The sequence below is a fragment of the Protopterus annectens genome, chromosome 9.part0 (genome assembly GCF_019279795.1).
Source record: "Protopterus annectens isolate FY-2018-M chromosome 9.part0, PAN1.0, whole genome shotgun sequence".
Classification (NCBI taxonomy): domain Eukaryota; kingdom Metazoa; phylum Chordata; order Ceratodontiformes; family Protopteridae; genus Protopterus; species Protopterus annectens.
In genome coordinates, this window is record NC_056743.1 from 463671468 (window position 1) to 463743556 (window position 72089).

Below are 72089 nucleotides of genomic sequence, written 5' to 3' on the forward strand. Positions count from 1 at the left end.
CCTCCTGTCAAAATTCCTTATTCTCCCTGGAATTTGAACTTTATGCTGTCTCAAATTATTCTCCTCCCTTTTGAACCAGCATCTTCCTGTGATCTCAAATATTTATCTTGGAAAACTATTTTTCTAGTGGCCATTACTACTGCCCGCAGAGTGTCAGAACTCCAAGCATTATCTGTCAGACCACCTTACATTATTTTCCATGCTGATAGAGTATCTCTCAGAAGAAACACCTCATTTTTGCCTAAAGTCTGTTCTGAATATTAATATTAATATCAATATTAATATCAATATTAATCAAGTTATTGAATTGCCAGTCTTTTTCCCCAACTACTCTAACAAATTGGAATACATGCTGCATAAACTTGACGTACACAGACAGCTCAGATTTTATCTTGATAGAACTAAGGATATTAGAAAATCAGATCAGCTTTTTGTGTCCTTTTCGGAGGCTAGAAAAGGAAATCCAGTGGCTAAAACAACTCTGTCTAAATGGTTATCAGACTGTATATCCTTCATTTATGTAAATGCAAACATGCCATTGATGCACAGACCTAAGGCTCATTCTACCAGAGCCGTTTCGACATCTTCTGCCTTTCAAGCTAAATTGCCCCTTGACAATATTCCTGCTACAGCCACTTGTTCTAAGCCTCATACCTTTATTACGCATTACAAAGTATATAAGGCAGCCAGGGACAGGTCTTCCTTTGGTTCTACGGTGCTGAAAAATGTACTCCCATGAGCCACCCAAGATTGAGGGTGCTTGGGACACTACCCATCACTGATAATAAACGTCGAGATTTAACAACTTCACATAAAGAAGTTAGGTAATTACCATAACGTTCCATGTGAGTTGTTTATCTCGCCTTTATTGTCACGTCCCTCCCTCCTTCCCCCTCCTGGCTGACAGTAGACTTAGAGGCTAGTACTAGCCTGGCTCCTCAGTACTTCTTTTCCTTTGGAAAGTGTTCCCCTTTTAGAGTAAGGTAAAGGTATATGTATATATGCATATATACATATTTGCAGCAAACAAGATCTGAGGTAATTCCAGCAGTGCATTGTGGGATAAGGGGCTTTGTCTCGAGTTACTGGCAAATCTTGAACTTTGCTATCGACCATGTCAGAGCTAAGGATCGGCTCCGAACCCATCAGTAAGAATAAAGGCGAGATAAACAACTCACATGGAACGTTATGGTAAGTGCATAACTTCTTTTTATAGTATTTATATTACATTTCTGTGAATCCTTCAGAGTCAGAGGTACTGTACCTTCTCAGTATGGGCACATTCCACTGGAACAAAATGCATATGTTTTGTACCAAACTGCCTTATTTGACGTTTGTGATTTTTATAGGGAATTCTCTTTAGGGACCTGAAATATCATCTCTTAAACACACCTAGAAAATACAGAGGGTTTTTGCTATTACTGTCTGGCAATATGCTTAGTTTCCACCTGGGTGGTTGCTGGATCACTCTTGATTCATTATTGATATGGTTTGTTAGGGGAAAACAAGATCTGCCATACTGCTGTATGACCATATAGTTATGTGATTCCTTTGCAGGCCAAAGTAGTATATCCTCTCAGATGCTGGACATTCCATTGGGACAATAAGTGTTTTGTACCAAATATAAAAAGTTTTTTTTCTTTTTTGGGAGGGGGAACTCTTAGCTGAACTGGCATATGACCTGTTGTATACAGCTGAAAAACCTAGGTTTTCAGAGGACTTTTGTTTTTGCAGTCTGCCACTATGCTTGCTGTCTGCATGGGTGCTATTTGACCTTTTGATAAAAGGGCTGGAGCAGCTGATGTATAAAATCAAAAGTGAAAAAAAGGATCACTTTTGACTGATTATTGATTCATATTGTTGTAAGAGGTGGCAGTATCTATCAAAAATCAATATGACCATTGTATTTGTGTAATTCCTTTACAGTCAAATGTAATGCACCTCCTCAGAAAGGCAAAATACTCTGGGAGAAACCTTTGTGATTTACATCAGAGTATTGTGAGTCTCAGATATTTTTTTATTTGAACTTTCTTTGGGGGACTAACATATTGCTTCTTATATACAGCTGTCAGAGCCAACATTTCAGAAGGCTCGTGTTATCACAGACCAGAACTGTGCTTGGCTTTTATCTAGGAAGTATTTGACCTCTACAAAATGTTTGGGAGAAGGTGATATATAGCAGTTTCAGGATCACACTTGAATTATTAATGAAAAGGTTTGTTAGGGGGACAGGACTTGTCAATGGGTTGTATGGGCATTATTATATATCATGTGATTTCTATACAGTCAGAGGTAGTGTACCCTTTCAAATGTTGACACAGTCCATTGGGATAGCATGTGTATATCTTGTACCAAAGTACCTTATTAAAAGTCCCATAATCTTTTCATTGTGAGCCTCTTCAGAGATCTAACATGTGGCTTCTTGCATATAGCTAGGAAAACCAAAGTTTCAGAGGGCTTTTGTTGTCATAGTGTTGTATTATATTTGTTTCTGCTCAAGGGCTATTTGACCTCTGCAGAAAATCCGAATAAAACTAATGTCCAGAATTGAATGTATGTGAAATTCTGGACATTAGAATGCATATATGTGTACTACGTTCACAGTATCTCACACGTGAAACTAGTATATATTTTCCAGAAAAAAGTTTAGTTGTAATATGTTGTGGCTACAATGTTATGGTTTTACTCAGCTAATGTGCTAAGTAGTCAGATTCAGAGGTATGCTGCCTTAGAAGCTCTGTGTTTAGAATTGCAGTCTTAATTGTGTTTTGTAGTTGAACATCATGTTATTACTTGAATGGTTGGTAATAATAACCTCAAAGGCCGATTGAGATATAGTTTTTGGCTTCAGTTTCTATGCCTTTACTGCCAGTCAGACTTAACAGTTGGTTTTCATTGTATGTACTGTTGTAACATCTGCTTAGTATACTAAGTAAAATAGTGGTCAAAGTTACCTCTTGACTTAGTTGTTAATACATTTGAAGGCAAACTCTTCAGTATTTTATCAGAATTATTTATATACTTCAGTATTTCACCCCATAACCTTAACCACTTGATAGCATGGCATTGTAGGACAGCATATTACAACTAAATATTATCTATCTATCTATCTATCTATCTATCTATCTATACATCTCTCTCTCTAAATATAAATATATATATATATATATATATATATATATATATATATATATATAAAATCTTTCTCTTTCTCTCTCTTAATATATATATATATATATATATATATATATATATATATATATATATATATATATATATATATATATAGATATGTGTGTATGTATATATTATATATAAATATATACCATATTTAGTTGTAGTGGGGTAAAATATTGAAGTATGCTGTGCTAACAATCTCTGGGGTTTAGAACTTCAATTTTTGGTGCATTTAATAAATGAAAACTCTTTTTTTTGTTAACCTGAAAGTTCTCTAATGAATTCTGAAATAAAGACAAGAGTTATGACATTTCAAAGACAGGACCTTGTGGTTTTAATTCATGAGCCTTTAGTGCCGCAGCCTAACATTATGTGTTATACTCTGTTTTCATTATGGGTGATAAACTGAATGTCTGTTCAGTACACTAAGTGCAATAATGGCTTAAAATACTTCTTTTCTCATTTGCCATTATTGCGCTTTCTGTCACTGGAATTGTACCACCCCCCACGAAATTTAGACTCATTTACAATAAATTGTATTTTAAGAAGACACTGTTGTATGTGTCTTAATGGCTGAAGCTACAATATCAGTACATTTTACAGTTGAAGGTCATGATATGCTGCTCTGAAGAAATTGCTTTGATACTTTGTGTGGTTACAAAGAAATGGTATTTATTGCTAGGTACCACCATTAGCTTCATGTGGTTACTTTGGATGCTCTCTGATTTTAATTTAATTTTGTTTCACAAATACATACATTTTGCATTTTATTCAATCAGATAAACAGTATGTATCTCAGTCATATGATTGATGAGTTCATCTGAAATAACAATCATAAATAATACTATTATATAAGGAAAAGTAATTTTTATATTATAGCAGGTGTGTCCATGGGACTACTTTGGAAGCTTGAAGTTTCAAAACTTTGAACTTCATATGGTTGAGACCATAAGATCAAAGTTTTGAAACTTTGAATGGTTTAAATGAAGATCACCGTACAGTGTGGAATGGAAAATTTACCATTCTCTCTACTGTAGTGCAATCTCGTAGTTGGCATATTTAATTAACAGGGGATGTGGGGGGTGCAGAGGGCCTTGCCCGCCTGTATAAATTAAAAAAAAATAAAATTGCAGTCTCAGACTTTCAAAACTTTGACGTTATGGTCTCAACCATATGAAGTTCAAAGTTTTGAAAGTTTAAGCTTCCAAATTAGATCTGTGTCCATATATAAAAAAATTTCAAACAGCAAGTGAGTGAACACAATTGGTTGATTACCAGCCATTGAAAAATATACAAAAAGAAAGTTAAACATTTTTTTTTTTTGCGGGGGGGGGGGCAAGTTCCTTTGCTCCCCCTACATCCTCTACTAATCCTCTACTAATTATATATACCAACTCTGAGATCCCATTATAGCAGGGAAACGACAAATTTCATAATTCCCCACTGCACCAAAATCTTACAAAGAAAAAAATGGCAGTATATGCAGTCAGCTGAATGCTGACCAAATGTACTGGCTTTTTTTCTGGTCGATGTCAACCACTTGTGTCTAACCTTTTACAGCAAAGTGCACATATTCTGTAGGTTTTGACAGCCAAGTACGTATTTCATATTCTGTCTGTCTAGTGGCAGTAACTACCAATAAATAAATAAATAATTGCTTAATTTTCTATTAAGTGCCACATTGTCCTCTGTCCTCCCAGCCTTCAACAGCCTCCAGCAACTCAGTGTGAAGATGTTCTATTTAGCACTTTTTACATTTGTATAGTAGTTAGTTTGTTGTTTAGTGTTTATATATAGTTGGATTACGACAGTGGTTTGAATGTGATATATTTTAGTGGAATGTCTTTAAAGTATTAATTAACCAGAGTCAGATGAAGCTTATGAACATGAACTTAATTAGCTTTGTGTCAGTTCTGATGATGTTCCTGTGAGAACTGGAACTAAAATGCTTAACCAAAAGAATAAGGTGTGCTGTTGTCAGTTTTTTCATTTGTTCTAGATGACAACATTCTGAAGAACATGGATGGAAAGAATTAAATCAAAAATAAAAGGAACTCTATATAGACAGATAGATAGGTAGATGGATAAGTAGATAGGTAATATTGTTTTGCCTTTACGGCCATTTAGTGAGGTGAGCTTTCAGTCTTTTTTACTAAATGAAAGAACACTTAAAAAAATGTTTTGATATTCAATGGAAACATTATGTAGTTCAAATGTTAAATTTGCAGATTAACAAAGAAGATGCTGCTATGGTTTAATGCTTCTGGGATAAAAGGAGATATGATTTATTTCTGAAAATATATGTGAGTGGATGCAAAATGGAAAGACAGATGTTAGAAAAGTATGACTAGGATCAAGGGAGGCATGGGTCACAATGAAACGTAAAGTAAATAAAGTACACCATATTTCAAATGAGATAGTTGTAAATGGTAAAAAAAGGAAAAATTAAATATCGGGGTCTACCCAGAGCTTTTTTATTCAATTTATTTAAGTGGGGATGATGTGGTGAATATGGCCTCTGAAGAAGGAATTGTTAGTCTGTATGTCAAAAGTGTGGTTTTGATATTTATTATTTATTTATATATTGTTTGGCTCTACAATAATGATGGAAGAAAAAGCAGGAAGTGAATAGGAAGAATTGTAAGTGGGGAGTAATGAAGAAAATGGGATTGGTACCTTAGTGGAAGATAGGGGAATTTTAGGATGAAACTGGAAAGAATGAGGAAAATGTCAGAATGTCAACAAAATAAGGAAGTAAATAAATGAGTGGAGGAAGAGGAGAAATAATGAGGAAAAATGATGAGGCAGCTGCTCAGCAGGAAAACTTTTTGTTTTCTGTTTTGAAAACCAAAGAAGTTGAAGAAAACACGTGGTATGAGAATAAATGGTTAAATCAATAAGGAGGCAGGCAAAGGAAAAGGAAACAAAATTTCAGGATGAGCTGAAAATTATGCAAAAGAAGGAAAGGTTGAATTAGTGTCATCATCATCTTCTTTCGGCTGTTCCCGTTAGGGGTCGCCACAGCAGATCACCTGTTTCCATTTCTTCCTGTCCTCTGCATCTTGCTCTGTCACACCAGCCACCTGCATGTCCTCTCTAACCACATCCATAAACCTTATCTTAGGCCTTCCTCTTTTCCTGTTACCTGGTAACTTCATCCTTAGCATCTTTGTCCCAATATATTCAGCATCCCTCCTCAGCACATGTCCAAACCAATGTAATCGTGCCTTTCTGGCTTTGTCTCCAAACCTTCCAACCTGGGCTGACCCTCTACTATACTTATTCATAATCCTGTCCACCCTTGTCACACCCAGGGCAAATCTTAACATCTTTAATTCTGCCACATCCAGCTCAAATTCCTGCCTTTTTGTCAATGCCACTGTCTCCAACCCATATAACATAGCTGGTCTCACTACCCTCTTGTAGACCTTCCCTTTCACTCTTACAGGTACTCGTCTGTCACAAATCACTCCTGACACTCTTCTCCACCCACTCCATCCTGCCTTTACTCTCTTCTTCACCTCTCTTCCACACTCACCATTACTCCAAACTATTGACCCCAAGTATTTAAACTCATCCACCTTTGCCACCTCTACTCCTTGCATCCTCACCATTCCTCTATCCTCCTTCTCATTCACACACATATATTCTGTCTTAGTCCTGCTGACCTTCATTCCTCTTCTCTCTAGAGCATATCTCCATCTCTCCAGGGTCTCCTCCACCTGTTCCCTACTCCCACTACAGATCACAATGTCATCTGCAAACATCATAATCCATGGAGACTCCTGTCTGATCTTGTCTGTCAACCTGTCCATCACCATTGCAAATAAGAAAGGGCTCAGAGCTGATCCTTGATGTAACCCCACCTCCACCTTAAACGCATCCGTCACTCCCACCGCAGGCCTCACTGCTGTCACACTACCCTCGTACATATCCTATACCACTCTTACATACTTCTCTGACACTCCTGACTTTCTCATACAATACCACAACTCCTCTCTAGGCACCCTGTCATATGCTTTCTCTAAGTCTACAAAAACACAATGCAACTCCTTCTGACATTCTCTGTACTTTTTCATCAACACTCTCAGAGCAAACATCACATCTGTAGTGCTCTTTCCCGGCATGAAGCCATACTGCTGATCACTAATCATCACGTCTCTTCTTAACCTTGCTTCCACTACTCTTTCTCATAACTTCATGCTGTGACTGATCAATTTAATCCCTCTGTAGTTACTACAGCTCTGCACATCACCCTTATTCTTAAAAATCGGTACCAAAACAATTTTTCTGCATTCCTAAGGTGTCCTCTCACTTTCCAAGATTTCATTAAACAATCTGGTTAAAAACTCCACTACCATTTCACCTAAACACCTCCATGCTTCCACAGGTATGTCATCTGGGCCAACAGCCTTTCCATTCTTCATTCTCTTCATAGCTATCCTTACTTCCTCCTTGCTAATCCATTGTACTTCATGATTCACTATCCCTACATCATCCAACCTTCTCTCCCTCTCATTCTCTTCATTCATCAGCCCCTCAAAGTACTCTTTCCATCTCCACAACACACTCTCCTCAGTTGTGAGTATTACCTGCTACACATCTTTCCTAGCTCGGTCCCTCTGTCTAGCCAATTGGTACAGGTCCTTTTCTCCCTCCTTAGTGTCCAACCTTTCATACAACTCTTCATATGCCTTATCCTTAGCCTTCACCACCTCTCTCTTTGCCCTGCACCTCATCTCCTTATATTGCTGTCTACTTTCTTCATCTCTCTGACAATCCCACGTCTTCTTTGCCAACCTCTTTCTCTGTATACTCTACTGTACTTCCTCATTCCACCACCATGTCTCCTTGTCATCCTTCCTCTGTCCAGATGTGATACCAAGCACCTTTCTAGCAGTCTCCCTTACTAGCTCTGCTGTAGTTACCCAGCTATTTGGTAACTCTTCACTGCCACCCAGTGCCTGTCTTAACTCATCAGTGTAATTTCATTAAATCTGAGATGTATAAAAGAATATGTGAGAAGAATGATTGTGTATGAGTTGAGTAAATGAAAAGATGTGGATATACAGTGGTATACATATATAAGGTGCTTCAACAAAGTATTAGTTTAAGGGTGTGTACATTTATGCAACCAGCTTATTGTACATTTTTTATTTTTTATATTTTTCCCCTAACAGATTTGTTTGTTTTTCAGTTGAATTATACAGGTTATAAGTCACATTAAAGGTGGGAAAAGTTTTGAAATAATTTATTTTATATCACAAAACCTGGCATTTTAACAGGGGTGTGTACACTTTTTGTATCCACTGTAGTTTGTTTATTAGACATAAGATTACTGGAAAAAAAATAACATACAGAATTTTCATCTCTTACATGAAGGGAAATAATGTAGAACATAGGTAAATAACTATGCTCTGGAATTACAATTTTGATGAGAAATTATAATATTAAGACAATGGATGCTATATTAAGAGTCAAAATTAAGCCAGTCATATTAATTGTGACATATGAATGCTGGGGACAGGAAAGTGTTTGACAAAATATAGAATTACATTAAAGTCCACATGGCTATTATATTGATAGGCAATTTAATCTCTAATTGAAAGAAATAAAAAGGTAAAGTTACTTTATTTAAATGGGAAGTTAAGGTTAGAGAAAGATAGAAGGTATACTTATAGGAGAAGGAATCTGAGGTTAGAAATTGATTTCAGAATGTGTTCAAAAGACATGAAAGAAATACTGTAGTTGTTGACCATGCAGACTTTTCTGATCATATGGTGCTGTGGCCAACAGTATATGAGAATGAAGAGGTCAAATAAGTAAGGGAGGAGAGTATAGAGATTAGTAGGTGACATAATGAATAGAGAGTAAAAGAAAAAAAGACAGTTATTGGTGAATCATTTATCAGTCTGACCACTTCATAGGGACTGAACATACTGGAGAATAAATAAAAGATTAAACAATATACTTAGGTGTAGACAGAAGAGAAAAGAAAAAAAAAACAAGTAAAATTTGAAAACTCAAGGAATATTGTAAGAATCAGTTAGGGCTAGGAAGTAAATAATTTAATGAGGCAAAAAGGCTATATATCACTGCAACAGAGAAAGGGTGAAATTGATAATATATAAGCAGGGGTTCTTTAAGAAGTGTAAGAAGGAACAGGTGTCACTTTTTATGCGAAGAAGTTAAGGATTTTGAAAGAATGATGAATAATTTAGAGGACGTGAATGGATAAATAAGGTACAAGCAGGATTAAATCTTGGAAATTATTCAGAATGGTATAGAAATAATGTATGAACAAAAAAGGGGAGAGTGAAGTGGAATTGAAAAATTATATGAAGGGATTTAAAACAGGAATAAGAAGATATTGGAAGAAAGGAGTTACAAGTAGTAATAAGTGAAGAAATTTTAGTAAATGGAGTTGATGGTCTGGGTACTGGTTCTACAAAGTCTGAATAGAAGAAAAGGGTTACTTGTATTTTATTTTGAGCACTTGACTGTACACAGGAGACAGAAGGTATGAAAGAAGAGTGAATTAACTGAGAAATGACAGTGTTTATATTTAAGAAAGGGAGTAGAATGGAAATAAAAAACTGGAGGCTGGTAATTCTGTAGCAGATACAAAAAAAACAGAAAAAAATGATAGTACAAAATATTTGTAAAAATAATTCAGAAAAGTTTACAGAAGGTTAAAGAAGAAGTAGGATGTGATGGTTTATTTGATGCAAAGGGCAGGAAGGTGACTGAAATGCTAATTATGGTTAAAGAGAAATTGGATAATGCAGTAAGATAGAGAGGAAAAGGGAGTGTGGTTGCATATTATGTTGCAAAAGATTTTGATGGTATAAGTAACACAGAAATGTATGAAATTTTAGAAGACTATGGGATTAGAAAATGATTAATACTGAAAGGACTGTATTTGTCAGGTAGTGTGTATTGGTGATGGTAAATGACTGGGCAGAGAAAAGTATAAAATTAATAAAAGGGTAAAACAGAGATTTACGTTGACTCTGTGGTTTGTGATGAGATGAATGTGGTTGTGCAAACGTGTGAATGATTTTGAAGAAGCAAAATGATGCATACATATGATTTGGTATTGATAACTAAAAACAGGATATGAGTGAGCAGGGTCTATATCAGCTTTTCATAAATTTAATAGTTTGAATCACTAAATATCAAACTGAAATGATCAAACTATTACATTTTCGAATGCCAATATATAAAAAAAAAAAAACAAACAAAAAAAGCCAAAAGGGTGTAGGAAGGGGGGCAAGTCCCCCAGATTCCCCCACACCCCCGTTACTTAAATGTACCAACTCTGAGACTGCACTACATTGTAGTAAATGGAAATCTCCCCTTACAGAGATTTTTGTTTACCCATTTGATGCTCTCCACTTTCAGCAATCTCACGTAGACAATATCGTATTCGATATTGTCGACGTTCAAGATGCTGATAGGAGCCCAGTGAGAAAAGTGATAGAAAAGAGAGAAAATTTATTGGCAAAGTAGTGTTGCAACTGGATAAGCAAGAAAGTAAAGGATTTAGGGATGTTCTCATAATTGCTAAAATATATTTTATAACAAATTAAATAATTGCACTAGAAATAAGATTTGGAAAAATATTAGATGGTAATGATGAGATGGAGTGGAATGCAATAGAAAATTAAACAGTTGTCGATAAGTTTTAATTATTATTCAGTAAGAAAGTGTATAGATAAACATATGATGTGAAGTTTTTCTATCTCGCTATTCATGCTTACAGATGGGTTCAGAGCCGATCCTTGGCTCCAAGTCAGCCTACTACAAATCTTGAGGTCTTTAGACAGCTCGAGGCCAAGTCCCTATCCCATGATGCACCTGGAGTTACCTCAGATCCAGTTTGCCGCTCCAATAGATCAGAGGTTCCTCAGCATAACTCGGGCCAGTACAACTTTATTATCTAAAAATTTTCTAAATAACTTTGTTATTTCTCTACTTAGACTTAGCTGTTAGCTTCTATAGCCTTTAAATCATTATAGTGTGTATTCTCTTATCCTTTGGTGTACCTTTTCATATTTAGATTTAGCTCCTGGCCTTCATTTTTTCTATAGGCCTTTATATTTAGAGTAGTTTAAAGAGTACTTTGTGTGTCTTTGATCAGTAACATATTTGTCATAGTTTTTTGATATATTTAGCTATTTTGAGTGCTTTAGATAACTAGTGTGTATTTAAGAGTGACACTTTGTCATAGCATATTTAGCCCATATTTTTTGTCAGGGCTTATTTAAATAGTTTTTGGGTGTGTCTTTACAATATTACAGTAGTATTTTTCTCTTGATACTCTGTAGCTCATTATGGCTGACCAGGATAGGGATAAACATCCTAAGTCAGGTTTCAAAAAATGTCCAAAATGTGGACAGAAAATGTCCATTACAGATAGCCATGTCAACTGTGTATATTGTTTGGGAGCCTTGCACCCTCAGGAAAGCTGCTCTATTTGTCATTCCTTCTCTTCCAGGGTTCTTCAGGAGAGAAAGAGAAAGTTAATTGATAGAGGACTAGACAAACCATTATTTCAGGAAGCTTTGATTGACCAGGACAGGTCTAGTAAATCTTCAAAGTCTTCTAAGGCTTCTACTTCATTGGAAGTAAAAAAAAAAAAAACATTGATGTCAGCGCCACAGCACTCAGAGCTGAGCATCTTGTCTTTTCGGAGCCGGTCCCTAGTCCTGGAACCAGTATCTGAGGTACCTAAATCACCAATCCTGCAATCAGTGCCTCCTTCCATCCATCCATGCATCTCGGTCCTCGATAAGCCTTTCCAATTTGTGGTGCAGAAGTTGTTACAGGCAACAGTGTTTACAAAATTTTTATCGGCTCTGACCCAAAGAGTTTCGGAACTGAAGACTGTATTGCCATGTACTTCTTTTTCTCCTCCAGCCTTTGGAGCTGGAGGAGTCAGACTTGATGATCTTTGAGCCTTCGGAGCCAATGCCTGTTCCAGTGTCATTATTTCATTTACTTGGATGTTCTCGGTGCCGATCGAGGAGTCTAGGAGCCGACACTCTCAGGTCAGGTCCAGGGAGGATAGTCGGATTGACTTGTTGGTTCTGACTTTGCCACTCAGGGCTTCGGCTCTAATGAGTTTGGCTCCTACCTTTGGTTCAGAGCCTACTGTCCTGGTGTCAGGGGGATCGATGGTTTCCTTGGATCCATCGGTCTCTTCTCATTGGAGCAGAGGTGCCTTCGAAGCCATGAGGAGAGTTATGTCTCTTAAGACATCTACTACTTCAGGTCTGGCTACCTCCTTCCCTAAAGTGCCTGTGTCCTCTTCTGCTTCACAGATCATTTCTAAGCATAGAGATCCAGAGCCTCAGGAAGCTCCATTGGGTGGACCGTGCTCTTCCGGGACCTCACCAGAAGTTCCCACTGACATCCGATACCAACTTGGATGAATCAGAAGGGTCCCCACGGTCCCTCTCTGAGGATATCTCATTTGCTGAGATATTAGAAATCCTTAGGCAGAGGGGTGACTGGCAGTCCACTAACCCTACTGAAGATGAGTCGGTTCTCCTGAAGGCTTTTGGGTCTCAATCCTTCACCTCTTGGGTGTCTCCACCCTTCGATGAGCTCATGGAGCTGGTCTCACGAAGGGCATGGGAGTCTCCTGACACCATGGAGCCTGTCCCCAGGAGGCCTAATAAATTTATTTCTGCCCCCCTCAAGAAAAGTCTTTTCTTACCAAGGGAGTGTCAGTTGATGCCATGGTGGTGGCGGCAGCCACCAAAAAGGAGCTGTTGGAAACTTTTTCCTCTATCCATCCTCCTAACAGAGATTCTAGGATCATGGATAGATATGGAAAGTGCACGTACAGTTCAGCAATTTTGCCCTACGTTCACTGAACTATCTCACTCATTTTACAAGACTGCAAAGAGATCTCCTAAAAGAGCTTGGAGATACTCTTCAGGGCACAGTAGTTGCAGGAGCTTCAGACAAAGTTGCCTCCATCTTGGTACCTTTAATTCCATAATGAACTCGTCCATGCACCTCATTTCATGTGCAGCTGACAGAATGAGTTGGGGAGTGGGTACAGGAATTGCGCTTAGGAGACACTCCTGGATGTGCTTGTGTTCCTTCGTGGAGCCCTTTAAGTCATCCTTTGTCAACACCCCTTTTGATGGCTTGTCCCTTTTCTGTTCCAACATTAAGGAAACTTTGAGCAGGTGTGAACAGGAAGGAAAGACTCTGTCTGCCATCGAAGTCCGTTTTTCCACCTCTTCCAGGCCCTACCCCAAGGATCAAAGGGGAGGAAAGATGTGGTTCCGAAAAGCCCAAGGAGCCTTTCAGGACGCACATGGTGAACTCCCCTCCAGGGGCAGAGGAGGGGGCAATAATAGAAGCAGGGGTGGCTCATGCTATTGGACTGCAGCACTCCCAGCTGTGCAGCCCCCCCCCCCCCAGCTGTAAAAAAGTAAAATAAAACAAAAAAGAAAATAAAATAAAAAACAAAAGTCCTGGAACATTGCACATGCACACTCATGGCATTCGGACTGCTGGTGAACCAGTCTGTGGCATGCGCACAGAATCCAGACTGTCTCCACCAGCAGTCCGGAGTATAAAGACAACATTCAGCTCCATATTTTCCCTGCAGTTACAACTGCATAGACTGGAGGGGGATCAGACTGCAACATCCACAGGCAGGAAGGAAGGGATTTACAACAGAATGGGAATTACTTGGCAGATTTAGCACGGGCAGGAAGGGATTTACAATAGAACAGGAATTACTCAGTGCAGAAAGGACTTTGCTTTACAGCAGCTTTGGATCTGGTAGTGTGTGTGTGTGTGTGTGTAGGTCTTTGCTTTACAGCAGCTTTGGCTCAGGTAGTGTGTGTGTAGGACTTTGCTTTACAGCAGCTTTGGCTCAGGTAGTGTGTGTGTGTGTGTGTGTGTGTGTGTGTGTGTGTGTGTGTGTGTGTGTGTGAAATGCCCCAGTTGTTACATGGTGGTGGGTAGAGAATAAGGCTTGAACCCTGTACCTTGGGGCCAAGTGGCAAGAGCCTGAATTCCTTACCCACCACCATTTATAAAAATTTGCAGATTTTTGCCTCATATTTGTTCTGTTCCTCATAAAATCTGTGGTTTCTGTATTTTTGTTTCTTAACACAGTAAGTAGTGCAGTGGTAGCATTTACGCCTGACAGCTACAGGTTGTCTGGTTTGATTCTTGGCTGGAATGCATTCTGTGTGGAGTCTGCATGTCCTCCCGGTGTTTGTGTGGGCTTGTTCTGGTGTCCTCCCATCTATCAAGACATGTGTCTGGAGTGTTTCTACTGAAAATTGGATTTTGTTCTAAGTCAGACTTTCCTGGTTAACTAATGTTAAATAAATAAGACTTCATTTTCTTCAGAAAGTACATGGTAACACAAAACCTATTATTATAGCAAATTTCTAAGTTTATAAGATGGATATTTGAAATTTGTCCCTATTTTTGGGACTGTATTCCCACATTATTGGCTTTGTCCAGGTTTTTTGTGCCAAGGTGGAGAGCTATGGTGAGAACTGAATTCACTGAATATGTTTGGGTCTGTATTCTCCCATTATTGGCTTTGTTCAGGTGTTTTGTGTTAAGATGTTGACAGCTATGGTGAGAACTGAATTCACTAAATGGTAGCCATTTAAGTTTCAGTCTTCCTGTCTTTCATAAAACGGATGATTTGGCATAGTGGTATGTTGCTCTGACTATTTTGCACGGGGTCCTGGGTTCAATACTTGGCAGTGAAATGTATGGTGGTAACACAGAATTTTATTTTAGCAACTTTCCAACATTATATAAGCAATGTTTAAAATGTGTCCCTGTTTTTTCGTCTTTTGCCCCCCGCCCCTAAATTTTGTCTTTTTCCAGATTTCTTGTGCTGCAAAGTTCAGAGATACAGCTGAGTGTCAAGTAGATTTTACAAGAAGCTGAGAGCTGCACGGGAACAAAAGTTTAGTACTGCTTATACTGAGTCTGCTTGCATTGTTAATAGCATAACAGGTAGTGTACTTGCGTTTGATGCAGAACGCTGTGGGTTCTACTCCCACAGTAGGTAGATGCATTGCTGATACTGTACTGTATTGTAAAGGGGGTGGATGCTGCAGTCCTTTTTGGTGAAGATACCTAGTAACTTTATGAACCTGTTATCAGTTTGCCATCCATTCCCTATTGCAGTATTACTAGCTTATCATTTTTTTTAATGCAACATAGGCAATTTATTCCTCAAGGGCAACAGGCACTTTATTTGTAGATGAAATAATGAAATATAAAGTTGTTTGCTAGCAGGAACCTCTTCATTAGTTACAGATTTCTTTAATATGGAATTATTTAGATGACTTTTACTTCTTCAGAGATTGTGCATATTTACAGATACTGGTGGAATGTAGAAGTTTGAGTAGACTTTTATGATTGAAATGTTCTGAATTGGGCAGTTTTGTCATTATTGGTGCATGCATTTTGTTTTATTGTTTACTGAAGAAATGTTCAAAACAACACATTTAAAACGTCCTCTAACAACTGTACTATATTGTACAAGGAATGTAATTTAATACAATCAGGAAGGTGTATCAAAGAGCATGTGTATGTTTCGTGTGCAAGGGGCCTATGATTTGAAAACAGCCCAAAGTTAATCTTTATCTGCCACTGACAAAATGTATTTTCTTTGAATGTGGGTTTCAATGCTGTTTCAATGAATGTGAGTATCAAGGGCAGAGAAGATTTAATGCTAATAAGTCTGTTTTCACTGTGAGATTGCATCGCTTTGTTTAGCAGATGTTTTAGTGTTTGTGCTGTAAAATGCAAAATAAAACTTTCAAATGAAGTCCAAATCATCGTAGAAGTAAAGCAGTATGCACATTAGTGTTTATGGTAAATGGAATGAAATAGCAAAGTAATGGTTCATTGAAATGGCTGCAGAGAGGGGGGTGGGCTCCATTCGACCATGATTTTGTGAGGGGAAAGAGCGGCAAACTCAAAGACAGTCCCGGCTGAACTATACCTCTCAATTGCCCAGATTTTTACAGACTGAATAGATTTTTGCTTCTTATTTTTGGTTTGTTACTCATAAAATGTGTGGTTTTCTGGCAAATAATTTAGAAATTAAGTCACTAAATAATGACAGACACTGAGTTTCAGACATAACCTTCAGAAAAATGCATGCTAAAGCAAGACCTGTTATTCTATCAACTGTCTCAGTTTATACATCAATTTTTAGTACTGTTTATATGATCCCCCAGTATATTTAGCCTTGTCCAGATTTCCTGCATTAACAGGTTGAGAGGTACATGCCAATAAATTGCTTTATAGAATTAGGCATATCCAAACCTCTCAACTGTCCCCAATTATGGCTCAAAATGTTGCTCTTCCACTAATAATCACACCACAAAATGGCAATTTTGGAAGAAAACGTGGAGGGTTTACAATTAAGAAATAACTGTAAAAATCAGAGTTATAGATTACTTTTATTTCAGAAATGCATGTAGATTCTTTTATTTTGTCAGCTGCTCAAGTTAGCAGTATTAATATTAAAAAAGTGTCCCTTCTTTGACAGGTTCCCAGCTGTATTGTGTGGCTATTTTATATTTTTGCATCACATTTTTGGTCCATTTTTTCATAAAATTGTGTTTTTTTCTGGCAAATTAGTGGCAAATCATTAAAAACTGAAGTTAGAAAATAATGACAGACATTTGAGTTTCAGATTTCATACCATTCAGAAAACACATACTAATGCAAAACCTACTATTCTATTATATTTCTAAGTTTATAAGAGCAATATTTAAAAAGTGTCCTTATTTTTGGGCTTTTGTCCCACTTCTATGTATGTCTTTGTCCAGATTCTTGCTCTGAGGTTGAGAGGTATGACAAATGTTTCAGGGCCATCACAGTCAGCCAGAGACATTTCAAATTGTGGCATACTTGTTGCACCCCACTCACCCATGTAGTAACTCTAGATGTGTCCAAGCAAGGCAAGGAGCAGTTATGCAGTGTAAATGTGCAGAGTATCCCCCCATCCAAAGTAGACAAAAGTACTACTTTTATTCTGTCCTTGATTTTGCAAAATGTTCTGGTTTCTGTCATATTTTTATTTTGTTGATTTATGCTTATTATTACTCTGAAAGTGCCTGTTGCTCTGTGTTTAAGTAGCAATGCTTTAATAACCATCAGGTAAGCATTTCTGAGATTGTAAGATGCAAGTAAGCTTTAATAAGCATACTGTTAAAGAATTGCCAACATTGAAAGCCTTTCTTTTGTTTCAATACAGAGAATACTCACAAAACTAGATAATGTATAAGCCTTGGTTATTGAAATGCATATGACAATATTTGTAATAAAAGACAGGATTACATTATTTAAAGAAGCTCATTACATTTGTTAGAGTCATCTTTGCAGGCTTTACCTGTAAACCAAACAGAATGCTAATCTATCATGGTGGTCCATTAACTGTACAATAATCCTTTAAGAAATGTATCTTGAGCTTGTTTCTTGTTTGCATTTCATTTTTTACTTTGATCATGTTTTCCCCATGAAACAAGTAGATAGTTGTTGTCAGGCAGCAGGTCTTTTTTGGATAAGAAACATTTTTACAAGTGGGGGTATCACAGAGATTGCTACTTTCAGCATGTTACTTGGTACTTTAATAAAGCTGAATATAAATTATAATTAGAATTGCAGTGCAAGGAGAAGTGATTTGAGTTGAGTGCTGCTTGTTTTTTTATACTTGATTTTGACTGGCATTCCAGTAATGTATTTAAAAAGTAATTTATTTTTTCATGCCTCACAGTCTTTTTGTTTCCATCTAGATATTAAGTAAGCTGTCATGCAGCCAATGCATTGAAATATTTTTTTCTTCTACACTTCATTTTGTCTTGATTGGACTCTCATAATGACAGTTTGGCACCCAGGGCAGCGTATTTAATTGAAGTTCCAGTTTTTGTGGTTTTGAACATAGCTCCTCCCCTTTCTGTTTGGCCACACCCCTTCACATTGGCCCCACCCATTCACCTGTCTCCTGCAGCCCCCCGTTTGATTTGAAGTCACCAGCAACCACTGAATGGAAGACGCCACTCTCGTGGCAGAGGGGGGTCCGTAAAACCAGGGGGACAGAGAACAGTTCTTTGGGAAGCCCTACGAGTGCTTCTGAAAGGAGTCCCGACTGTCCTACTCTGGAGACAGTCAGTGGTCACTTATCTTTGTATCCAGATGCCTGGCTCAAAATAACAAATGACAACTGGGTACAAAGTATAGTTTTCAGAGGATATCTCATTCCTTTCACCCCTCCATTGACTACAAAAATTCCAGACGTTCCATCCAGTTACAGGGAACAGGCAACAGTAGAGGTCCAAATGTTGCTAAGAAAAAGAGTCATCAAACCAGTCCCAGCAGACATGATAGGGTATGGAACTTACTCAAAATTCTTTTTAGTTCCAAAAAAGACAGGGGACTGAAGACCTATTTTGGACCTCAGCAGACTAAACAGATCTGTCAGAAAGAGAAGTTCCAGATGGTCACGCTTAAGTCAATACTTCCCTTCTTAGGGAAAGACAATTTGATTTGCTCAATAGATCTCCAGGATGCTTACTACCATATAAAAATGGCCAGACCATCCAGGGATCATCTGCTCTTCTGGCTGGGAGCCAATCATTACCAGTTTTTAGCCCTGCTCTTTAGTCTCACTACAGCCCCCAGAGTGTTCACCAAATGTATGGCAGTGGTCACGGCTCACCTGAGAAGTTTAGGATTCCAGGTATTTCCATACTTAGACGATTGGCTCCTCACTGCCAACACCAGTCATCACCTTATACAAGTCAGGGACACCAGTCTTTCTCTCTGCAGTCATCTGAGTATTACAATGAATTCAGAAAAATCTGCCTTGTCGCCATCGCAACATATCGTTTTTATCAGAGCAGAATTGGACACCACCACCACCACTTTGAGACATCCAGCAGAAAGAGTCTTACTACTCTGTCAGCAGGTTTACAATATCATATCCAAAGACAAGGCTCCATCATCAGAAGTATTAAAATTGTTAGGCATGATGGCAACTGCAATATTAGCGATACCATTAGGTCACATACACATGCGGATTCTGCAGTGGCTGTTATTCACTCAATGGTCTTACCAAGAACTCCCAATGTCTCATCTCATAATGATCACAAACCCATGCAAAAAGGATCTTCAGTGGTAGTTGACTTCTCTTCATGTAATGATAGGTTGTCCTTTTGTTCTACCCACACCAGCAGCCACAGTGACCCCGGATGCTTCCCTGATAGGGTGGGTGGGGCATTTTCAGTGAAGAACAGTCCAAGGCACATGGACCGAACAGGAGACACATCTGCATATCAATGTCCTGGAGATGAGAGCAGTACTTTTAGCGTTGCAGTACTTCCAGGATTCTCTTCCTCTAGGAACAATTGCAATTCAGATGAGCAACATGTTAGTGGTCTGGTATTTGAACAAACAAGGAGGAACCAGGTCCTACCCCCTTTGTCGCGAGGCCCTAAGAGTATGGCTGCTGGCTACATCCACCCAACACTTTCTGTTAGCAATGCACATCCCGGGGAAATCCAACATAATAGCAGACAAACTGAGCAGGGCAATTGTGTTGCCTCACGAGTGGTCCCTCAAGAAAGAAATAGCTGAGAGAATTTTCCACAGGTGGGCCCAGTCTTGCTGCGACCTTTTTGCCAACCACATGAACACAAAATGCAGAAGCTGTTATGCCCTGATTCCCCCTCCAGGAGAAGCCCCAAGGGACACACTCATACATGATTGGCCTCCGGGTCTCCTCTATGCATTCCCACTAATTCCCTTGATACCCAAATTATTACAGAATGCAAAAGCCCTGGGAAGGACCATCATTCTAATAGCCCATCATTGGCTTATTCAGAAGTGGTTTCCCCTTCCTTCGACTTCATCAATTGGAAGACCCTTGGATTCTGGATCCAGTTCCAGATCTTCTGACGCATTCGTTGGAGGATCTTCATCCCTTTCTTCAGTCCCTGAAATTGACAGCTTGGCTGCTCCAACTCCCAACATAGCCAGGTTCCATAACCTCTCAAATGAAATGCAGCAGATTCTGATATTTTCTCATATGTCTTCTACTAGGAAGCTATATCTTAGCAAATGGAAAAAGTTGTCTATATGGGTCTCTCAAAATAACATTGATCCCTACCAACCCCCTATTGTGTCCATATTAGAGTTCTTCACTATGCTTTTCAATAAAGGAACTGCAGCAGCAACAGTTCGGGTTCATCTTGCTGCTATCTCTAATTTTCACCTTGGCTTTGAAGGATTGAACATAATGTCACACAAACTATCCAAAGCCTTTCTCAAAGGGACTTTTCATCTCAGATCACCTGTGAAATCCCCTTATACCACATGGAATCTAAATTTTATGCTTTCACACATTATTCTCCCACCTTTCGAACCAGCTTCATCATGCAATTTGAAATATTTGTCATGGAAGACTTTCTTTTTAGTAGCCATCACTTCTGCCCATAGAGTGTCAGAGCTTCAGGCCTTGTATATAAAGTCTCCTTATTTGATTTTCCTTGCTGACAGAATCTCCCTGTAAACAAATCCTCCATTCTTGCCCACAGCTTGTACTGAAACTAATCTTAACCAGATTATAGATTTGCCAGTGTTTTTTCCCAAACACACTAACAACTTAGAGTATATGCTGTACAAGCCTGATGTTCATAGACAGCTGAGATTTTACCTGGTTAGAACAAAAGAATTCAGAAAATCAGAACAGCTTTTCATTTCCTTTTCAGATTCCAGGAAAAGGTATGCCAGTGGCAAAACCAACACTGTCTAAATGGTTATCTGATTGTATCACATTTGCTTATTCAGCTGCTAATATGCCCTTACAACACAAAATTAAGGCTCATTCTACCAGACCAGAGTCCACATCTTTTCTGCTACGTTTCCTATAGACAACATTTGTGCAGCAGCCACTTGGTCAAAACCTCATATCTTTATCACTCATTACAAAGTTGACAAGACCTCCAGGGACAGGGCCTCCTTTGGTTGTACCGTCCTAAAAAACATACTCCTGTGAGCCACCTGAGAAAGATGGTACTTGGGACACTACACATCTGTAAGAATGAACGGCGAGATAGAACAACTTCACATAAAGAAGTTATGTACTCACCATAATGTTCCACGTGAGTTGTTCATCTCGCCTTCATTCTTACTTACCACCCTCCTACCCCCCTCCAGGATTTTTCGAGGACCAAGATACTAGATTTTTCCTGGTTGCTCAATCCTTCTATGGCTTTCTCCTAAGAGTGACAGAATGACACATGGTATTATTATATGCAGCAAACAAGATCTGAGGTAATGTCAGGTGCATCATGGGATAGGGACTTAGCCTCGAGCTGCTGAAGACTTCGAGCTTTGTAGTAGGCCGACTCGGAGCCGAGGAGCAGCTCCAAACCCATCTGTAAGAATGAAGGTGAGATGAACAACTCACATGGAACGTTATGAAGAGTACATAACTTCTTTTTCTAGGAAGAATTGACATATTTAGGAAGGGTGTAGGGTGTATATCTTTCCTGTGATGATGCAAATTTAAATATTGGAAATGGAGGTATGTAATGTAATAAATTGTATAGTTTTTATAGTTTCTGTATACTTGTTTGAGTTTTAAAGGTGATAAAACAAAAAAAGGAGATGAGTTGTGGGGATGATGTTATTTAAAACAGTTTGAATGAACATGTACAAGAGCAGATGTAAGGAAATGAAAAATAGAATGTGGGAAAATAAGGGAAAAGAATAAGATAATGTGGGGTAGTGGAAAATAAAACTGGGTGATGTCAAGAGAAAGAAAGGGTGTTGTTTCCTTGGAAAGTGCTAGAGAATAATATAAAAACAGCAATTAGAGACAGGATGAAAAGATGTGTTTTTTTTTTTTTTACGTTGGATATGTTTTGTGGTGTATCTTAGGTTTATAGGTATATACTATGTTAATTATATAATAGGGCCAGTTGTGCCTCCATGTAATATGGGCATCTTATTTGGAGGGGTATATTCATTAGGAGGTTGCTAAAGGTTTAATGGGAGGGAGTATATTAGGAAATATTTACTGTTAGCCTCTGTCTATCCAAGTCATGGGAGCCAACATTTTTTTTATTTCCTACCCAATGGTCAAGTTTATGTTTGAATGGTGTTAGGGATGGATCTGGTTCCCATGGATAGGGAGCATGTTCCAGAGCTCAAAGATACTCTGAGACACATACCTGCCTCACCATCATGCTCTATTTATATCTCAAGCAAAGTTAAAATTTTTGGCTCTAGTGTTTCTGGAGCTATTCATTTTGTGGATGTGCTAAAATTCTATCAGGGTTGGATCTAAGGATGCCTTTTATGCCAAACTTTGAACACTTCTCAGTAATCCATAGGAGACTGAGAATGGAGATATGACTTTAAAGTGATCTACATAGGACAATGTGACAATACTTTAGATACTCTTGGTGAGGAACCTCTATGGGTATTCCAACTGTTATGTATGGCTGGTCAAGTATATGACAAAGGGGGCATTGTACTCAATGATGGATATGATAAAGACTGGATAAAGTGGTACTATAACTTCCTGGGACCTGGATGTTATGGCTTTACTTATAAGTTGGGCAATATAGAATGATTTTCTTATTACCTTGGTTAGATGTTGGTTAAAGGCCAGATTATTGTCTACATATGTTCCCAGATCCCTAACTACTAGTTCAACTCTTAAGGGTGTCTTATCAATGGATTAATTAACCTGGGTGGACTTCTGAAAAAGTACTATAATGCACTTTTTTGCATTGCATTTTAATTCATGGCTTTGGCACCAGTCATTTGTGTTAGATCCCCTTGCAGGAAGTTAGTGTCATGGGGGAAATCTATGATACCACCCAATTTGTGGTCATATGCAAACTTGGTGAGCCAGAGGCCCTTCACATTAACCTTGCAACCAAGAAGTGGATGCCAAACAGAAGTGGGCCCAGCTCATGAGACCTGAGGTACTCAGCTGATAACCAGTCTATTGGTGGAGGTAGTCTCACCAGTCTTGACTTCTTGATTTCTAACTGTGAAACAGCTGGAATTACAGTGTGTTTTGTAGGGATTTATGCCTAGTTCATTGAGTTTCTCAACAACACCTGACTGGAGTATTGTACTGAATGCCTTAACCAAGTCTAGATAGGCTGCATGCCACATTTTCCCCTCATATGTTGCCTTGGAGACCATCTCAAAGAAGTCTACCAGGTTAAGTTGGCATGATCTTTCTTTAACAAAACCAAACTGGGATGAGTCCAGTATTTGTATGTTACCAATGTCTTTATTGATTATTTCCATGATAATTTGTTCCATGGCTTTACATATTAGATTAGGTCAGACAAATGTGTCTGAAGTTTCTGGGGTCAATTGATTGTCCACACTTCTGGGTGGAGTGTTGAGGATAAAAGAAATTATGTATTGTTACTGGGCACATTGTAGATGCTGTGAAGACCACTTTTGGCTGACATAAAATATTGAAACTATACTAATTTCATGAACTTTAATCATACTTTGACTTAGGAATGGAGTTCATTGCTGTCATGGTGTTAGAAACCCAAAAGATTTGGAGAAATTAAAAAAGTGAAGAGGGATAACTGTTGAAGTCCTCTGTGGGTCTGAATGGAGGAATTAGGGGTCTGAATGGAGAGATAATAAGTCAGTAAGTAAAGGAGAGTAGTATTGCTGAAAACAAATTCATCCTCAAGTCTTGGTGAATACCTTCACAAGATGGACCCTGTTTTTCACAAAATCTCACCAAGATGACAATGATATATAGACTGTATTTTATATAGCATATATCATGAACAGAAGTCGGTTAAAAATTAAAAAAAGGTAGCTGAGTACACAATACCCAGGATAAAAAAGTGCCCAGTCCTGGTAGGCACACTGGTGACAGGACTGGAAAAAAACAACAGTCTAGAATCCTCAAAATACAGAAACATTCCTACAATGGGGCGAGGCCAGGCCCAGGGGAAGGATGGCCCCCTATTGTAGAAGGAAGTCTACAAAGAAAAAAAACAAAAACTGAAAGACCAAAGAAGAGCCATAAACATGATAAATTGGGCTATTGAGGATAAGAAAGAAATTATATATTGTTACTATTATGCAAAAAGACCAGAATTTCCTGACACAAAAAATATACAAAAGTATTAAGAGAGAAATTAAAGGAAAGAAAAATACTTCCACAAGAAAAACTGTCAGAAGCCTCAAATAAAAATTTGTGGTCATTAATACAACAGATTTGTGAAAAACATTATATAGACAAGAAACTTTAATCTGTTTGGAAAAAGAAGCATCTGAGGAAGTGTGAAAATATAAACAACAAAACCTAGAGAGTTTTGAAAAGTATAACAAAGAAATATGGACATGGGAAAGAAATAGAGATTTGATATGGTACAATAGCTATGCAAAGTCAAAAGCCAATGTAATCAGTGCAAAAAAAGGCAACCCCAAAGACATTAGAAGAGAAACAGACAAAGGCATCCAGATATGGAAATTTTACAGTTAAAAAATAGTATCACAAAGAGGGAATCTGTAAAAGAAGATTAGTAAAGTAGAAGTTAAAAAAATAGAAGCTTAAGTTATGGAATGCCTGCAAAGTGAAGGACTTGCCTCCAGATTCATGAGGCTCAGCGCAAGGCCAGTGTAAGGCTTGCACCGGCTGTGCAGCGTACAACTGGCATAGCAGCGCCACATGCATAGTAATGAGTGTGTGCTGCAACCACAACCACGTGCATAGGGCACGTGCGCGAGTCCAGGGAGCCTAACTAGGATGCGCTCGGAGGCGTGGTCAAGCTGGCAGGCGATGAGCAACTGAAAGTGCTGACTCTCACAGGCCACCTGCAATAGTAACCGCACCTACCAGTGTCCGTGGACAATGAAACGTATGCAGAGTATGCAACATAGTACCTGTCCACACAATATGGAGAACCAAACATAAATGCACGAAGTACAAAACGTTCCCGTTCATGGAACAAAGGATACTTGGAATACCGTGTCTGTCACGCATTGCACTGTCAGCAGTCATACCCAGTGGAGGTGTACTGCATCATGTCAGCGCGCCGCAACTACACATGACTAGCCCCATGGGCATGGTCACCAGCAGTCCCACTGTGGTAGTGATAGTACACAGCTGGGCAGTCGTGGCCATATAAAAACCAGAAAGAAACTAGACATCCCAAACACACACAAACATGTGTATAGTAAAATGTGCTAGACACAGCAACGTAACCATCACATACACATAGGATGGCATATGCCGAACCGGAATATCCACAAGCAGAACCCATGCATGCAAATGTAATACACAACAACCCCGTCATAGCACGTAACCCGCACCCATGTCCGAATGTCCACCTAATCCAGCTAGCAGCCTTGTGCAGCTGCACACCTACACAGAGCGGGTATACCCCATATGTAGTAGGAAGTAATGTCCTAGGCAGTGACAGGCGTGCAAATATGTACCCCACATGTCAACATCCCATCCCAGGTACTGAAGTCCAAATGGCTGCATGTGAATGTGTCGGCAGAATGTGTACATCCCACGTGTGTTTACTGACCTGTCAAAACCCCATAGGTGTTCACACACCACGGTGTCCATAACTGTACACATCAGGACAAAGCAGTATGTGCAGCCACAGTACTGATGATTAGCTATGCAGACATGCCAAACACAATACACAGGGCGGAACAGCCGTCCACCAAGCAGGTCACCCCAGCAGGGTTGCCACATGCACAGATTGTCAAGGTGGGGCATCACCCGTAGATATGTGTGGTTCTGTACAGTAAAACACCCACGGCCAATGCAAAGGATAGAATAACACGTATATGCCAGAATGAACGGTTATTTCATAGCATGTGAATAGCTTAAGCTAGCCAATATAATAGTCATGTGTACCAGATACGAAATGCCTGTAACATGCAAGTATTAAGGAAGGTAAGAAATACACGACTGCGTTAATATCACAGGACATATGGCACGTGCAAGTGTCGACGCAGGACACAAATGTCCATAATGGGGCCCCCCGCACAGAGGAACAAGTGCCAACCCCAACCCCCACCGAAGTATCGGCAGTATAAATACAACCCAATGACACACCAACACCACTGTCCAACCCATGACAGCAACAAAAGCTGGACAAAGACTAACACGATGCGTGCACAAATAGGGACACATGTAATCGGTGCCCTCACAACCATCAACAGGCCACCGAATAATAGTATGTACATACGCATGAAATGCTGCGAAGGATGTGTGGTAGTCCCCAGTATCACAGAGGTACGTACACATATACACTGTAACCAACCGTCACATATGTTCACTGTACACAGCATACCTGCAGGTAATACATAGTCCAGTCATGTGATACATAAATATCCACGTATGAATGATGACAGGGGATAGACAATTGTGAATGGGAACAATGCACAACAAGGAATATGTATGATAACCGGCACCACCCACAGCATTGTATGCCAACAGCATAAGCCATTGTCGGTTGTCCAAACACCCGTGTCTGTGAACACGGATTGAATATTATAGCAATAACCCATGCCTGGGTGTGGGTAATGCTGGATATACCCACGGTTGGCGTGGTGTGGTCCTGAGGGCAAAGCCCGAGGGACCAAACAAAGGCAACCGTGGGTAAATACAGCATTACCTACACCCAGAAGTGGGCATTGCTATTATACCATGACACCATTTAAGAAAATAAATTATTAATTCCCCCACATAATGGCATAGTATGCCTGTCTGCTGCCCAGCCACAGATGTCTGGCATCCGTGGCGGTGCTGATGTACTGCGCGAGATGCCCGTTGCGAATGTCAAAACTGTCTCGCTATGTTACACCCAGTTAACACAGCAAAACACTACAAAACAGCAACGGAGAGCTTGCTGTCTCCGTTGCTTTGCTGTACAACCTGTCACGCTATGTTAAATGTGTGTAGCATAGCGAGACTGCCTCAAAGTAAGCAACGGACATCTCCGTGGCTCAGTTAAAGCTGGCACGCTATGTTAAACCCATGTAACATAGCGAGACAGGTTTGAAACACCGAGGTATACTAATGGAAATAGGTCTGGGCGACCGGACCGTTTGCCATTACTATAACTCGATCTACAACGGGCACGCTGGCCAAGCAGCAGCGTGTGGAATAATGGGGGGGTGATGGTATAATAAACATGGACAAACCGTGTCCATGTGCCTCATCTGACATTCGTACATGGTCAGGGCAGTTCTGTACACTAGGTGGACAAAACCAAACCCAGAGCACCACAGGAACACCCTGACAATCAAAGACCTGTATGCTTGGGGCTATAAGCCTCTGTGATCTGAATATCCCTGCGGTTATGCCATATGCATCCTGGGTCAAGAGCATTAGGGAATAGGGAATGTGTAACATGTAGTACCACACTTTTCCCAGCAGGAGAATGGATGCCAGTGATGTAAGTGAGTGCGGGGGGGGGATATGCTAATGTAGCGATGTACCATGGGTATGCATATAAATGAGACAGAACAGCAAACGTGTAGTGGTCACAGCAACCAGCCAACGTGAATGCAGTCCCGTTTGAATTACGACTATAGAACATATATATGTGAACGTGTAATTAATGCGTCTGTGCTGCAAAGACAGTTACATATGTAAAGGTGAAAGTGTGTTCCGCATACGTCCGTTAACCAGAGCAGAGATATGTTACTGGAACAGTCACAACTAATACAGGCCACGTAAGCACACAGACTCAGTAAACATATGTAACCCAGAATACCGATATGCATGTGCACCTGAGCGTAACCCACAATGAGGAAATGCAAGTGCGCCTGTGCGTGTGCGATCCGCTCACAGCAGAGTAACTTAATGCTGTTTCCCCCACGTTAGTTATACATGTCTCAAAACTGTCAGCCTCTGAAAGTATGGAACCGGACAATGCCATGCAAAGTACTGGTACAAATAGTGTGAAACACATGATATGTGCTAAGACAAACATAGAAAGTGGATAGAATAACGGGTGTGTTAGTAGCAGGGATTGACGAAGGGTATGCATTTGTAGCCTGGCCTACCTGTCAGAAGGTGCCACTGTAAATCTCACATGAAATGCCAGCAAATTGACAGATAGACACAGGTCAATATAAAACACACCTAAGATAAAGGGCCATCCATCCGTACACTCCGCCAGTATCTGTACAGTGGAAAGGTATGGTATGGTAATAGATGTGTGTACACAGGTAATCCACAGACATTAACAAAGCAAGGTACGAAATGAGGAGTTTACATGTATATATGTACACACAACAGACCTATGTCCCGTATATCTGACACATGGATATAAATATGCCAAGTAATAGATATTATGGGTAGTCAAACAGACATCCACGAATGGGGAACATACAGCAGCAGTCAAAATCACTGGCCAGAAAGTGACAGTCCAGCAAGTTCTACACTTTAAACATGCACATTGGTGTCCATTGTAGGACTCCAAAAATGTATCCATTCGCAGCCCCTGCTACGATTGACGCAAAAGAAGTGACAGCCGCAAATACGAATTAGCAATACATGCACTAAAAGCGGGTTCAAGGGTGATGACACATGTGTCCATGAAATGCAGGACATATGAACAGACATCCCTAGAGTGGGGAGTGCATATAAGTGCTTCCACATCCCAGTACCGCACACATTAACCATGTGTAATGTGTACCATAGAGGGTTGCAGGCATGGGAACTTGGGTATGCAGAAATGGGCCTAGTTGTTGTTTGCCAGAGAATCCGTAGGCCCGCCCCGTGGGAGGGATGTGGGTATAGCACATGCCTTTATCCCCACTAATGGTGCAAAGCACCCACCGGATAATGCAGAAAGCAGGTTGGAAATATGTACAGCCCTATATCAGTGTCCTTCAGGGGATTCCCATGGATGGACATGCGTACGACCAAGATGGTACCCATAACTGGAAAACTGTCAGAATAACACAGCTGCAGTAAGGCATAGTACAGGAAATACAGATAGGGACCATATTATAAAATCCCCATACAAAGTCAGAACGTTGTGCGAATACTGGCATAGCCATGAATACGGATGTTATGAGTGTCAGTAATCATGCAATGGAAATAGCGGTCACTATCACCGCACAGTCCGGAATGCCTAGGCAGCAAGCAGCTAGGAAGGCACATCACTACTATGTGAAACGTAACAAGGGCAAAAGCTGAACCGTCAGGGCGTGTACACATAATGACAACAGGTCAAGGGTATGAAGGAGCTAACCTGTCCAAAATACATGTACTGAACCGGTGATAGTAGGCGGACAGGTGAGAAGAAAGACAGCAGGACAAATGTGCAAACATGTATAAGTCATACCCCGGACATTGTGAATGACAACGTATGCCCCGTGAAGGTCACTGTGGAAGGTAATCAGACACAGAGGTTAAGTGTCCCCCAGGGTGTCATGAAGTGTCAACATAACAATTACCAGGCCCCCATGGTCGTATGTGAGCCCCGCCACTGACGGAAAGCGCAAATATGACGCACACATATGGTACATGAAAGACCAATTAGTGTGGATAAGCAGATGTAGACCTGTGTGAGGAATACAACCGTCTGCGTGGGTGTGTCGTGCAAATAGAAGGTAATGTCATGTGGTCTGTCATGCTGCAATACACTGTCTGTGTATTGTAGTCAGACAGTAGGTATGTTGTATCAGACACATACCCTGCAACTGCACAGATGTATGCAGACTGTGTAGAAGTCTGCCTCATATGTGTCCTGTGTTGCACGTAACAGTAACAGTCCTGCGCCCTCATGATAACTGATGACAGGAAACAATGACAAACATGCGATGAAGACACCAAATCAGACAGAAATGCCATACGCATGCATAACATATCACTGTGCCCACTATCAATGTTTCTAAGAGCAACATGTCATGACTGGCCCTAAGTGTCCCACTATCACATAAGGCCTTGTCCAGATATACGCTCCTTGAGGTGGAGTGTTATGAACAGACACAGATACATGTGTGTGGAAACATTATTATCCACTGCAAGAAGATGTAATGTGCTGCAGTAGGAGGGGCAGTACTGTCCGCAGGTATGTGCTGAAATGCTCATTAAACAGCAGTCTACATGGATCACCTATATTGGCGACACCTGCACAGATGATTATAGTGGGACATACACACGACCATGCACACAGCTCAGATAGACATACACACACCATAAACAGGCAATGATACACAAGATCTATGGCGTGTACGGGTACAGTGACAGTACAGCAAGGATAGCTGTCTGCCAAGATATACAGCAGATGTCTCTAGGGTGTGTAACACCTCCCAGAACGTGGAAGTTGCATGGACAATGTGTGGATTTGCATCGTACCACATTGCTATGTGTAAGCTGTGCAAATATGCGATACATGGGACAGACAGCTGTCCATGCAAGAGCAGCGCTATGGGCATAAAATATGTATATATATATATACATCGAGAGAGATACAGACAGACACATGTGGCAAGGCTGGTAGTGGAGCCTACACATCACTACCCTATCACACCACAGCAGGACGCACGTAGAGAACACGCTACGGAGGTCGCTAACCACAGCAGACACACAGTCAGTCCACTAGCTGCGTCTCAACATCCGCAAACACAGAGATGTCAGCAGGATATATGTGTGTTGCGAAGTGTCTAAAACCATAACCTACAAACCCATGTGGCTGTGAGCATAGACACACACACACACACACACACACACACACACACACACACACACACACAGCTGGCAGGCATGGGAATTGACCTTACACCTAACTACCCCATCGCACGACAGTATGACACAATTACAGAACGCGCTACTCAGAGTACTGAACACAGAACTGTCAGAGGCATACGTCTAGGTGGGTGACATCATCCGCAAAGGAATAGACGCCGATAGCAAATGTAGGTGTTGTGAAGTGTCTAAAAGCATTACTGTCTCCAGAGGCAGCTGGAAACACACACACACATGGGGAAGGGCCGGGAGCTGAACCCACACCTACCTACATGAACACACTACAGCATGATGCATTTACAGAACGCGCTACCGAGATTACTGAGCACAGCACCGTCAGAGGCATACTTCTAGGTGGGTGACATCATCCGCAAAGGTATAGACGCTGATAGCCAATGTATGTGTTGTGAAGCGTCTAAAAGCATTACTGTCACCAGAGGCAGCTGGAAACACACACACACACACACACACACACACACACACACACACACACTTGGAAGGGCCCGGAGTTGAACCTACACCTACCTACATGGACACAGTACAGCAAGATGCATTTACAGAACGTGCTACCGAGATTACCGTGCACAGCACTGTCAGAGGCATACGTCTAGGTGTGTGACATCATCCGCAAATGAATAGACACTAATAGCCAATGTATGTGTTGTGAAGCGTCTAAAAGCATCACTGTCACCAGAGGCAGCTAGTAACACACACACACTTGGAAGGGCCGGGAGCTGAACCTACACCTACCTACATGAACACACTACAGCAAGATGCATTTACAGAATGCGCTACCGAGACTACTGGGCACAGCACTGTCAGAGGCATACTTCTAGGTGTGTGACATCATCCGCAAAGGAATAGACACTGATAGCCAATGTATGTGTTGTGAAGCGTCTAAAAGCATTACTGTCGCCAGAGGCAGCTGGAAACACATACACACAGGGAAGGGCCGGGAGTTGAACCTACACCTACCTACATGAACACACTACAGCATGATGCATTTACAGAACGTGCTACCGAGATTACTGAACACAGCACCATCAGAGGCATACTTCTCGGTGGGTGACATCATCCACAAAGGAAAAGACGCCGATAGCAAATGTATGTGTTGTGAGGTGTCTAAAAGCATCACTGTCAGCAGAGGCAGCTGGAAACACACACACACTTGGAAGAGCCGGGAGTTGAACCTACACCTACCTACATGAACACACTACAGCATGATGCATTTATAGAATGCGCTACCAAGATTACTGAGCACAGCACCGTCAGAGGCATACTTCTAGGTGGGTGACATCATCCGCAAAGGAATAGATGCCGATAGCAAATGTATGTGTTGTGAGGCGTCTAAAAGCATCACTGTCTGCAGAGGCAGCTGGAAACACACACACACTTGGAAGGGCTGGGAGTTGAACCTACACCTACCTACATGAACACACTACAGCAAGATGCATTTACAGAATGCGCTACCGAGACTACTAGGCACAGCACTGTCAGAGGCATACCTGTAGGTGTGTGACATCATCCGCAAAGGAATAGACGCTGATAGCCAATGTATGTGTTGTGAAGCATCTAAAAGCATTACTGTCCCCAGAGGCAGCTGGAAACACACACACACTTGGAAGGGCTGGGAGTTGAACCTACACCTACCTACATGAACACACTACAGCAAGATGCATTTACAGAATGTGCTACCGAGACTACTGGGCACAGCACCGTCAGAGGCATACCTCTAGGTGTGTGACATCATCCGCAAAGGAATAGACGCTTATAGCCAATGTATGTGTTGTGAAGCGTCTAAAAGCATTACTGTTGTCAGAGGCAGCTGGAAACACACACACACGGAGAAGGGCCGGGAGTTGAACCTACACCTACCTACATGAACACTGTACAGCATGATGCATTTATAGAATGCGCTACCGAGATTACTGAGCGCAGCACCGTCAGAGGCATACTTCTAGGTGGGTGACATCATCCACAAAGGAATAGACGCCGATAGCAAATGTATGTGTTGTGAGGCGTCTAAAAGCATCACTGTCTGCAGAGGCAGCTGGAAACACACACACACTTGGAAGGGCCGGGAGGTGAACCTACATCTATCTACATGAACACACTACAGCATGATGCATTTACAGAACACGCTACCGAGATTACTGAATACAGCACCGTCAGAGGCATACTTCTAGGTGGGTGACATCATCCACAAAGGAATAGATGCTGATAGCCAATGTATGTGTTGTGAAGTGTCTAAAAGCATCACTGTCCCCAGAGGCAGCTGGAAACACACACACACTTGGAAGGGCGGGGAGTTGAACCTACACCTACCTACATGAACACACTACAGCAAGATGCATTTACAGAATGCGCTACTGAGACTACTAGGCACAGCACTGTCAGAGGCATACCTGTAGGTGTGTGACATCATCCGCAAAGGAGTAGACGCTGATAGCCAATGTATGTGTTGTGAAGCATCTAAAAGCATTACTGTCCCCAGAGGCAGCTGGAAACACACACACACTTGGAAGGGCTGGGAGTTGAACCTACACCTACCTACATGAACACACTACAGCAAGATGCATTTACAGAATGTGCTACCGAGACTACTGGGCACAGCACCGTCAGAGGCATACCTCTAGGTGTGTGACATCATCCGCAAAGGAATAGACGCTTATAGCCAATGTATGTGTTGTGAAGCGTCTAAAAGCATTACTGTTGTCAGAGGCAGCTGGAAACACACACACACGGAGAAGGGCCGGGAGTTGAACCTACACCTACCTACATGAACACTGTACAGCATGATGCATTTATAGAATGCGCTACCGAGATTACTGAGCACAGCACCATCAGAGGCATACTTCTAGGTGGGTGACATCATCCGCAAAGGAATAGACGCCGATAGCAAATGTATGTGTTGTGAGGCGTCTAAAAGCATCACTGTCTGCAGAGGCAGCTGGAAACACACACACACTTGGAAGGGCCAGGAGTTGAACCTACATCTACCTACACGAACACACTACAGCATGATGCATTTACAGAACGCGCTACCGAGATTACTGAATACAGCACCGTCAGAGGCATACTTCTAGGTGGGTGACATCATCCACAAAGGAATAGATGCTGATAGCCAATGTATGTGTTGTGAAGTGTCTAAAAGCATCACTGTCCCCAGAGGCAGCTGGAAACACACACACACTTGGAAGGGCTGGGAGTTGAACCTACACCTACCTACATGAACACACTACAGCAAGATGCATTTACAGAATGCGCTACTGAGACTACTAGGCACAGCACTGTCAGAGGCATACCTGTAGGTGTGTGACATCATCCGCAAAGGAATAGACGCTGATAGCCAATGTATGTGTTGTGAAGCATCTAAAAGCATTACTGTTGCCAGAGGCAGCTGGAAACACACACACACACACGGGGAAGGGCCGGGAGTTGAACCTACACCTACCTACATGAACACACTACAGCATGATGCATTCACAGAACGCGCTACCGAGATTACTGAGCACAGCAATGTCAGAGGCATACTTCTAGGTGGGTGACATCATCTGCAAAGGAATAGACGCCGATAGCAAATGTATGTGTTGTGAGGCATCTAAAAGCATCACTATCCGCAGAGGCAGCTGGAAACACACACACACTTGGAAGGGCTGGGAGTTGAACCTACACCTACCTACACGAACACACTACAGCATGATGCATTTACAGAACGAGCTACCGAGATTACTGAGCACAGCACCTTCAGAGGCATACTTCTAGGTGGGTGACATCATCCGCAAAGGAATAGACGCTGATAGCCAATGTATGTGTTGTGAAGCGTCTAAAAGCATTACTGTTGCTAGAGGCAGCTGGAAACACAAACACACACACCACACGGGGAAGGGCTGGGAGTTGAACCTACACCTACCTACATGAACACACTACAGCATGATGCATTTACAGAATGCGCTACCGAGATTACGGAGCACAGTACCGTCAGAGGCATACTTCTAGGTGGGTGACATCATCCGCAAAGGAATAGATGCTGATAGCAAATGTATGTGTTGTGAAGCATCTAAAAGCATTACTGTCACCAGAAGCAGCTGGAAACACACACACGGGGAAGGGCCGGGAGTTGAACCTACACCTATCTACATGAACACACTACAGCATGATGCATTTACAGAACACGCTACCGAGATTATTGAGCACAGCATCGTCAGAGGCATACTTCTAGGTGGGTGACATCATCCGCAAAGGAATAGATGCCGATAGCAAATGTATGTGTTGTGAGGCGTCTAAAAGCATCACTGTCTCCAGAGGCAGCTGGAAACACACACACACCACACACACTGGGAAGAGCCGGGAGTTGAACCTACACCTACCTACACGAACACACTACAGCATGATGCATTTACAGAATGTGCTACCGAGATTACTGAGCTCAGCACTGTCAAGAGGCATACTCCTAGGTGGGTAATATCATCTGCAGAGGCAAGGATGCCGATAGGGAATGAATACAGAGTGAGCAGTCACACAGCATGTTACTATCCCAAGGTGGACGTACAGTAACAGGGCAGTGCTGCACTTGGGAATACTAACTATCTACGGAGCACTACATCACGAAATGGATACGGGATGCACCACAGACAGTACACCCTTTGAGAGATCAACCTGTGTGCATGATGTAGGCATCCATTGTGGAATAGCAACTACATATAACTCGCTGGACGGCCACCATGGCTATGCGGGATGTCATTGGCTATGGCTACACGCCTAGTATCAGACGTCGGTGCCAAATGTACTGTGTCTCCATGCATGGTGTACTGGGCATGCTCACACACTTAGCATTTGCAAAGTGCAGACATGCATACACATGGAGTGTAATCATGAAAGGGCAGAGTGTGGAACGTCCTGTGTGTCCACCTACACAACAGCAAACCGGGCATGCTCACACACTTAGCGGTTGCAAAGGGGAAACATACATGCACACAGGGTATAATCACGGAAGGGTGCAGTGTGCACTGTAGTGCGTGTCCATCTACACAACTGCTCACTGGGCATGCTCACACACTTAGCATTTGCAAAGTGCAGACATGCATACACATGGAGTGTAATCATGTGGAACGTGCTGTGTGTCCACCTACACAATTGCAAACCGGGCATGCTCACACACTTAGCGGTTGCAAAGGGAAAACATACATGCACACGGGGTATAATCACAGAAGGGCGCAGTGTGCACTGTACTGCGTGTCCATCTACACAACTGCTCACTGGGCATGCTCACACACTTAGCATTTGCAAAGTGCAGACATGCATACACATGGAGTGTAATCATGAAAGGGCAGAGTGTGGAACGTCCTGTGTGTCCACGTACACAACAGCAAACCGGGCATGCTCACACACTTAGCGGTTGCAAAGGGGAAACAACTATGCACACAGGGTATAATCACAGAAGGGCGCAGTGTTCACTGTAGTGCGTGTCCATCTACACAACTGCTCACTGGGCATGCTCACACACTTAGCATTTGCAAAGTGCAGACATGCATGCACATGGAGTGTAATCATGAAAGGGCAGAGTGTGGAACGTCCTGTGTGTCCACCTACACAACAGCAAACCGGGCATGCTCACACACTTAGCGGTTGCAAAGGGGAAACATACATGCACACGGGGTATAATCACAGAAGGGCGCAGTGTGCACTGTACTGCGTGTCCATCTACACAACTGCTCACTGGGCATGCTCACACACTTAGCATTTGCAAAGTGCAGACATGCATACACATGGAGTGTAATCATGAAAGGGCAGAGTGTGGAACGTCCTGTGTGTCCACCTACACAACAGCAAACCGGGCATGCTCACACACTTAGCGGTTGCAAAGGGGAAACATACATGCACACAGGGTATACTCATAGAAGGGCACAGTGTGCACTGTAGTGCGTGTCCATCTACACAACTGCTTACTGGGCATGCTCACACACTTAGCATTTGCAAAGTGCAGACATGCATACATATGGAGTGTAATCATGAAAGGGCAGAGTGTGGAACGTCCTATGTGTCCACCTACACAACAGCAAACCGGGCATGCTCACACACTTAGCATTTGCTATGCACCGTCCAGCATGCAGATAGAGTGTACACACTGCAGGTCACAGTAAGGTAAACCTGTCCACACGCACAGGGTGGTCACACATGCAGTTACTCGTACACACACAGATGACATCACAGGCGTCACAGGTGCAGGTCACACATGTACACACTGCAGTGAACACTGTAGCTGCCATGCCAGCACCATGTCATTGGTGCAGCAGTATGCCACATGGTCCAACAACAGCATGTGACATGTCCACAGGTCTGTATAGCAGTGTACACCAGTTGTGTAGAGCACACATGTACTAACAGTGATCCAACATGTGTGATGTAGTCCACCCATATCAGTATACATGGACATGTCTGCTCCACACATACCACAGCCCTGACACAGCTGTGACACATGACTGCCGCTGTACCAGAGTGAACCACCGTCCGGATACGTCATACATGTGAATGTCTGGATGTGTGCATGGACTGCACACATGACACATACATTGCCTGTGCTGTACCACATGCATAGCACTGGTGTACACGGCGCTACACACACGAATGGAAGGTGGACCCATGTCTGTGGTATGCTCCCACTTGAGGGTGTAGCGGTGTTGGCTGGGACAAATACCCTTGTATTGTTTGCCTGTGACAGCTGTGATGCCATACGTCAGACGTCGGTGCCAAATGTACTGTGTCTCCATGCATGGCGTACTGGGCATGCTCACACACTTAGCATTTGCAAAGTGCAGACATGCATATACATGGAGTGTAATCATGAAAGGGCAGAGTGTGGAACGTCCTGTGTGTCCACCTACACAACAGCAAACCGGGCATGCTCACACACTTAGCGGTTGCAAAGGGGAAACATACATGCACACGGGGTATAATCACAGAAGGGTGCAGTGTGCACTGTAGTGCATGTCCATCTACACAACTGCTCACTGGGCATGCTCACACACTTAGCATTTGCAAAGTGCAGACATGCATACACATGGAGTGTAATCATGAAAGGGCAGAGTGTGGAACGTCCTGTGTGTCCACCTACACAACAGCAAACTGGGCATGCTCACACACTTAGCGGTTGCAAAGGGGAAACATACATGCACACGGGGTATAATCACAGAAGGGCGCAGTGTGCACTGTACTGCGTGTCCATCTACACAACTGCTCACTGGGCATGCTCACACACTTAGCATTTGCAAAGTGCAGACATGCATACACATGGAGTGTAATCATGAAAGGGCAGAGTGTGGAACGTCCTGTGTGTCCACCTACACAACAGCAAACCGGGCATGCTCATACACTTAGCGGTTGCAAAGGGGAAACATACATGCACACGGGGTATAATCACAGAAGGGCACAGTGTGCACTGTACTGCGTGTCCATCTACACAACTGCTCACTGGGCATGCTCACACACTTAGCATTTGCAAAGTACAGACATGCATACACATGGAGTGTAATCATGAAAGGGCAGAGTGTGGAACGTCCTGTGTGTCCACCTACACAACAGCAAACCAGGCATGCTCACACACTTAGCGGTTGCAAAAGGGAAACATACATGCACACGGGGTATACTCACAGAAGGGTGCAGTGTGCACTGTAGTGCATGTCCATCTACACAACTGCTTACTGGGCATGCTCACACACTTAGCATTTTCAAAGTGCAGACATGCATACACATGGAGTGTAATCATGAAAGGGCAGAGTGTGGAACGTCCTGTGTGTCCACCTACACAACAGCAAACCAGGCATGCTCACACACTTAGCATTTGCTATGCGCCGTCCAGCATGCAGACGGAGTGTACACACTGCAGGTCACAGTAAGGTAAACCTGTCCACACGCACAGGGTGGTAACACATGCAGTTACTCGTACACACACAGATGACATCACAGGCATCACGGGTGCAGGTCACACATGTACACACTGCAGTGAACACTGTAGCTGCCATGCCAGCACCATGTCATCGGTGCAGCAGTATGCCACATGGTCCAACAACAGCATGTGACACATCCACAGGTCTGTATCGCAGTGTACACCAGTTGTGCAGAGCACACATGTACTAACAGTGATCCAACATGTATGATGTAGTCCACCCATATCAGTATACATGGACATGTCTGCTCCACACATACCACGGCCTTGACACAGCTGTGACACATGACTGCCACTGTACCAGAGTGAACCACCGTCCGGATACGTCATACATGTGAATGTCTGGATGTGTGCATGGACTGCACACATGACACGTACATAGCCTGTGCTGTACCACATGCATAGCACCAGCATACGCGGCGCTACACACATGAATGGAAGGTTGACCCATGTCTGTGGTATGCTCCCACTAGAGGGTGTTGCGGTGTTGACTGGGACACATACCCTTGTATTGTTTGCCTGTGACAGCTGTGATACCATACCACAGTCCATGTTTTATGTATGTCAACACACATGTCAAAACATAGCAATGCATACACACATGGCAACAGGAGACACATGTGACATGTGTACTGTGCATGAAGCAGCCATGCATGAGCAGTGGCCGATGTCCATAACATAGTTGCAAAACCCTACCACATGCGTACCCATCATAGGGGCCGTTATATGGTGGCATAGAAACAGCACGTATGGAGGTATGTGTGTACATCATGTGTATAAACACCTGTCTACATGCAGGTGTGCAGGTGGTGGTGGCTCACAGGTGTGTCACACACCATCCTACCCTGCCATGTGCATACAGTATGCTATGTCGCTGTTACATGACAGTGCTGACATAATGCATACCCAGTGGTCAGGTGTCATCGACTGTATGTCACATGGCAACTGTAATGCTTACCACCTCCCAAGTGCATATATCGGCACATCTGCCGGATACAGTGTTGGTACACATAATGCACTACATACTGCTGCATGCCTGCACATGTATCATATGGCGAGTGTAGTATTCCCAGCACTGACATGTGTGCATGAATGTGTGCCCATGTATGCCACATATCGGGGGAATATGTACCACGTGCTACACATCCCTGTACACCATAGTAGAGGTCTGTACATACCTCAGTGTGGGGTGCATGGATTGGGATGGTGCAGTACATGCAACACGTTGTCTCTCCGTGTATCCATGTGTGGTCACTACAATGTGTGTGTGTCAACATGTTTGTATGTCTGCTGCTTGGTGTGAGGGTGTATGCAAATATACTGCTGTGAACGGACACTAACCACACAGGGTGGCCATCCCGTACTGGTGCTGCATTGCACAACCCTGTCGATGCCATAGGTGTGAGCCATACTGGCCACCTGTGCATGTCCACACCCTGTGACATGGTGTGTGGGTGCATAGTATTGTGAGGGTGCTGACCACACAGGCAGGTGTCCCCATCTGCACACTATGAGGTGTGCATCATAGTGGTGTACACCCCGTGATTGCAACCATATACCTGTACTGTTACAGGGTCCTACTGCTGCACAGCGTGCACCACAGCTGACAGGTGATACCTGAAGTCAGTGGCCAGCACGCTGTGTACGACACCTGCACCATGTCACCATACCTGTACTGTGTCCTGCTATGTATGTGATGTCTCTGTCCACTGTAGCCTGTGGCACCGACCACATGCATCAGGTGCAGTATATGTGCGGACATGTGTGTCATGTAGGTGTCCAGGCAGGTTGTGGGTACATGTAGTATGCTGATATTGCCAGATGTGCCTGTGGGTAATCCACAGCTACACGTGGGGGACCGATAACAGTGCTCCCTGTAGGCACATGCGAGTACACCATAGGAGGGATTCAGGTTATCAGAACCAACATGGTGCTACACATGTAACCGTCACACATACCGTGAACACATCACAATGTATGCTGCACCTGCACTACATAGTATGTCTGCTGCATGTTGACAGTACACAACCCACATCACATACGCATCTGTCAGTCTTCACACACAACCACTGCAACATACACATCCTACGCTATGCATACACAGGTATCACATACACCTCTCACTATCCTGTCCACCCTGTGCATCAGAATATATTTGCATAACCCTGCACCGATGGTGTGGATGACAGGGATGCGGCAGAGGCTTCATCATATGCACAAGGTGATATGTATGCCAGGGGCATAGGCTGCACCAATGGATAACATCATGTGTGTGTGTAAGGGCCATTGAGTTTACTGGGCATGTCTGTGCAGAATGCATGTGGATGTGGTGGAGCCCTGCAGTTGTGTCTGCTGTGTGTGGGTATGTGTGTACACAGTTCAGCCATAAGTGATGCCTACACGGGGTATAATTGACAGCCCCAGACTGTACAGTGCAGTTGTACGGCTCACTGTGTCCGTCCGCAACCACGTGACCCGTGCCTGCCTGGGGTTGCACGGGCAGTACCAGGTGGAGGTATAGAGTGGCTACTGTCCGATGACACATGTCCGCTGGAACCGTGTCCATGATGGGACTGGCCAGGGCCACATCCACGTGGCCTGCTGTGTCCTGGTGTGGACAGTGCAGCACCAGCTGCACTGCTACTGCTACCGGCACTATGTGGGTGGGCATGAGAGGTGGCACGCACACGTTGACCTACACTAGGCGGTGTTGCTGGCCTACGCCCACGTGTCCTATGCCTCACCCCTACCAGGTGTTCCAGCACAGACAGCTCACGCTCGCGGATTGCCATGCCTCAGTCGAGGATTCCAACCATTTCACCTAATCGCCTATCCAGTACATTAGCAATCTGCTGTTGAGCATTCGCCAATGACTGGATGTTGTCATTTAGGGTATGGATTGCAGCCCTCTGCAGCCTCTACCCTTCTTGGTTCTGCCGTTCTGCACGTGCCTGTGCCGCCATTACAGTCTGGAACATGCATCTGGTGATACCAGCTGCTGCGCCCTGTACTGCAGGTGCATGTCTGCCAGAGGTCCTCCTAGGAGCAGCACCAGCCACATGCCTGTGTGGCACCTCGCCAGTCATTACACTGGCAACATGGTGTGCAGGCACACCTTCTGTAGACACCACACATTCCTGTTCAATGCCAACAGATGCTGACTGTCCTTCCTCTATGGGCAACGGTGATGTGGTATGTGTTGGCATCAGAACCGTGCTTGGGATGAGGGGGACATAGGTGGGATGGTAACCAATGGTGCAGATTCTGCCCCTGACAACCCTGCCTGTACCTCATGCATATGGTCATCACCGCTAGTATCTGTGTGGACACTAACATCAGATGGACCGCAGGAGGGTAACGCACCTAGACCACCTGTGAATACAAAGACATACTGTAAGGTACATTACACACAGACACACACACACACACACACACACACACACACACACACACACACACACACACACACACACACACACACACAGACACACACAGACACACAGACACACCATGCATGTGTTATTTCAGATGGCATGCAGCATTCCTGCACTACAGCAGAGGGACTGCAGCTCAGACATTAATAGTGTTAGTATGCATACCACCCTGGGGTGCACACTACATCACGCACATGTAGTATCAGTAGGCATGCAGTACACACAATCATGGTAGTTTGCATGCATCACCGTGATACACCATGTGGCCACAAACAGGTTAACAGTACACATGGCTGATGTTACCTTGACATGTAATCCACTGACATGGGCAGTAACATGTCTACATGTGTGACACAATGGTGTCCCGCCACATGCACCGCATCATAATGGGCTTCACAGTGCAGTGTTGTGTGTACAGCCTACAGACAGAATGCATGTTTAGCACATATGTATGTGCAGGTGTGGTTAGTGTGACCCGTGTACATAGCTATACAGTGTGGAGTACAGGCACTGTGCCACTGCATGGCAACATGATGCATGTATGTTGCTGTGCAATGCATAACATGGATGCATTGCATTGCCATGACTGCAACACAGTCATGCTGTTCCACAGCACGTATATGGTAGACATCGGTGACACCTCCGGTGGCTGCAGACAGGCATTCCGGTTGTCCGGTGTAACACATCAAATGTACAGGTGGTCCACTATGGCTATGATTGCACTATGTGTGGACAATGTTCAACGGGGTCTATCCACATCAGCCATACTGTGTGGCAACATGCCTGTGGCTATCACCCATGGCCATGTGTGAATGGGTCTTGGACAATTGTGTGTGATGGGCATCGTGTACACATGTCTGTGGTGTCCCATGTGACATACACCCATACATGTCGGAGGTGTTACAATGCACAGGGCTATGCAGACAACAGTGTGGATGTTTGTTATGTCGGGTGTAGGTCATGTGATGGTGTGTCAATATTGCAGACAGAACACCACAAGCTTGGGACATGTCGGGTGGCGTGTCACAATGTGTGCACACAATGCAGGGGCATATGTCACATTGGTGACACCTGTGTGCTGCCCAGATCACTGCTCACTGTGGGATACTGTGTGCGTACCACGGATGTTGTTCCAATGCATACTACATATGCATCCATTGTAGAACACCCCCACCGTTGTATGCATAGCTGAGTGCACATATCACATTGACAGGTACTGTGGTGTCATGCCAATGTATAATAATGGTTGTATCTACTGCACATGGGTGGCATGTGTGTGTCTGGTGGTGTGACCTGTATAACGTGACTGGAACAAGACCCAGGTGTGCATGTTATACCTGACCACATGGCAAATAACTCTACACTGTAACATGCCTGATAATGACAACAGTCTCACCTGCGACGGACCCCTGTCTGTGCGACACACCAGAGGTACCTGTATAGGGGCGACACAACAGTATAAACATTAGCCATAACTGTATGACAGCCACAGTTCGCACTGTGCATATGACATCATGTACCTGTGTGATAGCATATGGTATGCACAAGTCTGCATACACAACGTAGCATACTGTAGTATGCAGCTTGTGTGCCCATATACCTGGCATGTGTTGTTACTTTACATGATGTACAGTGACACCTGCAACTACAGTGGATATCATACTCATATGCAAGACTGACTTACCAGGCAACTCCAGGCTCATTGGTTGGGAGACACCCACCTCCACGATGGCGGCTAGTGTTTCAGCATGCTGTTCCCTGGGTGTCCCCAGACTGGCCAGGAGCTCCTCTGTGTGTGTGAGTGGGGGCTGGGTTGGTGGCCCACCACCTGTTCCACCTTGTTCTCTGGCGATTGCAGTGGCACGCTGTTTCGCATGCTGTATGAGGTCAGTGCAGTGTCGGCATACCTGCTGGTAGGTGCGGTTGTTGCCACCGACATCATTCACCCTCCTGCGCATATCCTGCCACAGGTCATCCCGCTGCTGCGCTTGCTGTGGTACATGGCTGAACAGCACGTCATAGTTGTCATGGAGCAATGGTATGATTACTTCATCCTCCTGGCAGCTGAAGGCTGGGAGTTGTGAACGTGGCATTATCTGTAAGACATAATGATGGTGACTGGTCACATTCACACTGATGTACTGGCATACCGCTGAACATACATTGCTATGACATGTACGACATCTGCACAGTAATCTCTGAGACACATCAAGACACTGACACTGCTGACGTGTTGCTGTCACACCTGTCACACCATTATGCAGTGGATAGCATATCTCTGTGTCAACTCATCACACTGTACTTACTCCATGTAGATGGTAACCTGCTGTGGACATGTGTACCTGCCTGCACCTGTGTTCTTACCAATCTGCACTTGGCCCGATGTGTCCAGAGTTCTACTGTTCACCTGGATGTTGTGTATATGTCACATGGCATCACAGACAAAGCCATTATGGACGTCAGCAGTGGCACTGCACACATACACATGTACACCTGTACATGTATGTGTTTTGCCATATACATCTACTCAGCACTGTACGCGTGTTGAACATCCTGCCACGGCTTGCCTGTATTGCACATGTGATACACATGGGACAATGTCTAATCATATGACATGTGCAGGGATGGTCAAACATAGCATGTGCACGCGCACGTTGTACAGGCTGTCACACAGCACTTGTGACACCACAAGGTTAATCAGTGCCACATTACTGATCCGGTCAGTTGATAGTGCATGTGCCATGTGGCCATCGCACCATGTATGACTGTGATGGCACGTGCAGCCTTGATGGATAGGGCTGCATGGTATGGCAGGGTATATCACATAAATGGCACAGGGATGTGTCCAGCCTGTGGAATACCAGTATTGGGAGGGTGGCTGTCCATTCCATATGTCATTTATATGGGTATATGGACATGTCGCATGTCCATCATCATGGTGTGGACAATGTTCTTCTGCAAGGTAGGCAGCATGCTGCATGGTGGGGGTGTGTATGGTGCATGCTGGTATCGCACACCCATGCATAAACATTACCCCTGACAGGTGCTATGTGCTGTAATATTGTTCAACACAGTGCTGTATATGCCCGCACGGTGATATCCCGTGCACATGGATGGTAGCCCGACCTGACATGGGTACCTCATATGTCTACATCCAGTGCCTGCTGTCACCACCATGTCGGCGGGTGCACCGCACAGCACCATCCCTTCCACAGTGACCATGGTGTTGAGCACAGCCGAGGTATTCATTTATGGGGATGGGGATGTTCACATAGCGGTGGCAATGCTGGTATCATCCATCAGACCATACACTTATGACACACACCTCACACACACACAGCCCATTCAGTATGTTGTTCGCAACACTGACACAGCTATACTGCTAGGCCAGGTCCATTCCCAGCCGTACATACAGATGTATAACATGTCTCTCTGTGGCATGGGCTACAATGACGGTGGGGTTCAACACATACCGTGTTCGACTGTAGCTGGCACTGATGTTCTGTGCACATGTCAACACATTACCCCTGTTCTACTGTAGCCAGCGGTGATGTGCTGTGCACATGTCAATGCTGCACATTGTGTTGATGTCTGTCTGTCAACAGGCCACTGGTGGAACACGCAAGGGTATTTGTAATCAAATATACATGCCGCCCTGTACAGCTGTACTGCTAACATCTCAGGTGCTAATGTGTCATGGACATGCACACCTTACCCGGAAAGGTGTAAGTGCATTGCCACCCGTACTCATCACCTCTTGTGGGTTGCTATTATCCAACACCCTATTTGTATTGTATTGTCAAGCTATGCACCTGTGCAGGACATGTGAGCATGTCATGCGCTACTGCGTACCTTTGCACCCATTGCACAACATGTCACACAGGTACACTGGCAGTCATACACTTCACAGCTTGCTGACGGTACGACAGGTGTTGTACACACTTAACACATATCCTGTGGGACATGGTCGTATGTACAGGCATGTTCAACCATCACGTACCAGTACTACCCCTATATGACGGATATGTTGTACATGTGGCAATACAGCAACTGTCACATGTACTTGTGCAATGCCCCTCTACCACCGTACAGCGGTACTGCCTGTGGGAGATGTGCTTCTGCATCCATGCTGTGCCCATAGCTGTCAGTTGTACATCATTACGTGCAACGTACCTCATTTGGTGTTCTAACGGGTGCATGTTCATCACGGCACCACATTGGAAGGGTCAGTCACACAGTCATTGTTGTACATGGTTTACATGCCAGCCATGGCTTACTAGATGGGAATCATTGTAATTCATTGGGATATCATATTTATACATTGGAGCAGCGTATTCCAGCCATCATATACCCTTCCTAGATGACACTGTTAGGCAGCCAGTAGTAGGTGTTCTACGATCTGCACATTAGTCACACAGTACGAGGGCTACTGTTACCCATTCTGGGGACAGGGTGCTGACAGCTGTGGATGGGCGTGATGCTGTTGACAACCATGACTGCACCTGACGGTCATGTCTGGATGGGTAACAGTCACAACACACACCGACCATCACGTATTAACACATCATCTACAACAATGGACATTCCTGCAAGAACAATGTATGCAATATGTCTGTATGACCACTATAGGCGCCACTGGTGGCCCCCAGCATGGCAGCCAACATCAGTGTATATCCCGCAGACTCATGGGTTACACCATTCACAACACACCAGTCACGGATGACGCTGTTGTGAATCACACTGCAGTTCCACACATCATGTTACACAAGGCATCATGCACTGAGATGTTGCGGACGGGTGAACACCTCTGACACTCAACATACGCACACGTCACATCACCTGGTACAATATATCTCTCATACATCATGTTATTTTGACTGCCCTGTGATGGCAATACACAGACTACGTGTACCGGGACATGCAATGGCTCACCGGTGTTATAGCCCTCTGGGTGTGTGTCTAGCCATGGTGTACAGTCGGCAGTGGTCTGACACGGGACACTGTACATTGACCTACTGTGTCACTGCAACAGTTGCCTATGCTCCTACTGTTATTGTACAGGCATGTGGTATCTGACCGCTATGACAGTCCAGGTCAAACACAATGCTGTGGCACTCATGACCTGCAGCCATTGGCCTGGGGTGTAGAGCACACATGTACATCATCACATGCTATACTGCCTCTCTGGCAGTTTCACATAACTGTCACCGGCAGGGCTGTAACTGGCAGGCATGGCATGGGGTCATGTGGAACAATGCTTGCATCTTCCACTGTGATGCACACAAGCGGGGCACACACACTATTGCACCACTCACATATCTCTGCGGTGACTGGGACCTGCCTCCATGCTCTGCGCAGCACACCTGCGATTACGGATTGTACACGGACCGTACCTTCCATGCACATACCTGGACCGGAACACCCACAGATGAGGGGTTCACACATCACACAGTGTTTTGCACACATCCTGGATAGTTGCTTAACACAATGCATCATAGGTGCTCCATGTGCAGATAACCGTGTTTGTGACCGCTATACACATTGTAACACGCGACAGAGTCGACAGTGTACACCACAGGTTACATACCGTCTGTGGTGTTATAGTGTACATTGGGCCTCAGACAGCTACCACTGCTGTGTGCTGACAGTAACCCACACTTCCCTGGGATAGACACCCATGTACCTACACATGCTTGAGTCATGCACTCCGCTCAGCTGGGTGAAACAATACACAGCACATACCATACCTACACTACCCTTAGCATGAACGCTACCTCCATGTGACTGGTGTGACACACCTGGGTTATCCCCTCTTTGGTGGATTCAACACATATGCTACACGGGCTTGCTAGCCACACCCTGGAAACACGCCCATCACAGCATGCACGGAACATTTGTACTACAACAACTACTACGGACATCTGCTGACAGCAGTTGTTAACATCATGACACCCAAGCAGATGGACACTGCACATACATATGCTGACACATACCACAGTGTGCTGCAGTAGCATGTACACAATTGCAGGAATCATGCTACTCCACACAGAGACATGGCGGTACTGACCAGTTCACAGACGCCATTGTGGTGGTCATGTTTCATGCACATATGTACAACCACATGTACAGGCTGTTGCACAGTGATGTACATGCACATGTGTGGGGTGCATCACTTTTCAGCCATGGTGGGTCCCCGAGGTCCATCATCACATACTCCAAGGCTAGCTACCTAAACATGACTGCCGCAGATTGTGGTGTGGGGCCTCAGGCATTGTGGTGGTATGTCAGTATTCTTTGGCAACAAACACATCTGATGTCACATAAAAAAGTCACCCAAGCTTTGCAGACCGAGCTAATGTTGGCAACATGCCAGGCGATGGCGTACTTACCATCAATACACCCTCTCACTCACTACAGGGTCACAATCCGTACATGGACATCGTAGTGTCCCTGTGGTCACATACACAGTACTGATATGCACACAATATGTCCTGGGACACTGGCCCAATGTCACCTTCCAATGTCCCTGGCTGTAATGTCCCACCAACCTGTTCGGAATATGTCTCCACACCAGGCCACTATATTCACTGCTAGCCTTTTGTCGGACATTGTGGACCCTGACCGCCGCACAGTGGCATTTATCGCACTACACATGGGTGGCACTGCATTGCACGAGTGGGACTATAGTCATACACCCATGACTGGGCCATTCTGCATGGCAATGGGGCACATCCTCAGGAACGTGAGTCCCACACACATTGATGGCCTTCAGGCCTTTCCTAGCACCCGTGTTGGGCTTGTGTATGCCACAGCTAGGCACATACACATGCTGGCCACCTGTCATACAGTTGCATGGGCAGTTGAGGATGGTACAGAGGCCGACACATCATACGTTGTCCTCACATTTCCTTTCAGCAACATTCCACATTCTGGTATTGACAACATACACATCCACCTGCACATCATACCCTGTGTCTCCGGATGTTATGCTATGTGGCTCATGGACTGTACACACAGTGGTGCCAGCATACCATAGTACCTACTACATGTCAGGTACATATTGCATTACACAGTCCTCAGTCATAGGGCCACTCATGTTCACTATATGCTTACATACGGAACATGCTGTCACAGAGTACTGTCCATGCCTAGATTTCCCACACCTACATACCAAGCGCCATTATTGCTCCACAAGCTCATACCGATACCAACCATACGGGTGTCAGTGTGGCGGATACTTCATATGCGTATCATGGCATCAGGATGCATGACACATGGTGCATGCACATCACCTTTGCATAACTACATTCACCCACTGACTATCACATGGATATTGGTCCCGTACATACATATCACATTGTACATGGTTGCAGTACACACATATGCCACACACAGTCCTGTGGTTACCGTATTCCACTGTGGCATGGATATCCTTCTGCAAGGCCACACCTATCTGTACTGTGTGTGATGCTGGTACATAGGTAGCCATTGTACCTGTGAACTACACACATTTACACACAGACAAGGGTACAATAACACATTTATGGTGTACCTTCAACAACAGCTACAGCTTTACATGGCACAACAGTGACATGCCATGATGTTTACTGGGCTCAGACAGTTTACATATGCGGCTGACATATGGACAACACATCTGTAGACATCTGCATACCACATACTCAGGGGTGTCTTCTGCTCTGACACGGCCCCTGTCCTCCACATTAGTGATGCATATTTATTTTATTTTTATTTTATTTTTATTTTACATTTGTTGACTGGGCTAGTCTAGCTGGATAGATGTCCATTTTCAGTAGAGGCCCGGGGAGGAAAAGCTCCACACACAAAGGAAAAAAGCCCAATAGAACAATGTAAACATCTTTGTAACAAATGACTATGATAGAAGAATGTCCAAAAAGGACAGGTTACATAAAGACTACAGTAGGCAGAGAAATATACCAATATATATATATATATATATATATATATATATATATATATATATATATATATATATATATATATATATATATATATATATATATATATAAAACTATACTCCTCATACATGCCATCTGCAGTGGGCAGTGTGAACGGAATGCTCCTGGATATGTGCACACATGCCACACTGCATGGGCTGGGCTTCTGTGTTACTTCCACGAGCACAACACACACCATACTGTGGAACATAGGTCCTGTGTACATCCCGCAGGGACACACGGTAGCACTGTTCATGTGATACCTCCCTTGCTGTTTGAGTGACACATTGTCCTGGTACCACCACAGCAGCGGTACTGTGTAGTGGTGATGTTGACACCTGCCTCTGCTGTTCACAGGACACTACCATGGAGAGGTGACACTACTGTGTACACTGCCCATGTGCTGACACGTGGACCTGCCAGACTGCATTGTTGCCCACTGTGCACCTGTGCAGCTACTACATGTCCTTTGGGCATGGTTATTTGGTGTCCCTTCCATTTAGACTAGCTATCATGCTACTACTCTGTCCCATACCTACAGGCCATATGTATCCTGTTATTGTACATTCAATAGGCAATACCTGTGTTATGTATGATATGCCTGTGATACTGTGTATGATATCTGTCATATCTACCTAGACAACTTTACATTACACATATTTCACATACTATCCCCTAATGCAGGGCATACTTGCACGTCGGCCACACCTTACATATGACATCAATGGTATATGCTCATACACATGCGTGCTGTGACAGTATACATACATGTACTATCCCCTGCTATGGCGCTTCCTTGTTGGACATCCACTGCCAGCAACAGGGTGTGGTATGGCATTGTTCTCTTTAATGCCCTCCTGTGGCATCCCTTGTGGTGTCTCTGCTGTGTACATGATGTCCCACTGCTGTACACACGGTGTCTACAAGCGTTGGTATGCTCAGCCGGATATCACTACATAACTACCTTTCACCACTTTCTGCATTACGTACAAGTGTAATTAATTACAACCACCATTCACATACGGTACAGCTTATTAATACAGATCATGCGTTACAAAACCTTACATATCGTGTGTTCTACATACCTTGTTGGTGTGTCGTTCCGTGTATCGTGTATCGTTTTTCCGTTTCCTTTCGTTTTCGGTAGTGCAATGCTGTTTCGGTATGAGCATACGGTTTGACTATCCTGAGAGTCCTCCTTATATACATCGATACCTGCAACATGTGGATTTATCCCACCAATTACTGTTCCTCAGTGAGTAATTACGTGCATATCACCTGTGCATCTACTCCATTCGGAAATTACGCGTCGATACAGGGGTATAATTGGAATCTCCACCTGGGCGTTGGCTATTTGCTCTACCTTCAGGGAGATGGTCTGTATTGTGTTATGTTATGTGTAACTGCAACTGCTATGCGTAGCGAAATGTAGATTTTGAAGTCATGTCACCCGTGGATTGTGTGTGACAGGTGTAGTATTTGGTTCGACATTTGGGTGTACCTGTCCTGCCGACGACTGATAACGGGGTATTGCATTCAGAACTGTAACATGGCTGTTGTATTCCTTTATACAACGCATGCAAGTATGCATCCGCCTTTAATTGTGTCTCCCACGCGATATGTTGTGGTTGTGCTGCTATTACGGTTTGTATTCCTTTAATATCTACGGTGGGGGATACAGGTTGTAGGCCTTGCATCTCTACATGGACAGTATAGTTGTCTGTGTGCTCCATCCCTATTTGGAGAGGTAACAGTTAATAGTCTTTTGTTATGGGAGTGTGGGTTGGGCTGTTGTTAATTGGTTCCGATATCGTCTGCACGTGGCCTTGCTGCATGTATACCCCCGTAACTTCTGTGGTATATCAGCAGCTATTTGTACGTGAGTAATTACGTGCATATCACCTGTGAATCTACTCCATTCGGTAATTACGCGGCGATACTGGGGTATAATTGGATTCTCCGCCTGGGCGTTGGATATTTGCCCTACCTTCATGGAGGTGGTCTGTATTGTCTTATGTTATGTGTAACTGCATCTGCTATGCATAGGGACAAGTATATTCTGCATTCAAGTCACCCGTGGATTGTGTGTGACAGGTGTAGTATTTGGTTCGACATGTGGGTGTACCTGTCCTGCCGACGAATGATAATGGAGTATTGCATTCCAAACTGTAACATGGCTATTGTTTGCATTTATACAACGGATGCAATTATGCATCCACCTTTAATTGTGTCTCCCATGCAATATGTTGTGGTTATGCTGATGTCATTGACTGACTGTATGTTTGTGCTGCTATTACGGTTTGTATTCCTTTATTATCTCCAGTGGGGGATATCGGTGGTTGTACGTCACGGATACGGTTTGTGGGCCTTGCATCTCTACATAACCAGTATAGTTGTCTGTGTGCTCCATCCCTACTTGGAGAGTTAACAGTTAATAGTCTTTTGTTACGGGATTGTAGGTTGGGCTGTTGTCATGTGGTGTCAGTATCGCCTGCAGGTGAGCTTGATGCATGTATACCTCCGTAACATCTGTGGTATATCAGCGGTTATGTGTACGTGACAACTATCCCTTGTCAGTCTGTCCCAGATATTTGCGGTCATTGTGGCCCTGTTGTTGGGATAGCCTGTTTGCCAGTGGTTGCCACATATTCAGATGGGAATTGATTGTTTGACACTTGTAGAACACACAGCGGTGTTTACGGGCCAACACGTGGCCAAGGTCAATACTGGGGTAGCACGTACATATTTCCGCGATACATACCTATTGCTGTGTGGCTTTGCCAACATATCATATTGCATGTAACATATCGGTGTCGTACATGCAGGCATGACTATTACATACGTCCTTTCCATTTCTTAGGGGAATATTCCTGTGCTACCATCTGGGACATATTCACTTTGTATCATTCTATGTCACGACACACCTAGCCAGGGTGGGGCTGTCACTACTACTGTGGGACTAGTAGTGAACATATGCCTGGGCTAGTCTACCGTATGCCTACGCCTAATATTCTGCTCTGCCTCTAACTTGGCACCAAATACACATGTTGCAGACACACACACATTTCAACCACACCAAACCTCTCACGTAGAGCAATGCACGGCCAACCAAACTACTAAAACACACAACGGCCAGCAATAAATGTCCCAAATGATTTATTAGAAAAGTGACATATGATATAAAGATATATCCAGCTCCAAACCGGTTTCGGTTGCCCCTTCTTCAGTGGAGCATAGAAAATAAGTGAACCCACATTTCACTCACACAGCAACGCACACGGCACCCTCAGCGCACACGTACACATACTATGGCACTCACGGGGACGGTTGCACACAGTACCTACGTGGACCACGACACCGGCAGCGGTGTCTACCTCTCCCTTCATATCATCATACTATTACACGCGCATGTACTGCTACAGTACTGTGTTCTGGCGGTCTTTCAGCCTCACGGTTATGCATATCGGTATGTTACACGTTCCATGGTTGGCGGTATCCTCTTATTTTGAACCTCCTGGATGTTTAGATTGTCATTGCACTATGTATACTATGTACAGATATCGCGGGATACCTCTCAGTCACCTTATATCCATCTAATTCCCTGTCTTATCTGTATTATATATATGGATATGTGTACATATTTATCTATATATATATCATATATATACATATATATTTATATATTTATTTATTTATTTATTTCCAGTTTGATAACCGGGGAAGTCCACTGGGCTCGGAAGCCCGTTTTCAGTGGAGGCCCGGGGAGAAAAGCTCCATGCGAATACATTGTAATAATACATTGTACACAAAAACACAAGTATACATTGAAGATAATACATTGCACACAATAAAACAGCAAAGAGACAGAAAATTAATACATTATATACAACAACACTCAGAGTTCTAATTGCAAAGTATTTTGACAGTTTTTCAACAATGAAGTACAGTAGGCAGAATGAGAATTTTGTTTTTATGCTACTGTAATGATAAGTGAAGTAGGAAATAAAAGGAAAATATAGAATGAGTTTGAGTGCAAGAGCAGGAAAGCAAAGGAGAGGTGAGGGAGAAGGAAATAATTTGAAGGAGAAGAGAGGTCAGGATGGAGATAGCAGAAGAAGAGTTAGAGTAATGTTCATTTTATGAAGGAGTCCAGAAGAACATCTTAAGGAAAAAGGCAAAGAGATTCAAAAGTGAGACTAGGCAGACAAGAGGGTAGAGGGATGAGAGCACTTAAGGGAAGTAAAGGGTTTAGTCAGGGGGGGAGGAGATAAGAGGAAGAGGGAGGGGAGCTAAGGACTGACTGAGGTTGAAGAAGGGGAACAGGGGGGGGGAGGAACTAGGAGGAACTAAGATCTAGGTAGGAAGTAGACAATTACATTTCCAATTTTGGGAAAGGTGAGAATGGAGAAGAGATTTGAACTGTTCATAGCTTGTAGTGACTCTTAGGAGGGAAGGAAGTGAGTTCCATTTTTTTGCTGTAGTATAAGAAAGTAGGAGTTGGCCAGAGGGTCGTTTGGGTCTGTACACTGAAATAAGATTTTGGTGGCTAGATCTTAGGGGCCTTGGAGGATTATATATGGTTAAGCTATTGGATAATGCAGGGCAAGCAGTGGGGTTAAAAATTAGCTTGTGTGCAATAGTAAGTTGGAGGAAATCAAGTTGATTAGGGAGTTCTAGCCATTGGAGACTACGGAGGCAGATGCAATGGTGTGTAGAATGGGGGGAGTTAGTAGCAAATTTGGCAATTTTATAGTAGCAACTTTCAAGTTTAGAGGAGATAGAGGTGGTGAGATTTGATAGAATAGGGCACCATACAGTAGAGAAGGGAGAAGGTAGGTAGTGGCGAGTTTGTCTTGAAGATGGAGTAAGAAAGTTTGCATTTCTATAGAGCATACCGAGTTTCTGGTGGGTTTTTTTTATGTTTAGTTGAATATGATTATTAAATTTCAGGTGTTCATCAATGGTGACTCAGTAGTTTAGCACAACTAACAACTTCTATTGAGGACTGTGAGAGGCTGGAAATTATGAAGGAAGACTTGTCCAGAGTCATTGCTTTTGAGAGAGAGAAGAGAATGATGTGGGATTTGTTGGCATTAAGGGAAAGATGATTTTGAAGCATCCAATTTTCTGTGGTTGTGAAGGCCAATTGGGTTTTTGCTTGGAGTTCGGGAAGGTTAGGGGCAGAGCAGATCACAGTGGAGTCATCTGCATATTGTACTATTTGAGAATGAGGAATTGAAGAGTGGAGACCATTGATAAAAATATTAAAGAGCAGAGGCCCGAGTATAGAGCCCTGAGGGACACCGGTGGGGGTAGGTAGGAATGTTGAGGTACCAGTATTCCATTTCACAGCTTGGGATCTATCAGAGAGATAGCTTCTGAACCAAGAAAGAGAGTTGTGGGAGAGATTGAGGTTAGAGAGTAGGTTGAGAAGGAGAGAGTGGGATATTGTGTCGAAGGCCTTAGATAGGTCAAGAAGAACAGTAGAGACAATATTTCCAGAGTCACGAGCTTGGTTGACAATTTCTAGGAAGGAATGAAGAGCAGTTATGGTACTGTGACCAGGTCGAAACCCATGTTGAGTAGGAGTGAGGAGATGGTTATTGAGGAGGTGGGGCATGAGTTGCTGGTGGATACATTTTTCAAGTATTTTTGAAATTGGGGAAAGAATAGCTATTGGTCGGAAGTTAGAGATGGTATTATTTTTACCTCCTTTATGGAGGGGCAGAATGTGGGCTGCCCGCCAAAGTTTGGGAACATACGATTCTTGGATGGATCTATTTATGAGAATGCTGATAGGTATGGCAATGCCATCTGCTGCGAGCTTGAGAAAGAGTGATGGGATGTTGTCAGGGGCATTTGAGCAAGGTTTGAGTTTGAAGAGAAGTTGTTTGATACTGGTGGTGGACACGGGTTGTAGAATGAAAGTGGGAGGAGGGTTAAGAGAGTTGGAGTGAGGGATGGATGAAGAAGAAGGCTTTGGGTTAGGGGTATGGGTGGAAGTGGAGAAGGATTTAGCCAATTGAGCTATGGAGCCAGAAAAAAAGGAGTTAAAGAGAGTTGTGATTTCAGTGTCAGTCTTATTATTGTCAGGACAGGGATTGGATTTTGTACCCGGATGTAAGAGTGAATTGATCGAATTCCAGAATTTTTTGGGATTGTTAGTTAGGGTAGATTGAAGTTTGTTGTAGTATGATTTCTTATCTTGTATAATAGGTTTTTTAGCAAGATTGCGGAGTTGCTTAAATTGCAGTAAAGATGCGGAGGTTTTATTTTTATTATATAGTTTCCAAGTTTTGTCCCTTTGTCGCATTAGAATTTTAGTGTCTTTGGTTAGCCAAGGGGCAGAGTTGAACTTTATCCTTTTTGTACGGGGGGGGGGGCTTGGGAATCTAGGATTGTAAGGAAGGTAGTATTGAAGAGTTCTAGTGCTTCATCTAGGGGAAGAGTGTTGAGTGAATCCCAGTTTGTTAGTTTAAGGGTTTCAGAGAATACTGAAGGGTTGAAATTAGTTAGGTTACGAGAGTGAGTGTAATGTTGTTGGTGTGGAAGGTGTTGGGTTTTACGGTCAATAAAGGCAGGGAGATGATCACTTAATGAGTTTGGTAAGGTACCAGAGTTGGAGATATTGTCAGGGTGGCTGACTAGAATCCAGTCCAAGATGGACCCAGGAGGATTAGTTTTGTTAGGTCTGGTAATGCTGTTTGTTAGTTGAGTAAAGTTATAAAGATAGATTGACTGAGAGGAGTATTATTATTAATCATATTCCAATCAATATTTACATCACCTAGAATGATAGTCTCCTGTTTAATGTTGTTTGAAGCCCAACAGAGAATATTTTCAAGGGTGGAGATGTTGTCTCCAGGGGGGATATAGACGGTCATTATGCAGATACTTTTGAAGTTGTTTATTTTGAGGATTCCTATGACTAGTTCTGCATTCTTAAAGTTAGGAATGGTATTTTGGTAAGGGCAGAGATTTAGCAGGCAGTTGTAGACTAAGGCTACACCACTTCCTTTTTTGTTTTGGCAATCGGACCTGAGTGCTTGGTAGCCAGGTGGTAAGATTTCAGAGTTAGTAGTTTGGGGTTTTAGCCAGGTTTCAGTTACTCCAACTATGTCAGGTTCAGTAACATTTAGCCAGGCATGGAAGTTTGTTATTTTATTATTAATGCTCTGGGTGTTGATGGTAAAAAATTTAAGGCATTTATGATTGTGTCTATTTGTGGAGGTAGTGGGATAGAGACTGTTGATTGGTGTCGGCCCAGGGTTAGGATGGACATCTCCTGCACGGGCAAGATAAGATAAAGGATAGAGGTGTTTAAACTTAGAATTGAGGAGTAAAGTAAGAGGGAGAAGTAAGTTCAGTTTGAAAGAGGGAGATTTTATGTAAAATGTATGGATTTTTAGTTTAAAGTAATGAAATGGATTTGATAGAAGAAGGGAGGGGTGTATAAAAGAAAAATGGGAGGTTGGAGGTTGTGGATAGGAAATAGTGGAAGGAGAGTGGAGTGGAATAGAGATGGGTAGTGTGGTATTGGAATATGAAGTTGCATTATACAGAGTGGAAAGAAAGAAAAGCCATATAATTGAGGTGAGAAAGTGAGGAAGAGGCATGGCAGAGTAGGGTAGGATAGATATTAGAAGAGTGGGTTGGGGTTAGCTGGGATATATATATATATATATATATATATATATATATATATATCTATATATTTATATGTATACATCTTGCGGTGACCAAGGCAGGCACACAGCAACGCCATATGCTGTAGGGCTCACGTACTGTTCAGGTGTTGGTGTCACATTTTCCACTGGCTGTTGGGTTTACAGTGTTTGGGGGCTGCCTATGTTGGAGTCACACATAAGGCCACCCATACATTACACTTTACAGGTGGTCATGTTTGTGTGCTGTCCATTTCACTGTGTGTGCAGGTGGGGAGGTGTCAGTCCATGGGGCCTACGCTGTCAGAGTATGTGCTATACGTTCCCTTTTTGCCAAGGCGTAGGCATATTGGGTACGCCTCCGTCTGCCTACTGGGGCTGGCACAGTGTGTTCCTGGTCTGGAACCCTCTGTGCCTGGACTGGCCTTGGCAATTGTGGTGGGCTTTGTGGCCCTTCACCATTATGTCCCTGCAGCAGCTGCTTCCACAGGATCATATTATGTAGCATGGCACATACCTGGAATATGTGGGCACATGTGCCTGGAGAGTACTGCAAGGCTCCACCAGATGTATCCAAGCACCGGAACCATGATTTCAGCATCCCGAACACACGCTCTATGATTATTCTAGTTTGTGCGTGTGCCTCATTATGGCGTTCTTGCATGTGTGTGTGTGCATTTCTGATGGGAGTCATCATCCACGGCTCCAGTGCATAGCCAGCATCCCTCACGAGATGGCCTTGTGGGATGTCCCCCCTGACAAATACCTGGTACAGCTGTGAGGCATGCCAGATATGGGAGTCGTGGTAACTTCCAGGGCTGCCAGCACACACATCCATGATAATGCCCTGGGCATTGCACACGACCTGGCAATTGATGGAGTGGAATCCCTTGCGGTTTATGTAGCGTCTACCCTGCTCGCCAGGTGGTGACTTGATCTGTATGTGCGTACAGTCTATCGCACCCAGTACCTCCGGGTATTGTGCCACACGGTGGAAGTGGCACATATTGCTAGCCAATTCCTCCTGAGATCTGGGGAAGTATATATGCTCATTGGCATGTGGTAACATGGCATCCAGGAACTGGTGTAGTACCCTGGATGCTGATGCCTGTGAGATGCCCATTATATTTCCAGATGGCCTTTGAAAGGTACCTGTGGCCAGTATTCGCAAGCTTACACATACCTTTGTGTCCGCTGGAATGGGGTCCCCTCTGTTGTTTCTTGTTCTCAGGCATGGCCGGCACAGCTCCACTATTTGCTGTAATATGTCCCTGTCCACCCTGTAACACTCCACTATCTCCTGGTCATGTAGCCCCTGGTAGGTTACCCTTGGTCTGAGCACTCTCCTCCTCCTCCGAGAACTGCGGTGGTTGTTGGCACCCTCCTCCACAACACCATCTGTCTCTAACACATGCTGATGGATCACAGCTACGGCAGCACCCAACATGTACATTTTAAAAGTTCCCCGTGTGTTTACATCTATGGTGCGGTGTTTGGGAATACACAGCTGTGTGTTGTGTGCATTCACACTTTATACTATTGTGCTGTGCACACCGATGATGTCATAGGGTGTGTTTGTACAGCTGTATCTAAGGGTTATCTTCCGTGTTTTACAGATGGAACTACAACGGTGTTGCCTTTGGTGTTGCATTACTCTTGCCTGCCATGGATTACCTTTCGACCTTCCCTTACTATTTCTGCACGTTGCACCTACCATTTTCTGGCATGCATCCTGCAGAGCACTGTCATTTCTACTTTCATGGACATGGCATATCATGCGTTTTGTGTGCTACTGCCGTTGTGCTGCCTGTCCGCTTTGCTCTGCTGTGTCAGGTCTTCTATCTTTGCAGTCTGCTACCTCCCCTACTTTCTTTGCATTCATATGCCTCCCCTATCCCATTTTGCAGGTTTCTGCATGCAGAGTTGTCAGCTGCCGCCGATTGGCCTTCGTGGGTTGATTAGTGTTGATTGCTCATTAGTACTCCAACTACACTTCTTCCGCATTTCCTTATATTGTTCACATCACCTTCCTGTTTCTGATATTGTTTGTGGGGCATGCATCACATGACTAGGTTCCGGGAACATTGACATCCTCGTACACATGCACTTTTGCGCGCATTGTGTGCTCTCAGCTAAACTATTACCCCACACCCCGGTCCTGCAGCTTTGATTTGTGATGTACAGCCCAGGTTTGCTGTGCTCCAATGTGCTTACTGCTACGGTGGCACACCCCTCTGCAGATGTCATGTATTCCCTCTGAGCCACTCGGTGTATTACTGCGCCGCTTGGTACAACCTTACTCCGGCGTGGAATTTGCGATTCAGTATTACCTGCCTCATTTGCATGGCATTGACTACTAATTCATAGTTACCATGCCGAATACTGCCGAGTCCTTGGCAACCCTTGCACCATGGTTGTGGCTCCATGCATACCATGGTGTATTATGCTGTGGACCTGATGTCTATTACGATGCTGTTTTATAACATTGTTATATTATTTCATTATGTTGCACCTTCCGCACACATGTCCTGCGGTTCTGATGTGAGTTACTGTGGACATGCCATTTAAGTTGTTATTTACGTGTTGTGCATGTTTTCTTTTGCCATTCTCTGTGTATTTCGCCATTGGCATATGGTAACAGTGTGATACCTGGGTCTGACACTCTTCCGTTACTCCGATGTTATGTTTGGGAAAATGTAAACCGTTTTTTTTTGGTTTACATTGCCGTGGGCTTATGCTACGTCTGCACCACTTCGTAAATCGCTATATGCCTTCATTTGCATGGTGACACACCGCACATTGGGTGTTTAGCATACCTACGCCGGGGGCTGCGCAGATCCGGCACATGCCGGTAGTGCACGTGGAATTGGATCGTACCTGAATCACTCGGCGGCCATATTTGGCGTTGTAACGCCTACGCTATGCGTGCACCTGGTGCAAGGTTCATGAATCCCGGGGTTGGTGTAGAAGATCTAACACAGGATGTACTACAGCATGATTGAACAAGTCCCCAAAGTAAGGGGAAACAGGAAGATCAGGAGACACCTGAAGAAGAAATATGGACATGGGAAAGAAAAAGAGATTTAATATGGTGCAATATTTATGCAAAGGAGAAAGCAAAACTAATCAATACATAAAGAGCAGCACCAAAGATATTTGAAGAGAAATACAGGCAAAGGAATTCAGACATGGAAAAATATGTAATACAAAAAAATAAGAAGACATAGGGGAACAGTAGAAAAGAAGATTAGTAATGGAGAAGTTAAAGAAATAGAAACTGAGGTTATTGATTACCTGTGCAGTGAAGTATTCAGTGTAGAAAATCTAACTCAGAAAGCACCACAGCAGGGCAGAGCATTGGACATCCAAATTAAGGAGAAACCAGTGGAATGGAAAGCAACTGGGCAGTTGCCATATGTAGATATTTTGGAGACTTCCAGAGGAAACCAGTATAAACATTCACTTGAAGCTGGACAGCAAGGGAAAGAACAGGAAACTATGGCAATTTTGACAGTCACTGTTGAGGAGTGATAGGCCAGTGAGTTCCCATATGACAGAGCAACAGATGACACAGGATGAAATTGAAGAGAATGCACCACATGAAGACACTAAAGAACTCTCTATAGAATGCTCGCAGGAAATGGAGAAGTGACAATATGCCCTCGGTTTAGAAGAAAATGAGCTAAGAGAAGAGTTGCTTCATTTAACAGAGAGGTTTACTATCAAAATTTCAAACCGTACTCCGTTGACTGTACTATCGTCGAACACGGAAGTTCAAAAACGGTAATATCGATGTCAAAAATCAACCTAGGAACGGGTTTTAACATGGGTCAAGGTAGGTGTTCAGTATTATTCCGAACTACAAACATTTCCCCTACCTCGCCCCATGTTAAAACCCATTCCTAGATTGTTTTTTTGACATCGATATTACCGTTATCGAACTTCCGTGTTCGATGATAGTATAGTTGATGGAGTACGGTTCGAAATTTTGATAGTAAACCAACAGAGATAGATAAACATATTAAGATTTATGAAAGAAATAGACTGCAGGAGGTCAGCAAAACCCAAAAAGTCAGACGTTTGATAAAACACTTGAACACAGTAATTAGGACTGTCCATAGAGATCCATGTAATATAACAGAAGTAAACAGGATATATTACTGTGCAGCTAAATTAATAACAGATAACATTTTACCACAAGAACACAGGGTAGTAAGGGAAAGGAAGAGGAGAACTCGAGTATCATCATGGGCGTATCAAATAGAAAAAAACTATAAAGCAATTAAGACAAGAAGTGTCACTGTTAGAAGAGTATGGAAGAGGGAACAGATCAACAAAAATACTCAGAAAGATAGATGCGATAAAAGCAATGCACAGTATTATAATGAATCAGGATCTCTCTTGCACTATTGCAAATTATAAACTAAAAATCTCATCACAGGCAGAAAAACGTAGAAGATAAATATAAAGGAACAGTACAGAATAAGCAATATATGGATGACCCCAAAAAGTTCTATAGAGAATTAGGAAACAAGGCAAAAGGAATTGAAAGACCACCCAAAAAAGAATAAATAGATATGTTTTGGAGAAACATCTATGAAGATCCTATGGAACATAACAAAGATGCTAAATGGATAGAAGAAGTAAAAGAAAGAATAAGAAGTTTAAAGGTACAGGATATAAAATGGGATGAAGTAACTTCCAGAGAGATTGAGATAAAGTTAAGAAAAGTCTCCAGCTGGAAAACCACAGGGCCAGATGCAGCACCAAACTTCTGGCTAAAAGTATTAACATCTTTGCACAAAAATTTAGCTATGAGTAAGACCTATTTATATGCATGCCCCAAACAAATACCAACCTGATTAACAACCAGAAAAAAACAATGCTCCCACTTACGAAGAGTGAACCTGCGAGTTATCCTAAAAATTATAGACCAATAACTTGCTTTCTGATGGCATATAAACTATACACTGGAATTGATGCCTACAGAGTTTATAGTCATTTAGAAGAAAATTCAGTCATGGCAAGAGAACAAAATGATAATAAAAGAAAGTCATATGGAACAAAGGATCATCTGTTGCTAAATAAAGTCATAATGGAGAACTGTAAAAAGGGGAAGAATCTAAGTATGGCATGGACTGACTACAAAAAAAAGCATATTCATGGATAAAATAGTGCTTATAAAATATATAAGATACACCCTAGCTGACAGACTACATTACACTGACCATGAAACAGTGGCAGACCACTTTGCAATTAAGCCATAATAAAGGACACATTATTATTCCATGGATAAAAATTCAAAGGTAGTTATTCCAGTGTGACTCCCTGTCACCACTGTTATTCTGTCTTGCCCTTAACCCATTAAGCTGTCTACTTAACAGATTAGGTCATGCCTATAATTTAGCTCCTAGAAAACAACAAAGTGTAAAAACCTTTCATCTTCTTGTTGTTAATAATTTAAAACTATATAGCTTATTAGATGAGGAACCATAAACACAACTACAAGTAGTCAGAACTTTTTCAGATGATATAAGAATGTCATTTGGTCTTGATAAATGTGCAAAATCAACCTTTAAAGCAGGAAAATTGCAGCACAAAGAAAACATTAAAACATTAGTTTGGGGCAAGAATGTAATATAAAAGAACTTGAGAAGAGGGAGTGTGTAAATATTTTGGAATTGATAAAGGATCAACAATAAAACATGCACAAATGTGAATACTTTAAAAGACTTTAATTCTGAAAACAGCATTGACATCTAGGAACAAAATTCAAGCTATAAACCAATTTGCTGTTCTTGTCCTAACTTACAGTTTTGGAGTGATTGACTGACCCGAAAATGTGTTGGATAGATTAGACAGAAAAACAAGAACGATGCTTCATTCTCACCAAATGATTTTTAAAAATCATTGCATACCAAGATTATATATTCCCTGTTCCAAAGGAGGTATGGGCCTCCTTGAAATTGACTACATGTATAGATCTGCAGTCGTGGGACTGCACATATATATCTGCTGAACTCACAAGATTCAAATGTAGTGAAAGTTTTAAAACATGAGGAGAATAAATCTAAGATGACTTCCCTTCTTAGTCTAGAAGAAGCATAAAAGCATCAAGCAGGAATGGAAATCAAACCAGAAATAGATAAAAATCAGGCAGCAACTGAACGCGCCAAAAACAAAAGAAATATTGCAAGGTGAAGGATCAGATGAAAAGGAAAGAAATGTGGAAAATGCATAAATATAGTTGCAAGTATAGAAAACTCCTGGAAGAACCTCATATTGATCAGGATCGAATGCAGGAATGGTTAAGGAGAGTGGAATTCAAACCAAAAGATGAAAGGTTAATATTGGTGGCCCAAGATAGTGGGCTACGTACACATTGGTTTATCAAATCCATTGAACATGTGGGAGAAACAGACAAATGTAGGTTTTATAAAACAGAATTGGAAACCGTCACACACCTTTTTGCTGGTTTTGACATATTAATTGCAGCAGGATTGTATATTGAAAGGCATAATAATATGGCAAGACTGTTACACTGAGGATTGTGCAAACATTATATCATGGAAAGAGCTGAAATGCACTGGAAACATGAGCCTCAAAGCAAAACAGAAAACAATGAAGTCTACATCACATGGGATCATCCATTGCTAACAATTCAAAAGATAAATGCGAGAAAAACAGATATAGTGATCCATGAAAAGAAGACAAAAGATGCATTGATCATTGAAATTGCTATACCCAGTGATTACAGTGCCTTGTATACAGAGAGACACAAAGTCATAAAATATCAAGATTTGCAAGCAGAAATGAGAGCAATGTGGAAAAAAGGTACCCAGACAGTTCCAATAGTAGTAGGAGCAACAGGTCTTATAAAAAAGAATCTACAATCATATTTAGATATGTTACCAATTCATGTAACTCCATACGAATTGCAGAAGGAGTCATTACTGGGCACACTGTCATTGCTGCAAAGAGCACTTTTGGCTGACATCAAAGATTAAAACAGTACTAATTTCATGAACTATAATCTTATTTTGACTTAGGAATGGGGTCCATTCCCATCATTGTATTAGAAACCCAATAGATTAGGAAAAATTAAAAAAGTAAAGAGGGATAACTGTTGAAGTCTTCCATTCATGTCATGTAGCCTGTTTTGAGGCTCTAGTTGAAAAGCGACTGAAGTAGTCCAAATAGGTCCTGTTTCAAGCTGTTTAATAGGTGACCTGGGATATTTTCTGGATCTACTGAGTACATGATTTTGTCCTTAGCTCATGCCCTCATGACCTGGTCCCTGGTAATAGTGTATGGGGAGTGGATTTGCTAGTTGGTATTTCATTGGGGGAGGGGGAGAGTGGGTGGTGAAGATAGTTAATCTGCTAGCTGATGAACTCAGCTCTATGTCACTCTGCTCAGTGAAGGTGGTACCACTTAGCACCAGTTCAGCACACTGCTGTCTGTTACCTTTAAGGTTTTAGATGCAGCTGTTGTAGAAGGTCTTTTGGTTGTCTTTAGCATGGGAGGCTATGTTGACCTTGCAATTGGCATTGCTGCATTTAATTAGTCCTCTTAGTTTTCTGTTGAGTTTAATTTGTGAGCTCTTGCCATTATGAGAGTTGCTCTTTTTGATTTTGACCATGATTTTTTTCCGTTTGTTATATTCTGTGTTTGTTACTAACCTTAGTGGAGATGGATTAGGGATTTTTGCATTGAAACATATTTAAGAAGAGAATTAACCCAGCAAAGAAACAATATTTTGCTGTTTGGCTGCATTTAAAAGATGTGGTAAATCATGGAAAATTATACTATGAAGCCATTGCACATCTCCGCACACTATGGACATGTGCAAGTGCATGGAAATGTGGGTAAAAAAAATGAAGAAAAAGAAAACAGTGAGGTGTGAATGTAAAAGAGCTGAAGAATATCTGTTACTCAAAATGCATGGTGGAATCTAACATTGACCGTTTTAAGTGTATATGTGTATTTATGTAAAATTTGCTACCTCCTTTCGGCATACTAAATATATATATATATATATATATATATATATATATATATATATATATATATATATATACATATATATGTATATCAACCTGATCACATCAACCCACAAATATCAACTTGAGTTCACAATAAGTTTGATTTAATATTAAAATCAAAAGTAGTCATGGGTGTCACTGCAGGTATGAAGCGCCAGTTTACCTATGTCTTCATCAGCTGCTGAAACATTTATTTGAGCCAATATAGGTAAGGTTTAGCCTACACCTTCCCACATAAGCAGCAGCAAGAAATGTTACTGGCACACTCTCAAAGTCACCTACACAGGGTCATCACTGTCATGCTCTAGAGTGACAGGCCTAAACCCTGCTTGGGACAAAATGGTTGGTGTAGTTGCTGGTGCAGAGTAAGGTGGCATCTGCCTCACTGCTGCCAGATCAATAGTTGATCCTATAGAAAAACAGAATGACAAAACAACATAATAATAATAGAAAAAATGGCAAAATGAGGAAAAACTAGACACAAATACAAAAGATCAGTGTTATGTACCACAGTTCATTAATACAGAACTTGAAATTGGGAAAAACAAATCACCTAAATATCATACTACAAAGGATGCATATTTAAAACAAATTATAATGCAATGCAACAGTTAAGGAATATTTATTAAAGTTAAGAACCTTAATACAATAATTTGAAAACCTGGTGGTGCTGCGGTAGCATTGTCGCCTCACAGTAAGACGTTGTCCTGTTTGATTCTCAGCTAGAGTGTCTTCTGTGTGGAGATGTGAATGGGCGTACCTTCTATGAAGGTTGTGTGTCAGGGCCGGCAACTCGGCAAGTAAAAATCTACTGCCAATCATTAGAAAAGCCGAAAGACAAAACAACAACACCAATGCATGAATAAATAAGCAATTGATATATATATATATATATATATATATATATATATATATATATATATATATATATATGGGTTCACTTCTAAATTTCGAAATCCCAAAATCTCGAGTTTCAGAATCTTGAGATCTGCATGGCAAGCCCCCCCGCACACCTTTGCAACTTTAATATACCAACTTTGAGTCCATGCTGTATGCCAGTCTCCGTTCAGGATTTCGAAGTTTTAAAAGTTCAAACATATGATCTTTGATCAAATCAGATTCGAAGTTTTAGACTTCGACATTCTGAAGTGGACTCATATATATATATATATATATATATATATATATATATATATATATATATATATATATATATATATATATATATATATATATATATATAGATCTAGGACTATTGAACAAAAGTTCAATAGTCCGAATCCGCAATCACCGAACACACTCTAACGAAAGCGGTTTCACCAAAAACGCACTTTCGTTAAAGTGTGTTAAAAAAAAAACATTTCATTTATGTTTTTGCAGGGGGGCAAGCCCCTCTGTACCCCCACACCCCCCTTCTTTAATATTATTACTCTGAGGTCGCACTTCAGTGTGGAAAAGGGAATTTTCCCTTATCCCCACTGTAGTGCGATCTCCGCAACAGGCATACTTACGCAAAGTGCTTCTTCGGTGAAAAGCACTTTTGCTCAAGTATGCCCAGCTGAATCTGTTTCGGTGATGTTGCCGTCTGGGGATCCATACAGATCCCATGCATATGTAGATATATATATATATATATATATATATATATATATATATATATATATATATATATATATATACACAGTGGATATAAAAAGTGTACACACCCCTGTTAAAATGCCAGATTTTTGTGATATAAAAAAAAATGAGACCGCAATAAATCATTTCAAAACTTTTGCCACCTTTAATGTGACCTATACCCTGTACAATTCAATTGAAAAACAAAAAAATCTATTAGGGGAAAAAGTATAAAAAATAAAAAAAATTCAATATGCTGGTTGCATAAGTGTGCACACACTTAAACTAATACTTTGTTGAAGCACCTTTTGATTTAATTGCAGCATTCAGTCTTCTTGGGTAGGAGTCCATCAGCATGGCACATCTTAACTTGGCAATATTTGCCCACTCTTCCTTGCAAAAGCACTCCAAATCTGTCAGATTGTGAGGGCAACTCTTGTGCACAGCCCTCTTCAGGTGACCCCACAGATTTTATATTGGATTTAGGCCTGGGCTCTCACTGGGCCATTGCAAAACTTTAATTTTCTTCTGGTGAAGCCATTGTTTTGTTAATTTGGATGTATGCTTGGGGTCATTGTCGTGTTGAAAGGTGAAATTCCTCTTCATCTTCAGCTTTCTAGCAGACACCTGAAGGTTTTAGGCCAAAAGTGACTGGTATTTGAAACTGTTCATAATTCTCTCCACCTTGACTAACTCCCCAGTTCCAGCTGAAGAAAAGCAATACCAAAGCATGATACTGCCACTACCATGCTTCACCATGGGGATAGTGTTCTTTTGGTGATGCACAGTGCTGTTTTTGTGCTAAATGTACCTTTTTGAATTGTGGCCAAAAAATTAAACCTTGGTCTCATCAGACCATAACACATTTCCCGCCATACTTTTGGGAGACGTGCTGTATTGTTTTGCAAATTTTAGCCAGGGCTAGATGTTTTTCTGTGAAAGAAATGGCTTCCGTCTTGCAACCCTACCCCATAGCCCAGACATATGGAGAATACAGGAGACTGTTGACACATGTAGTACACAACCAGTACTTGCCAGAAATTTCTGCAGCTTCTTCAGTGTTGCTGTAGGTCTCTTGGCAGCCTCCCTGATCAGTTTTTGTCTTGCCTTTTCATCAATTTTGGAGGGATGTCCAGTTTTTTGCAATGTCACTGTTGCCCCATACTATCTCCACATTTTGATGACTGTCTACACTGTGTTCCATGGTATATCCAATGCTGTGGACATTTTTTTGTACCCTTCTCCTGACTGATACCTTTCAACAATGATATCCCTTTGAGGCTTTATAAGCTCTCTGCAAACCATGACTTTTGCTGTAGCAGGCAACTGAGTAAATGTCAGAAAAATCCTACTAGGACAGCTGAACTTTATTTGGGGTTAATCAGAGTCTCTTTAATTGATGGCAGGTGTGTACCCAAGAAGACTGAATGCTGTAATTAAATCAAAAGGTGCTTCAACAAAGTATTAGTTTAAGGGCACGCACATTTATGCAACCAGGTTATTGTACATTTTTTATTTTTTATATTTTCCCCCCTAACAGATTTGTATGTTTTTCAATTGAATTGTACAGGTTATAGGTCACATTAAAGGTGGGAAAAGTTTTGAAATGATGGTCTCAGTTTTTATATCACCTGGCATTTTAACAGGGGTGTGTACACTTTTTATATCCTCTGTAGGTAGACATATATAAATATAGATATACATATAGATATATATATATATAAATATATATAAAAAAAAATATATATATATATATATATATATATATATATATATATATATATATATATATATATATATATATATATATATATATATATAAATATATATATGTAAACAGTCTTAAGAAAATATCTCCAGGAGGCAGGCTATAGTATATCCAACTCACTTCAATTTCAGTTCTCAGTTCCAACTTCAAAAATACATCAGCAAAGGCAAAGGCAAAGGCAAGGATAACTCCACTTCAGTAAAATCAGTCAATGGCCTATAAAGAAGGCATTTCAGCAACAAGTAAGACATTAGTAACTAATTTATCTAGTCATGATCTAACAGAATTTGAGTATAATGTTTTAAATAAAGGACTAACGTTCATTCCTTCTACTGATATGAATATCGTGGACTTGATATTAGATGTCAAGATGTTTACTAGGAATATAATGTTAAAATGTATGTACAAACAGACAGAGAATGTAGGTTATTGTAAGTTTGTAAAGCCTAGTTGTTATGTTCCTAAACTTTCACCAGTAATCAATGCCTTTGAACAAATTTATGGCAGACATCTATAAGGTATATAATACTGCGCAAAGAAATGATAATGTTCATAAAAAATACAATCTTAGTAAAGAAGAGTTTTCTGCTTTACATGATTTGGAGAATAATATTGATTTAATTATATGGCCAGCTGATAAAGGTGGTCGGATTGTAGTATTTGATAGAGATGGATATAATGAATTGATGTATGAAATGTTATCAGATGAAAGTTTTTATCAGTCAATTACCTTACAGTGTGTGAAGGATATGGTGAACTCTATTAGCAATGACATTAAATTGTTGGGTGAATATGGTTTTTTAAGTAGTGATTTAGTAAAGTATTTTCTGATTGAGAAATATCTGATACCCCAGATACAGGGACTGCCCAAGCTACACAAAAGTATGGTTAGGCCTCCTATGAGACCAATCGTCTCAGGGGGTGGGTGGTGCACGGAACCTATATCAATATATTTGGATGCTAGGTTAAAACCTTTATTTGAGAAATATCGAACTGTATTATGTGATACTGAACAATTTTTACATGATTTGTATGATTGCACATTTAATGGAATGAGGTTGGATGAAGCATTTCTGGTCACACTAGATGTAGTTTCTTTATTTACTGTCATTCCTAATTCTATAGGTGTTGAATTATTGAGCAAATTATTATGTTCTAGCAGTTTATATGGCAGAGAAGAAATAGCTTTGATACAAGACCTTATGAATATTGTATTAAGAAATAATGTTTTTATGTTTGAAGGCGAATTGTACCACCAGAAAAATGGTGTAGCTATGGGCAGTTCCTGTTCTAATAGCTATGCGAATGGAGTAATGTTAGCTTGGGAATTAGATTATGTGTTTGACAGTCCTTACAAAGATTTGATCATCTTGTACAGAAGGTTTGTAGATGATCTTTTTATTTTGTGGGGAGGTACTGAACTTGAATTGAAAGCTTTTGTTGAATACATAAATAATACCACCACATTTTTGAATTTTACATTAGACTACTCCAGATCAAGTCTTAGTTTTTTAGATGTTTTTATAGAGAAGGATGAAAGAGGTGTTATTTCCACTAAGCTACATAGGAAGGAATGTTATGTTAGTAGTTTACTCAATAGGGATAGTATGCATCCTAGGTATGTTTTACTAATGTGACACAAAATCAATTTTTTAGAGCCTCCAGATTAAATGTTAAAGAGAGTGATTTTGAGCAGCAAATCCACATTACTAGTGATGAATTGAGGCGAAGAGGCTATGAAGAAAAGATGATAGAAGGATGTAAGCAAGAAGTCAAGCAGTTAAGAGATAGCAGGGCCAGACCGTACTTTTCTCATAGAGAACAAGAGAAAAGGAGAATATATAAGAATAGTACTAAGTTGGGTATGTGTATTCCTTATACTAGGGATGTTAGGAAGTACACTAATATATTCAATGACCATTGGAATATACCTATGACGGATCCACTTGTAAAGGATATAGTGGGTGAAGTACCTCAATTCACTTTTAAGAACAAGAAAAATTTGAAGAGGAGACTTTGTGTATCTAAACATGATTTGACCAAAGAGAATATATATGGGACTGTACCATGTGGTAGCTGCAATCAATGCAGGTATGTTAAGGAAGGTGTCACTTTCATACATCCAGACACCAAGAGAGAGAGTATGATGTTAGGGTTAATGACACATGTCACACTAAACATGTAATATACCTTGCTATGTGCTCCCTATGCCACAGTTTTTATGTGGGTAAGACTGATAGGATGCTGAAAGAGGGGATAAGGGAGCACATGTACCATATTAGCAAAGGGTCAAGGATTAATGCCTTGTCCAAACATATATTGGACAAAGGCATAAGTCATAGTTTTCATTTCATGGTCATTTCTAAAGTTTTGGAGAGTGATAGGTATAGTGATGCTAGAGAGAGAACGGAAGAATTGGAAGCAAGGTGGATCATTATGCTGAGGGCTACCTGTGGGCATGGTTTGAATGAGAATATTCCAATAAAACCAACATTAAAGAAAAGGAGATTACGCAGGTAGAGGAACACATCAAATATGTATATTTCTGCAGCAAAAATATTTTTTGATATACATATTTACATTTTTATATATTTATATATTTTTTATGCATACATCAGTTTATTTTTATTTTTATGCATTTTTATTTATATATATATATAT